General features: G+C 26.6%; 5 protein-coding genes across 7 annotated transcripts; 2 read left to right on the top strand and 3 right to left on the bottom strand.

Moving 5' to 3' along the window:
- Nucleotides 1-11,765: 11,765 nt before the first annotated feature.
- On the bottom strand, nt 11,766-20,045 carry LOC113560558 (tsukushin-like). Of its 2 annotated transcripts, none has more exons than XM_026966501.1 (7): nt 19,437-20,045; nt 18,933-19,336; nt 18,417-18,848; nt 13,299-13,528; nt 12,867-13,241; nt 12,628-12,803; nt 11,766-12,247 (listed from the first exon to the last, which is right to left on the bottom strand). In XM_026966501.1, exons 3-7 carry the CDS (start codon nt 18,799-18,801, stop codon nt 11,884-11,886), a joined length of 1,530 nt encoding a protein of 509 aa, XP_026822302.1. In that variant the 5' UTR covers nt 18,802-18,848; nt 18,933-19,336; nt 19,437-20,045; the 3' UTR covers nt 11,766-11,883. The 2 variants fall into 2 exon arrangements, with proteins under 2 accessions (XP_026822302.1, XP_026822301.1); XM_026966500.1 differs by having other exon boundaries at nt 18,962-19,336; nt 19,437-20,044.
- A 6,799-nt stretch (nt 20,046-26,844) lies between these two features.
- Nucleotides 26,845-33,002, top strand: LOC113560880 (probable leucine--tRNA ligase, mitochondrial). Its single transcript, XM_026966998.1, has 10 exons — nt 26,845-26,937; nt 27,017-27,229; nt 27,302-27,544; nt 27,615-27,757; nt 27,996-28,673; nt 28,736-28,902; nt 28,961-29,317; nt 29,386-29,627; nt 29,703-29,936; nt 32,650-33,002. The coding sequence occupies exons 1-10, from the start codon at nt 26,845-26,847 to the stop codon at nt 32,863-32,865; spliced, it is 2,586 nt and encodes an 861-aa protein (XP_026822799.1). The 3' UTR covers nt 32,866-33,002.
- Nucleotides 30,650-32,638, bottom strand: LOC113560881 (glutamic acid-rich protein-like). The gene is given in 5 exon segments (XM_026966999.1): nt 30,650-31,050; nt 31,107-31,834; nt 31,837-31,863; nt 31,977-32,109; nt 32,200-32,638. Coding segments are annotated over 5 exon segments (1,530 nt in total). The 5' UTR covers nt 32,488-32,638; the 3' UTR covers nt 30,650-30,696.
- Nucleotides 33,003-33,688: 686 nt separating the features above from the next.
- On the bottom strand, nt 33,689-34,996 carry LOC113560882 (gamma-glutamylcyclotransferase-like). The gene is made up of 3 exons (XM_026967000.1): nt 34,597-34,996; nt 34,379-34,488; nt 33,689-34,313 (listed from the first exon to the last, which is right to left on the bottom strand). Exons 1-3 carry the CDS (start codon nt 34,661-34,663, stop codon nt 33,879-33,881), a joined length of 612 nt encoding a protein of 203 aa, XP_026822801.1. The 5' UTR covers nt 34,664-34,996; the 3' UTR covers nt 33,689-33,878.
- Nucleotides 34,997-39,968: 4,972 nt separating this feature from the next.
- Nucleotides 39,969-65,816, top strand: LOC113547976 (transcriptional regulator ERG homolog). 2 transcript variants are annotated; one of them, XM_026948581.1, is made up of 4 exons: nt 39,969-40,092; nt 45,299-45,553; nt 64,143-64,389; nt 64,905-65,816. In XM_026948581.1, exons 1-4 carry the CDS (start codon nt 40,008-40,010, stop codon nt 65,239-65,241), a joined length of 924 nt encoding a protein of 307 aa, XP_026804382.1. In that variant the 5' UTR covers nt 39,969-40,007; the 3' UTR covers nt 65,242-65,816. The 2 variants fall into 2 exon arrangements, with proteins under 2 accessions (XP_026804382.1, XP_026804383.1); XM_026948582.1 differs by lacking the exons at nt 39,969-40,092; nt 45,299-45,553 and adding an exon at nt 58,605-58,869.
- The last annotated feature ends 771 nt before the right edge of the window (nt 65,817-66,587 follow it).

Below are 66,587 nucleotides of genomic sequence, written 5' to 3'. Positions count from 1 at the left end.
TTGATTTTTATAGATTGAAACACTACAAATAAAATAATAAAAATATAATTTTTTTCCAAAAATGTTATTTTGTAATAAGAATATAAAATTAAATAAAATAAATATTTTCAAAAACGTTTATTTTTCTGAAATAAAGAGTATCCAACATTAAATGGATCATCCAGACCATTTAGCTCAGTGTACAATATATTTGAAATTAATTAAGCAAATTGTATCAAAATATTTTAAATCTCAATTCTTAATTCACGTGATATTGAAGACTTATAATACTTTTATATGACCTGAAGGCTGAAAGAACATTTTTGTAAATTTGTCATAATAGGGAATATTGTACTCTTGTACTGTATAACCTTAATAATTTTTCAACGAACAAGCGACGTTTACAACAGGTTAGTCAATATTTCGTTACTTATGTATACTGTATACGTGCCATAAGACATGTTCCGAATAAAAAAGAAATTTGCCTGATGCAATATGTGAACTTATTTCACAATAAACAACTATTTTATTGATACAAATTACAAGAGTATATAGAATTCCGAATAGTAATATTAAGTATTCATGTTTTAAGTACAGGCATATGGTATATCAGTGTATGTTTATATAAGTAGTTAGTGCATTTTATCATCTATATTTTATTAAAAATGTTTTTCTATAAAAATTGCTTAGTAAAAGATAAACAAAATATTTAAATTGTATATTGATTCTTGTACAAACATACATAGAATTATTAATATTTTAATTAAATTAATTAAATTTTTTATTATTTATTATTTATATTTATTTGGTTTTAATAGTAACTATCATTTTTGGTTCTAAAATTTAAAAATAAGTAAAAAAAAAACTATCATTTATCGTTCTACATAATAATTTCCAATTTAAGACTACAAAAAATTGTGGTCTAACAGTAAAAAAAATTTCAATTTTATATTTAAATACTGCAATAATAGGTACACATTTGTATTGTAAAAACTATAGTGAAAAGGTTATTATTTTCACAAATATTTTAATTTTATAGGGTTAATATTATTATATATTACACCGACAATATTAAGTCATAATTTTAATAGTATTTGTCATGTATAATATAAGTTATTAAAACTTTAAAATTTATTACAATGTTATACTCGTGAGCTCATATAGTGACTATATATATATATTATTATGTCTCATCGTATGTATTTCTTACAAAAATTAATTTAAAAAAAAAAAAAAATGTTCAATCAATTTAATAATTGCAAATTTATTTTTATTAGCAATTATAAATTATTGTAAAGCAAGAATTAATCAGAACAGATTTTTAAATGTGTTAATATTAATTGAATTTAATTTATAATAACTAATGAATAATAATTTATGTAAATAGTTATACCTCATTATTAAGTGAATGAACCTATTTAATAAATCCAATAATAATATACTTCTTTACTTTTTTTGTACTATATAAGTACCTACTAGTATTAATTTCATTTTCGAGTAACTAGGTATCCGTACAAATAAATAATAAATGATATCAATGTATCTATCCTCTTTGGTTTTTAATATATACCTTAATGTTTGTAATATGTGTGATTCAGGATTTTTTAGGATTTGCAATTTGCAACTCATAATGAAAATTAATGTTATATTGCGTTATTATATTATTATAATACCATTTTAATTACATTTGCTTTTCAAAATACAAGCTAGATTAACTTTTTTACTAGAAACCTCCTACAAAAGTGATAATTTTGTTATAAAAAATAAAAATGAATTACACACAAATATAATTGATCGTTGTAAAACTAATGATTTAATAAATAAACTAAATGCATTTATAAATGTATAGTAAATTAAACAATTATCTTTGTGAATCATTTGCAAAATAAATACCAATCTTAATAAATATTTTTTATTATTAAATATAAGATTCTTACTTCTTAATAAAATTTAAATAAAAAAAAGTCTTGGTTGAAACAATAGCCAATTAGATACCTATTGGTGTTGTTCGTTTTTGTATAAATTTAAATTGTGTTGCTTAGTAACACTATAATACGCAATACGGCAGCCGCTAATTGTCAATTTTGAGGTTGCCATTTAAAATTAACGGCGGCAGCTCCCCAAAGGTCATACTTACAATAGATGAATGTAATCGCTACTGGTATAGTTGACATTTCGCGGCGAATGACTTTTAAATTGGATTTCTTTTTCGTCAAATTCAGCTCATCATTGCACGAAATTAATTATTAATAAATGCCATGTATATATATATAATAGGTGTATAATAACATAATGTAACTTATTTCTTTAAAAATGATTATTCTAAAATACGAATTGTTGATTATTTTTAATATAAATATGCAGTGTTGTAATTTTGAATATTTTAAGATTATTTAATTAAAATTAAAACAATACTAAATAATTATAAATAAATAAATAATTATTGTTGTTTTAAATTGTATGTTTTTATAAACTATACTTTCTGAATTAAATATCAAAATTAGCGCCAATAAATATTAAATTACAATTTATAGTTAGTAAAATACAATAATATTATATTATACTATAATAAAAGATAATAGTATATAACATTAAATAAATATACAAGTACTACATTTTTATTTAAATAAAAAGATACCTAATTGATTATAATATTCAATAATAACAAATAAAACGTTAGTTAATTTTAACTGTTTTTACGTTTAAAATATTTAATACATTTTACTATTTTAGTAGATAAAATGAATAAGTACCAATTTCAACCAGAGTAGTTATGTCATTATGAAAAACTAGTCGGAGATAATTACTAAAAAATAACGAATGCTACACTATATTGAAGAAATAAGCGAATTATTTATATCCTAAGTTCTAAAAGTGCCTAATCACTTTGGTTTGTTTATATTATACATATTATATATATATATAAATGTATTCCGGTACGATTAAATGTCTATTTTGTTTAATTTCAATAAATAAATAGTTTTATTATTTCTGCATAAATAATTAATTCTGTATGGCTACTAATTTCGATAATGTAAAAATTCACTGTATGTCTAATAAAAGCACATAATTTGATAAAAATTAATTTCGTTTTCAAAAATATATTATGTAGTTTATACATAGTAAATAAATATAATTATAAAATAATACTTAATATAATTGAAAATTTTTAAAATAGTTAAAAATTATTTTTGTATGAAATTGTTTATACATACACTACGATGAATATTGTTGGTTAAAAGTTCTGTTAGAATAAATTTTCTCCCACCACCGTCCTTAACAAAAACAGTATGTTGTACTGTATACTGTATACACTATATATAAACTCCCTAAGTTTAGCAAAGACCACTGCTCTAAAGCCGATTGTCGTCTCGGGGGATTTCCGTTCGCCTCTCAATATAATGGGACAGTGATTGGCAATTTAAAGGCTGAACTAAACTCAGTTTATCCGCGTGAATTTCGATATTTTGCTTAAAGTCCCATGTAATAATGTCGTTTACACAAGCCGGGAACTTCATTATATGTGCATCCCTTTTACAGCGCGTTCGTGATAAAATCGAATTACTTTGCGATTCGACCACAATCATTTTTTCGACCGGATAGAATAGTGTACTCTAATCGATTTATTTATTGAATCTCAATATAAATGCAGAAATCAATTTCTAAAGTAAGTTAAAATGAGTATCTTCCACTCAATGCAATGTTCAATACTTTTTCTTTTGACCATTTCAAATCAAATCACAATTATTAATAATAAATGGAGCATACTATTTGCTACTGCCAGCAAATAATTTAAATCTTAACGCTCAAATATTTACACATATATATGTAATATATTGTACTTATATACATTTGATTTATTATTACAGTATTTTAAATGATCGAAAAATTTAAAAATAAAATATATTTAATTGTTTTATTAGAAATTAATAATATATATCTGCCATCTGAATTCTGCACTAAATAGCACTTATATGTTAATTAATTTCAATAGCTTAATATTTTTAAATTTTTAATTGATTTTTTAGGTATAAGTTGATTTAATTTTAAAATAACCACTGTATATGCGTGAACAGGATTAGTGTATCTTTATTTTGATGAACAATAAAAAAACAATTTTTTGTTAAAGGATATATTATATATTATGTTTTAATTTATACATTTTTATAGATTTAAAATAATATTTATTTTTATTTTTGGTGAAAAATAATTTTTACATTTGATAAAATTTTAAACAGAATTACGTTATTCTTATGCCTTTTGCTTGACAGACGACAATGCATGTATTGTACTGTGTTCAGTGCTTTTCAATATTTTGTCCATTATCATAGAAATTAGAATTATTTGAAAAATTTAAATTTAAAAAATATATATTTATATGGTGCTATTGGTATAAATACACCACATGTATGGATATATCTTTTTGGCGTACATGGAAAAATTAATGAAAAACTTCGGGAGAATTAAATTAAATTTTTTCTCGTTATTCAGAAAAAATAATTTAGCGAATTGAAACACTCATGAAATATATTTTAGGTAGTATTTAATTAGTGTATAACTTATTGGTTGTTTTGAGACAAATAGTAATTTTGATTTATGTTGATAATTTTGTTTTCTTGGGTAGATTTCTCATAAGATTTTCTTACAGCACTAGAAATATTTATAATACTTTGGCAATATTTTTTTCAAATACTGCAATGACGAGATACTCAAAATTTTCTATGCTATAAATACTATTTCTCGAATTACTCGATTTTCCTTATTTACTATAGAAATATTACCACTATTTTTTTATTAGATTATTATGGGAGGCCAAGAGACCTAGCTCTTGATTTGCATTAATGATTTTAGTCTTATATTAAAACTTTTTTTAACTTATTGTAGTTTTAATAGTTAATAAACTACAATTAATTACGGTTTTATTGTATTTTATTTATGATAAATTTCTAAAAGTTAAACCTAAAGGTTAAATATAATTATAAATGATTAATAGTTATTATTAATAAAATTGTTATTCTTAGATCTGCAAAAATCGTAAATTGCATTATTATAATAATATTGTTATTAAAAATACGTTTATTTTATTAACAACATAATTTTTGGTAGATAAAAAAAATAAGTAGAAATTATTTCAATATTAATATTATCTTACTGTTCGTTTTGAATATAAGTGATTGTGGTACGACATAAGAAAGGAGGGGATTGAATACGGTCACGCATTAAATTGTAGTTTATATATTATGTATAACTCTTTAGAGGATATTTACTCCCTATGACCTATATAATATATTTAGTACATAATACTATATCTTTATTCTTTATATGAGTAATTCTTCTGTACGTATATGTATATTACTGAACTCCTTCTAAACGGCTAGACTAATTTTAATGAAATATGTGTGTGTTTGAGTGGATCCCTGGATAGTTTAGATTCACAATTAAACTCGGTAGATGGAAATGCAATTGGGGTTTAGGAAAGTTTGACATGGATTATTATATCTTAAATAACACAACTGTTAATCTTAAAATAAATGTCAATGATCTTGAACATCGCTCATTAGATTGTCGTAAGGTTTTTTTTTAATTTAACGGATACTAGGTACTGATGTATTAACCGTATTTTTTTCGACTCAACTCTTGTCTACGGAATATTGAGAAATAAAATATGTACCTATATTAGTATCCAAGAAAATAAAATTTAAATGTACCTAATACAAAAATGTTAAAACTTTTTTTCTGATGAAGTCGAGCTTAATACAACTAGAAAAATTGTCAATATTGTATCAACTTAAATTTTTTCAGTTAATACTAAAGTAATGATTATAAAAATCTATTACAAAAATTAACGGTTTTTCAGTGAATTAATAGTTATACAAAAACCGAGATACAACGATGTAGCCGCGTGCGTTTGTATTGGGGTTTAGAAAGTTTTAAACCCATTTCTGATTGTATAAGTTGATTAACAATCAAGTTATAGAAAATACACACATAAAGTTATAAAAGGAACGCCGTGTCGTCTGTAAATGACGAGTATAAATTACAAATTCAACAAAGGTTAAACCACATAAGAGGCGTAATTTTAATGGGCAACAAAGTACACGAAGATAACTGCTATACGGCTTGTTCCTGTATAAACTCAGAAAACAATTTACACATCTTTGCCCTTGATCATAAAAATTAAAAACGAATAATATAGTGTACACTGTACAAACAAGTATTATAGTATATCAATAGAAACTTTGAAGAATATTTAACCAACACCCGAACGAAAAATAACTTCTAAAAAAATTTCACAATCAACGCCGGACCTAATATACACCAAATCAAAAACCAAAAATATTATTTATCCTTCATACGCTTTATGCTAAACGTTAGCATTTTTCAACCAAATTTAACACGAGTGCATACATATTGTACGGTCAACGAAGTGCACGGGACAGCTAGTTATTATATTATAAATATTATAGGTCAGTATTTACAGCGAGGAGAATATTTCATGAAATAAAATTATTACCATATGGACTATAACATTGTGTTATCATTTGATTGAATATTGCTACAATATTTAGGAAGTCTAACTTGCCAAGGAAGTTTCTGGTTTACTCATGATAGTATTCAATGTGTTATGATTATATATATTTTGTGTGGAGGGGGAGGGCGTAGGATTAATAACTATACGATAGACCGTAGTTACTCGTGTAGACATATCGAGTCAAGTTCATGTTGTCTGACAAATAATAGTGGGCCATTAAATCCGTTTGCCAGTCCCTAGAGAAAGGCTATGTAAACGGCGCGTGTCCCTCTCGAGCCGCTGCCGTCGTCGACGCGCATTCAAAAACCAAGTAATACGAGAATGTCAGAGTTTTTAATGCCGCTTAATTAGCCGTCAACGTGCACGACGCCAATTACTTCTTTATTGCCTGCAACGCCCAGATAACTTGGGTTTTTCCGGGGTATTACGTCGTACATTATGTTGTATTAATTTACACATTTAAGTATCTAATATATTACGCCAGCCTCGGTAAATCATTATCAGTATAATATAATAGCTAAATTATTTAAGAATAGGCAAGTCTGAGTGGAAAATATAATACCTACGATGTAAATCAACATACTCTGTATGACTGTATATATGTAGGTGTTTTCCATTTGTTTTTAAATATATACAGTGTGATTTTTCAAAAAGAAATTCATTACAAAAAGCCATTTAAAATTCAATTTCTTTCTACTAAAATATTTAGTGATTTATTTGCGATCAAACTGTAAATTATATAAAAGTAGGCATGTTATCTGCTTATTTATATAATGTACCTATGTAAAACACGTGTTGCACTTGAATGGGTTGGAAGAAAAGTATTACGACTATCATAGATAATAAACATATTAATATATAGTTCAATAATATAAGTAAAAATATGTATTAAATTAGAAAATCCTGTAAGGTCGTTTTATATTACTCTTCGTTTTTTGTTTATTATTCATTGCTTTTTATTTTGCAAATACATCTTTTGGCCGGTGTCTATCTGGAATTCGAGACGCAAATAAAATAGGTACTCACTCATAGCCCATAGGCTATATATAGTAATGAGGTATTAAAATATTTATAATAATAATAATAATGATATTGTACAGTTAATATACCCAGTATTAACACATAGGTAGGTACACAATGAATGATGTAATATACATTGTTGCCATCATGTAGAATCAAAGCGTTTAGAAACATTAAAAGTATATACTATAGCAGAGGATCAACGCTGTGATAAGTACTAAGGTGCGCCGTGCGAGTGTATAATATAATATTGAGTAACATTATTGGCTTCCGTTCAGATGAAGGGGTGCGTGCGTGATGTTTTAGGAGTTAATAAAACAAATACGGGTCGTGGGGGGGGCGGACCAGGGACGAGGTTTTTTGAGCCGTCGTCTACAACGGCGACGACGGCCGTGGTGGCGGCGGTGCAGTGTTGTAGGCTTGTAGCCGATTTCAAAAGGGCCCCAAAAACATATTGACTTGGCGGGATACGATATTTTTTTCCTTCGTTATAATTCTATTTTAATAATAAAAGGGCGCCCGTGTTTTGATTCGTTTTATGAATACGGCGGAGGGCTGTATGTATGTCTAAACATATACAACATATGTATACTGTCGGCTGACAATATATACATGTATTTATACGTATCTATATGTATAATGTGGTACATGACCAGCGTATAAACACACACACACACACACACACACATTGATAATATATATACATATAGGTATACGTGTTGACGGGGTGGCGTTTAATCGGGTTATTCGCCGTCCGCAGCGGTTATATAGCCTCTCAGTTGCGCGGGGCAACTGTATAGGCTTAGTATTTACATTATTATTATTATTGTAATAAAAGGCACGTTTTGCATAAAGTATAATATTATATATGCGCATAAAATACATTGGCACAGTGCGGCGATCGTCGCGGGGAGGGTGTGAAGGGTGAACCGGAGCAAATCGAATCATTTCGCCCAGTTTTCTTTCCGGGCTTTTATATGTATACATAATAATAATAATAATAATAATAATAATAATATATACGCGTGTACAAAAATGTATAAAACACGCGGTAAAGCTCCGGCGGCGGCAGTGGCGAGCTGCAGAGGGGCGGTCCGGGCGTTTTGCGGCACGTCTGCGTTCTTCATTTAGCCCATTGTCTATGGGGCGACCCGCAGCAAAGTCCCGGAATACTAAAGGGGCTGTATAATATTATGGAGGTTATTGCGATTGAACACGATGACGACGCTTATTCTCGACCCGGCTACACTGCAGCGTCCGCCTTTGCACGACGACGACGACGACGACGACGACCGCGGCGGCGGAGGTGTACGGCCCGCCGAGTATAATATATAATAATATATAATATAGTGTAATACGTGAATCCGGAACTTTAGACGGCGCGAAGAGTCATAATAATCATAATAATAATAACAACACGACCGCCGCGCACATGTATTATATTCGTATTATATGTATAACAGACTCGCCGTTATGAATATTAACCGTTATGGTAATTTCGTACGGGTGCGCGGAATCCGCCTATCGCGCTCGCGGACGGTATGTGTGGCATAAGTATTATATAAATAGAAATGGGTACACGGTATAGCTATAGATATTATACCATATAACAATCAAGGCTTGGGTTTAAATGTTCTAAAAACACTAAATATTAAATATGCTTGGCAAAAAACCCAAAAATTTGCCTAAAAAATACCTTTTAAACGCAACAAAGCTTATTAAAATAATCCGATTTTTTTTTCAATAGGCACGCAAACGAGAGGAAAACGACTGTTTAACTTTCGCAATTTTTAACAATACCAAACACGGGCACGCGCAATAAATTAACAGTATAATCGGAGTAAAAGCGATCGTGATGTGATCTGCGTGATTAATTGACCAATCAGTTGTTATTTATTTGAGTCCCGTTGTAAAAGACACAACATTCGAAAATCGCTGTATAAATAAACAAATATATATGGCGACATTTGGCAGGGATAAAAATACCTAAAATAAGCAAATATTATGTAAAAAATATTTCTTGATATACCTGATATTTTGAATTTCCTAAGTATCACAAAATATGCTAGTATATAAAGTAATAACGTCTTAATTTGTATAAAAAAATTAATTGAATTATCTAAAAATTCTAAACAAAATGTAAGCTAAAAGTTTCACCTTTGAAATATCTATATTTGTTAAATGAAACAAAATATCTAGCTACTTAGAATGCTATGTTCTAGGTCCCAGAGCACCCAAATAATAATGCACTTTGGATTGAAATCCTTACCTTAATGATAATATGTATTATATGTATATATATTTTTATGTGTATTGTGTGCTTTGTACACATCACTATTAAATATTATAATATTTGATTGATTGTGCTTTTATATTTATTGTTATTAACGTTGCAATTAAATCATAACCAACATTATTGTATTTGTATATATACTATGTAGGCGTACACGTGCATAATATTAATTAATTACGTGTATGAGAAATATAATACATTGTTGGCAATACTCAGAATTGTGTATGGAATGCAAAACAATTTACTAATAGCCAATAACCATATAATAAGCTCTGCTCGCAAAATAGATATTAAAAAAACGAATATTTTGTCTCCATAACTAAAAGTAAACTTGCATAATTGAGTTTCAAAAAAATTATTTATGAATGAGAAGAGTTAAAATTAAAAAACCATTTATCATTAAAAATGTTTAAAATCACCAAAATATATTATTTGCGTATTGCATGTTAAAAAAACAAATATCAATTTCAATAACAAATCTGTTATTATAAAGCATTTGAAATACAAATAATAAATCTAATACATGATATAATAAATATGTATTACATATAATCGTTTAATTTTCTTATAATTATTGAATAAACCACATTTAAATATCATACGATACTTAAGGGATTAGAATGAAAATAATATTCTGGTGCCTATATATATATATATATAAGTCCGTTTAGCAAGAATAATTCTTCAGGGACAGACAAATAGAATAGTCTTTACGTCAGTAAACCTACGTTCAATTAGAAGGTCAGTTATGTAATCGTATCATTGGTTTCCTATATACTCGTATATGCATTATTGATTCGCGTTAATTCTCCTCGTGAGGATAATAATATGTTTGATTCGCTAACTGCTGAGCTACTATACTGCAGATTATTTAAACTGAAGCTATCATACCTAATTTTTTTTTAAATTAAAAACTTTGCATTTATAAATATATTGTTTATTTTATTTTACTTGGGCCAATAACACGCTAATATATCAAGTGATCCATGTATGTGTTACTTCAACTTGAAATAATAGTAATATATATATATATATATATATTATTTGTCAACCGCGCGAGAACCTGTGATAGCCATTTTTAAAGAAATCGGCAATTTATATAAAACTATTTATTACCTATAAATAACATAAATACAAATAACTTGATGTATTGGCTAATATAGCGATAGCTGTTGTCCTGTAGAAAATTATATTTTTTATATGATTACCTATTATAATATAATACGTAGTATAAATTAAAGATGATATACTTCATGGGTTTGATAATTACATGCCTAGTTTAAACTGATATTTTAAAATTAATTTCTATTATGAAAATTATTTTGATAAAAATCTTCTCACTTCCTTTGTCATTTTTTTGTGTTTTTTTTTTCAGAACAATATGAACACAGGTTCAGTAACAAGGTTAAAAACAATTTTATATACACAAAAGCGTTTTGGCACATAGAACATAACAATAACCGGCATCAAGGGTTTCCGGTTCTCGTCAACAATGAACTAAAAGAAAGAAAAAACACACCCCTTGACGTTGTGCCCTCATTATAGCTACGTGTGTATGTGATGAGACAAACTCATTATGTCAAAAGCCCACTAGACGTTTTACAGAAACGGATGAAAAGTGTTCTTGGTCGTTGAGCTGTTGCAATGGGTCTGTGACAAGACCCTAAAGACCTCTAAGAGCAAGAATGTGTAAATTGAGAACGCTTCAGAAAACGTTTTTAACTAAATGTAGAGACTAGAGAGACAATGTAGGTTAAAATGTCGGGTATTTTATTTTCACTAAACATAATAATATAGTAGCAGGTATTTATTAATTTAATATACCATATTATACATATTACAAAACTAACGAATAAATTAGAGTACATAAATAAGTAAAAATAATATTTATTATTTTAATCAACAACAATTATTCATATATATACGTATATAGAGGTATAGTATGTATACCTTAATATACTCAACAACTAAATAATATTGTTTAATGTTTCACATTATTGTCTATCTTATTTTTTAGCTCAAATTTGTTTTTAGCCAAAAAGTTTAAAATTTTAAAATTTCAGTCTGTATTGTTTATAACTATTGGCGATCGTCCGTGGATCATTGTGTGTTTGGCAGGTACTTCTAATGTGTCTATATTTTCTTCGAAATCTGCGGGTCTGTATTTTACACCAGTGCTAAATCCAGTTGGAACATATATCCTTGGCTTTAGCACCTTCTTTATTTCTCTACAACCCATATTTATTAATGAGCCGAACACGAAAATGCCAATTACTAATCCGATGACAATAATGAAATGTCGGAGCCGTGTGACGTGACCGTGACTGTGATTATTAGATGCGTGGAGATGATAATCATCGCAATCGATGTGTTCATTCAATTGAGATACTAGTGTGGTATATAGGTTTTTGGGTTCGGTACACCTAAAAATCATAAATGTACATTAAAACTACAAATGAATAATAAAGTAGGTCGATTCCTAATAAAACTTTGAAAAAAAAAATGGTATTACAATAAAAGTAATCACTGTAGAGTTTATAGAGATGACCACCATTTACCAAAGAGTTAGGAAATTACAGAAAAGTCATATAGAAATGGTGGTTATTGAAAGAAAAATATCAAGCATATATTTTAAGACTAAAAATTTAAATTATTAGGAATATGTGCAATAAAATAAAGTAAAATTATTAAAATTATTGCAAAACGTTTTTCCTAAATATTTTTTTAACTTTTCGTAATGTTAATTTTTTAATGAAATGTTTTGTGAATGTTTTTAAGAAATTTAATACTCATTCAATATTACCGATAATATAGGAGTGTCTCTGGCATTTCTGCAAATGTTTCATTGATATAACTTGCAAGCCACGACAATCTACAGTCACACGTCCATGGATTGCCTTTGGCATCGAATAAGTTTAGCATTGACCAAGGATATAGTCTTGAATCTATACTGTTAATGTTCGTGTAACTTATTGATAGCTAAAATCAAAAGACAAAACTGTATAAAATCATTTATTCACCAACCCATTTGCTTTCGATTACTTGTCTTAATGACCATTGCTGGCTGGTATTGTCCGCGAAAGCGTCGTAATGGATGTTTGATAAACTGGGATTGTGTGACATGTATAGTGTTATGAGTTTCTTTAGTGGCACAAATGTACCACATCCGACATCGGTCAAATTAGGCATACCGCTAATAATGAGTTCTTGAAGTTGATCGAGACCGACAAATGACTCACTATCCAAGTAACTAATGGGATTTGCGTTCATATTAAGATATGCTAGAGGCATGTTGCGAATTTCTTTTGGTATTTGCTGGAACTGATTGCCGTTCAGATATAATGTTTGGACATTGAACGACTGGGAAAACACATCTGCTGGAAAGTCTGATAACCCTGTGTTGCTTAAATCCAATACCTGCAATTTTTTTTACTATATTTTATTATGCTATTAACGCTTGACATAATCCTTTACCTGAAGATTTGTTAAATACCCTAAGGAGATTTCTGTGTTTTGATCGATCACCAATAAAGGATTATTATTTAATTCAAGATTTTCTAATTTCGTTAAATACTGAAAAAAATTCGGTGGCAAAGAATGTATATTATTGTATCCTAATTTAAGGATTTTTAGCGCTGGATCATTTGTAGCTGGTATGTTTTGATGTTGATAACGGCGGAAAACAGATTGACGTAATTCATGACCTAAGATAAATTATATTTATTGTCATTCATTATATATTTAATATTATATAATAAATAAATACCTAAATAACATAACCTCAATATAAATAGTGCTTTTATTTAAATTTCAATAAGTGTTTTAGTAATTAAATTATTAATTTTATTTTAAGTATTATTTTTATAAATTCACTTTAAAATTTTAAATAATGTATATTTTGCAACAAATTTACACAAAAATATTACCAAACTAATAAGAAAAATAAATGATTAACATAATATAATCATCAAATGATTAATTTATATAATATTATTTTTTTTTAATAATAAATAATAATAATTAATAATATATATAAGTATTTATTTATATAATTTGTCTGTACTACATTTACATTTTAATCGTATTAAACGTGCGTAATTGTCAAACATTTATTGTGTGTAAGTTAAACTTATATTAATCATGTTTTAATAAGCAAGATATAAGCCACGTTTAAAACAGGTTAGCTAAATATCTTTCACAATCTACATGGCTACATCTGACGAATCGTTGTACTGTAACTGTAAGTGTACCAAAATACTAAAATGAAACTTGACTGATGTAATAAATGAAATAATTTCACGAAAATATCTATTTTAATCATATACATTACAAAATAGAATACGAATACATGCTTTTTTAAATGAAGTGTGTAGACGTAGATAATTACTACAGTGTATTGATAGCATTTATATTATATTTTGTTAAAAATCTTATTTTAGACATAACTTTTATAATTTAATGTTAAGAAAAATTGTTACATTGAAAAACTTTTTTCATCAGTTCTCATAAATTTTGTTAAATTTCAAAAAGTAAAATAACATGAGTATTACAAGAATGGCGTAATTATATTTATAGTCTATACCAGTAATTCTCTAAATTAATTTTCCTCGTGGAACGTTAATACATTATTATTATTATTATTTATTGCCTATACTAAAAGTTGAGGTACACTTCGACAAAAATGTTGTATTTTTCAATGATATGTACTTTTAAATTAAAGAAAACCCTAAATTATGAACCAAATAAAATAAATATTAAAAATTAAAATAATATCAAAATACATATCTTATTTGTATTCAATAATTTTTTTTATTTTCTAAAAAGTTAAGATATATTTCAAAAATAAAATATATATATGTGTAGGTATTGCAATTATTTTTTAAGTCTAAATAAAAAAAAATAGAACTTTCGCTGCTCAACAGTCAAACAAATTTTTGCAAATATTTTTAAGTTTTAATTATGACAAAAATTATGACATTTATAAATTATAAATTATAATTTATAAAATTAACAAAAATATCATATAATATTCTTGTTTTAACTATTTGATTTCTATATTGATTTATATTGTACTTTATTTCTATAAAGATGTACACAGGAGTATGTTTCAAGTGTCCAAACATAAGCTAAAATATCCGCTAAATTTTATTTTGTTTTTAGTTATTGAAAATACTTGGTAGTCTAGTATAATATTTAAAATTATAAGCTATCTATAATTTTAAAAAATACTCCACTGACAATTTTAACATCGTTTGTTTTCTTGTTAATATGATTAATTTGTCATTTTAGATTGTTTTATACATAAATGTATAGGTAAATTATAAATTGTTTAAATCATTAATTTTTTATTATTAGTTATTATTATATAAGTTCGTTGATAATTTAATATTTTGATTTTAAATTTAAATTTTTAACCGAAGTCCAATTTATAAATTAAATAGTAAATTAATATTTTTCGCACAATTTATAACGTGCATGCTATTTCATACGTTATTATACCATAATATTATGAGAGGATGAAATTTATGCATATAACTTGAAGAATGTGAGCAGTTTTGCATATTCTGTATACGGTATTGTAAATTGTAATTTAATTGCTAATTAGTCAATTTAAATGAACCAAATTCAATAGGGTTCGCATGGCGATGAATTTAGGATGTTCGCCGGCGTCTTACGTAAAGTACATGTATATTAGTATGTTCAATATATGTATCTACACGGTCGTTGTGAAAGTTTAATATAGTCTTATGGGTTGTTTGTCTGTTCAGTTCCTTCGTTCAATTTACAGCGGTTAATTGAATCACATGCTTCGAAGGTTAATCAAATTAGATCTACCATTCCACCCTATAGTAATTTCAATTTCCATGGATACAAATAATTGTTTTTATAACTGAAATTGTCCTTTGCAAAACCAGTAAAAAAGTTTACAAAATTTTATCTGGAATTTTAGATACATACACGTTATAATTATACTATAATTATTTTATAATGAACAAAATGACAAATAAGACGATTGCACGGTGGAAATTTTCAATAAAAAAAATGAAATTACTGAAGTCCATCATTTAGGTTTTGCATGTGTGAAGCGTGATGAATTTATTGATTTAAAAATATATTATTATTATTATTTTAAGGTTTGAGGGTGGTTTTAGGTAGAAAATTTGATTTAATTGGTTTGGTTATTGGGTAAAAAATAGTAAAATATTTTCCAATAGGTATTTATTAAAATAATATGAAAAAATAGAAAAACAATAGTTTTTACATAAACCTAATATTTTATTGATATTTATTTTGTAATTTAAAAATAAATAACAGCAAGAATTAATTTCTTACAAATATTTATGACTATTTTATATCTATTGTTATTATAATTTTAAATTATTTTCGATCTTTTATGCTATTTATAAACAATTGAAATTATCAACTTTTTTCTATTTATGAGCTTAAAATCTTGACAGTTTTATGCGAAATTCCTCGTAAGTTGTACTACAAAATTAAAATATATCAAAAATACAGTCAAAATATTTATTTATAAACGTTTTGAGTTCAAAATTATTGTGTAAATAACTATATTACTATAATTTCAATATTACGATATAATATTATAGATCATCGTAAGTAATATTTAGAAATATAGATAATAGGCTGTCTCCGCTCATTAACATTTTTCGTATATAATTATTTATCATTGAATTTTACCTATTCAATATCGAGGTACACTCGTCGATTATTATTAGTATAGATCAAAGTGAATTCTTTGGTTATTTTTTTTAGTTATAATCTATTATAATAGACCAAACAATAAACAACTTTTCATACATGCCTTATTCAATATTTAAATAACCACACATATTTAATAATTACTTTTTACACTTTTACAGTACATATTAATTTATTAAAAAAAAAAAAACTAATTAACTACATTATGAGGGTATACATATTTCAAAATTAGGTTTGATCAACATACTCAAGCTCTACTAATAAATAAAATACGTTTATGATGACCCTACACTTTATTTTCCTCGAATAATAATTTGGAATTTTAAATCTTAACTTTTAATTTGTCGTACAAAAAATGAGATATAATTGTATAAGTTCTACATGCAGCTTTGTATACCTTAACATAAAATAGTGATATACACGATTGTTTATGTATTATTATCAATTAAAAAAAACCAATGATATAGATTTTGGTTTTAGTATTTTAGAATCTCTGCAGTACGATAGGTGCTGAGTAGGTCACTCTAATAGATATGTTGAATTTGAATTTAATGATACATAATTATTGTAAATAAAAAATGATTCTAAGCGGAGACGGCTTATCAGCCTAAATCATTAATAGCATAATTTTAATTATATTTTTAATATAATGAATTTTTTTTCTATTTTTACTAGGTAAAATAATTTATTTACTGTTAGTAAATAGTAAATAATAGGTTGAATAATTAATTTTTGCAGGAAATATTGCAATTAAAAATATCATTATGTGTTTAAAGTTTAATAATAAACGTAAACATTTTATGCCGTCAAACAATGTTTTTGCATTATAACAGAATAATAAATATCGTTATTCATATTTTAAGTATGTAATTTTATTAAAATTTTAACTTATAAACATGTTATAATAACAAAAGTTTTTTAAATTATATATATTTTTATCGATATTTAAAAATATGTCACTAAAAAAATAAATAGTTAAATGTCTATAAATAACTCAATAATAGTCATAATATATTGAAAATTTTATCATGTATAAAAATGATCATACAATCACTTGGAGAAAATTTTAAATATCTACGGTTATTCGTTTTTTAATTACAACAATATATTAAAAATCGTTTGAGAAGAAATAGTTATTTTACGTCTGAATATGCAATGTTGTATTTCAAACTCTTATAACGAATTAATTTAACTTTTGAGAAGAAATAAAAAATATAGGTTGAAAAACTTACAAAGAACTCTGTATATTTTGAAAAATACCGCAAGGAATTATTATTCCCTTAAAATACAAACTAGATTCAATTTTCTATCCTAAATCATCATCAAAGTTTAAAATCAAAAAAATTTTTCAATTACTCTCGTGTGTACACCACACATACACATACAACAAACAAATGTGAAAAAAATCAAGCAGAGTCTAAGTGTACAAATGATTGTAAAAAAACTCAATATAATATTTTAAAATTATTAGCAAAGTAAGGGACTTACAAAATATGGTTATATTTATTTTTTGTTACTGTGAAAATAAATACTTTACACTAATCGTAAATTTGTACAAAATACTTGCTTTGTTATGTAATATTCAAAAGTAAAAATTTAATTGCATTACTCTGGTTAATTATTAACTGGCATTTTGAATTTTAATTACTATACGTCTATGCACTATACACTCATGGGTTATAAGTTAGAATATTTTTATTTTAAAAGATACTATAAAATACTATTAAAAGTTTAAAATTTAGTAAAATAATTTATACATAGGATATGATTTAAATGAATAAAACACTACACTTATTATAAATACTAAGATTTGGTTTTTTTTTTTTTATCTTTTATCGACATTTTTTTACGTAAAACAAAGAATTTACTTACTGTTCAACGAATTGTAACTAAGGTCCAGTTCTTCGAGTGCTGGTAAGTTCGTCAACGCCTTATTTTCAATGGACGATATGTTGTTGTATTTAAACGACAATTTTTTCAACGATGTCATTGACGGGAGTGTAAATATTTGTTGTAAATTATTGTTTTCCAGGTTAATATTCAATACACGATTAGCAAGAATTCCATCATCGTAGAACGCATGGTATCGAATCCAGTCTTCAATACTATATGGATGACTTTTGCCAACCATATTGGAACAGTCTAATACTATGCCCATTTGATCTTTGCCCTTATTTTTGTCGAAACATTTGACTCTGGTTTGTGCCGCTGTCAACGAAACTATGACCATTAGACATATGCCAAGTATTAAATTCATTTTTGATGATCCCGTGACAACGGATAAGTGATTTTTCGTTATTATTTCTACAAAACAGAAGTCATACACGCACAATTATTGTTGGTAAATACAAAAACGTATATAATGATCAAATTATAAGCCATTATTACAGTTAATAGTTATCGATTTTAATCCATACCCATTTTAAGAACAAATTATTAATTGGCTTATTATTATGTTGTTGAATTGATTCATCTGGTTGCGATGTCTGATGTATTTGTTGTAAAGTAATTTCGTTTAGCCTTAGTGCACTTATATATGTTTACGAATGGTAACGATCAGCATAATAATATTTCGAATATAAACAGTTTTCAGACTTTATATAAAATATAATGCAATCGTTTTACATTTGTAACACCGACGTTCTTCGAAGATATTAATTGTGCATTATAATATGTGACTGAAGGTGTAAAAATGCTATGATACAAATATTATGTTCAATTATGTTGAGTGGTTAGTTAATCACGCAGTATATACGACATACGTATTCCAAGGTTCCAAGATAAGATACTGTCTGTAAAAGATGAATCATAAAGGAGGTAGTTGTGAATTTGTTCAGTGCATACATAATTTTTTGTTTTAAGTGCATAATAATTAATATATCGCATCCTTACCTATGATAAAAGTCTGTTGTATTTTCATAAATAAAAACACTATATCCAAAGTAGCACCAACACTTCATTTAATCAGTACCTATTTTCGTTTTGATACGATATAAATATTGAAACGTGAACGTTCACATATATATATCTACTCACTACATTGCACTACGGAGACATATCTATTTTACAATAGAATTATTCTAATCGTTTTACAATTTACTCGTCATTATAATTATAGAGCCACGCGTGTTCTCTACAGCCAACCGCCAGCTGATTTTTGCGAACCGTATTGTTATTGTTGTAAAATATAATTCCGTAAAACGTTAAAGGAATTAAAATCGTACATCGCGATATTATTATTAATATAGTAATTATTACTGCCCACTGTTCCTGACGTACCAGCAGTAGCTATAATATTATTAACGACCCGGTGGAGTAAACGCGAACGAGTCATCGACGAGTTATTCGCGCCGGTTAGATGATGCGTTTCCAATAAAATCGTTTATTGCAATAAAGTATATTATTATTGTTATACGATGTAATAACACGCAAACGAATGTATTCCTCGCGAATATTGTGCACACCGCGTTACTGTTAAAACGTCATGTCCCGAATGGTCGAACGAATAAACTGAATCTGGAAGTGGTTCGTATTTTATACATCAGGACCGTATGCTCACGATGCCTACACCAGTTCGTACATTACATACATCTATATATGTATTATATATTTATACCTACCTATATGAATATGTATTACCGTACCTACCACATTACCGCACTATATTTTGTGCGGCCTTGAGTGCATATTTAGGTTTTGACGCATTCAATGCCGCTTCACGTGTGCAATCCTATATAAATATATATATATATATATGTCTAAATAATGACATTATTATGTAGTAATACACTACTACAGGGGTCGCCAACCTTTTCAAACAAGTGAGCTACTTTTGAAATTTTATGACTCTAGTGATCGACCAAGGGAGATTTATTTGATGATGAACAAAAAAAAAAAAAGGTGTTTCTTCAAATAATAATAATATACGAGAAAAAGTAAACAAAAAAATTAAATTTATTAATGTGATAACTGGCATTGGTTTTCTTTTGCAAGTTTTGAAAATTCTGATATATAATTAGAAATAGCTGCTCGTATACTTGAATCTAAATTACTGTTTATAATTTTTGACTGATGTTTGTTCTTTAAGTATTTCATACTCGAAAATGTTGAGTCGCATAACCAAGTTGAACCAAAAACTGAAATTTTACGAAGGGCAATGCTTCGTAGATTTGGGTATTAGTATTTTAGTCATTGAATTTTCTTTTAAATTCGGAAAGTAAATGTTGAATTATATTTATGTGGTTTGTAGCATCACAAATATTTTCAGAATAATTAATTATTGTTTCTTGAAGCGTAGGGAAATTCTGGACATCATCATTTTTCATTTTATTTTCCCAATATGCTAATTTACTAGAAAACGCTTGAACATCATATTAATAATTTATTTTTCTTTTCCTTGTAACTCTAAATTTAGGAAATTAATTTATTCAGTAATATCTACTAAAAATGCAAGATCTTCAAGCCATTTTATGTACCGATAATGGTGAATTCCTAGAATACAATATAGCAATTCACATTATCCGAATATTTATTACGCGATCGACCGATAATGGAAAAGTTAAAGATTTGAGGTATAGTGACGGACATTGTTGTGTTTACTATTACCTAATTTATATTACAATACATTCACACCGGAACGAGTTGCCTGAGTGCCCGTTGACTATAAGGTACTATATAGTTACGCTGATGTATTAATGTATTGTACGGTATATAAAATAATTAATAATATAAAGATTACAGCTTTGGAAAATAAACTTTTTCAACTTACTGAATTCTGCGCAATTAGCGATAAATCAACATAATATAATATAATCTTGATTATCCATTTTCTTAGGTGATGAAAAAAGCCCTTAAACATACCAATGTGTTTCGTTTTAAATAATAGAGCATTTTAATGAAGATGATTTTAGATTATTCTGTATTCGATACAAAAATATATATTTAATTTATTTTTGATACAATAACATTTTTATGATTATAATTTTGTCATAATCTATCTAAAATAAAAATAAAATAATCGTCGTCCACTGAATCATAGTACGATATATTCAAATTAAATAAATCATTGACCATCATTCTTCACGGATTTATTGTTTTTACATTGTATGCACAATAACATCGATCGCGGTGTCATCCGATTTTACTTAGGATAGTATACTTTTTTATTGGGGGACCTGTTTTAAATAAATAATTTCATATAAAAACTGATAAAAGTAATCAAGTATTTGTAGGAATTGTTTTATACAATATGAAGTATAGTATGTGTCTTTATTTAATTTTATAAATACATTTTACATTAGGTATTGGTGGTAAAGCTAATCAAATTTTAATTATTATTATTTTATAGGCTAAACCTATTCATTTTTGGCAGAGTCGTGATTGCCCTCTTGATACCCCCCTCCACACACACACACACACACACACACACACACACACATACACTCACTAATTGGAGACACATTTTATTGTACTGTATTTATTATAACACAACCGCGAGTCTGCGAATAACCAATGAACATTGAAACAATATTTTATACATATCGCTCATGCCCTCATTGGTAATATATTTACCTGTTTTAAGTATATACTATACAATGTTAAATATAGTGAATATCGTATACATTTATTGCGAAAGAAATATTACTTTCTGATCTAAGAATTATCAAGTACATTGTATGTATAGCTCAAGGTTATTTTTGAACAGTACGTAAGTATACAAATAATAAGTAATAAACATAATATATGGAAACTGTTATTGATAGTCAATTTTTTTATACGCAGATATTCAACAGTGTTTTTATTTCAATATAACTAGCAGAGGAATAAATAATGGATTTAATTAAAATTATAGTAATAACTAATATCACATTATGGATAAATATAATAATTAACATATTAAAATTTAAAATGTTAACAGACTACCATTAAATTATCAACTGTTGTAAACCACAAAACCACAATTTACAGAAGACTCTTAAGATATTATATTGTTATTTACCAAAATGATAATTTTTTTTATTTTATTAGTACCAAAGTATTTTTTATTTTGTATAATAATAAATTGATTTGGGAGTTATTATAAAAATCGTATAAATCTTTGATCTATTTGAGGCCTTGAGAGTTAAATCATTTAGTTACATATAATAATTTATTATTTTTATAAAACAGAAAAAAATAATAATTTCACAGAATATTCCAACAAAAATGTGCGTAATTTTTATAACCTATTCTCGTGTAATTTTATAATCAGACTTATTTTTTTTCTTAAGTTTTTATGTATTCTATTATAGTAGACGGAGTATTCCAAAATTATCAAACTGCTTTGTTAAAAAAACCGATTTACATATGACCATTTGGTATTCTCAAAAAAGTTATATTTTGACTTTCACTTTAGTAGTCTTATAATTTTTTAAAAACTAATAAGTAATAACTATTAATAATTTAATATTATTAACTAGTAACTATTGTTATGTGTTATTATAATATTGCTATATTAAGTGCTATATCAGTGGCGAGTGCCTTACCGTTGTAGCTACTGCTTACTGGCTAAAATAAATTTTATTTAAATTTTAAAGACTATAGCCTTATCGATGAATCATAAGTAATTTAAGTATGTAAAAATAATAATTTTCTGATCTGCAGACAGTCTGACTCCTATATCACACATCACGCTCTTTGTATACACCACTCTGAGAACAAAACGCAAATTCTAAATTATATTATTACAATTTCAAAAATTGTTCTGAAGGATTGGTAAGAAACACATTATATAGTTATAAATTAAAATATTTATGTAGAAACTAAATAAAACATTTTATTATAACACTCTTGCATGTCACCATTGTCACCAATATATTTATTGATTGGGTTATATCTCAAATGCCAAAAATAGTTCAATATATAATTTAAAATCTAAACAATGCAACTTTGTAGTATATATACTTAATATAAAATTGTATGTAGAGCATAATATGTATAATCCATTATTTAAACGACTATAATTACTTATTTTATTTTAAAAGATATTTGAGTGTAATTATCTTAGAAGATACCAGATAGTTTATATCTGATCAAAAGAATAAAAAATTAATATGAATATTTATGGACTTATGGTTTTCAAATAATTGAACATAACACCTATCTATACTGACTAATTTATATAGGTATAATTTGTTAAAATAAATACTCTAGTTTACTTAAAATTAAGATTCAATAAGAAGTAATGCAACATTAATTTACAATCAAAATGTTAAGTATTTGTGACTACGACTTTATTGTATTATAATTGATAATATTATAAAGACTCTTTATAAGTATTAATCATAATTTCTTAATGAGTTTACATTAAGTATATGATTCCAACATAATATGTAAATTAAATGTGTAAACGTGTTAGTGTGTTGCATATGTGGTATGTGCTATGAAAATGTAAGTATGAGCTATGCACCGAACCCGTTTTGATTCATTGATATCTATAACTTGTAGCTTTAATTAATACGTTTTTTATTGAGTCAAAGTAATTTTAGGTATAAGTGCCTAATAGAATATATTTTCAATAATTATTAGCTACGAAATATACAATTATGCAGTCAATATAACAAATGTGCAACTCTGATGAAATATTGGTAATCATTATTCATTACATATTATAACATAATATTTAAAATATTTTTTAAGTAATTCATTAATTTTTATTAACAAATTGTAGAAAAATGTTAACAACTTTAAATAAATAATTTTTGAACTACTGTACTGAATTATGAATTATGATAGTACTTTTTCTCGGGAACTATAAACTATCGGCGCCCAGAAAATATTTCCTTCGTAATTAATATTTAACATTTAATATTTTAAAAAGTATTAAGCTTTAATGGAAATTTAAAACACGTAAAATTCATCTAATTTCTTACATTTTATATTTTTTTTTCATACATTACAATACCTATAACTAATTTATAATAATAAATACCTAGTATTGTACCTATATTCATATGGAAACATATGGAAATTGGATTTAATATGGTTTATATGGTTTTAATGATCATTGTCGATCAACAACGATATTGTTTCTCTATAATATGAATGAATGAATATCATAGCTTTTGCGTTGTTATTCAAAATTGAAATGATATAAAATATATTCAAATTTTCGTACTACACACATAGTCTCAAATTGGTTAAATCTAAATAAAAAATCAATGTTCAAAAAACTAGCACTAATTCTTATGGACTTCCTTCTTCAACCAATAAGTCTTAATATAAATTATAAATAACAATATCTATTATATAAATATATAATTTCATTACTGTGAGCAAAATTAAATCATTATTAATTTACTCAAAAAAAAATTGATTTTATTTACTTAAATATTTTATTAATTAACATATTGTATTATATATTATATTTTAACCTTTTAGTTTTAAAGCAATGGCCTTAAAATAGTGTAGTAAATTTTACCAAAATAAAGGAACTTTTAAAAACAAATATTTTTAAATATTAACTTTATTAGAACATTATACGAGTATTAATTTCTAATAAATTATGGTTTCTTTGACGTTTAACTTCGGGAAAAACACCTTCATAGTATTCTTGTTGTATGGCCTTAGTTTTAGTAGGTATGTTTTTTGGTACCTATGTCTATTTTTTTTATTTAACCATATTAATACAGCTGGTTGTGGATTGAAATTATTGACTGTAACCATACTCCATAGACGCCAAGTGTTAAAACTTAATGGGTGCCTTGGTATCATAGGCATAAATGTACAATTTGGGGGATGGAGCTTAGCCCCTGGTCAATATTATGTCCCCGTAAAATCCAATATTTTAATCTAATGGGTACTCAATACCCCATAATAATTTCAATGGGTGCCTGAGCCCCCGGGCTGTAACCATATTAAATCAAATATAAATAGAATTTTTAATGGTTTCTGGTGATAAAGATTTTTTTCTTGAGGTTTTCATAATGTTGTTAATCATTCTACATCTGCAGAATGAGGTTTAGAGTCAAATAATTTAAACATTATATTTACTACGTATTATTACAGTGTGTCTGTGTGACTGTGTAGAATATACTAGTTAGATAATTATAAAAATTTAGTTTGACTAAAAAACATTAAAATGTGAAACTATAAAATTAAATAAATTAAATATAATATCATAAAGATTTAATTTGAATAACACACTTTTAAATATTTCGTACTACACAAAATGTGTCGTACTACCTACACACAATTTTAGGACTATATTAATAATTATTATAAATCATACCTAGTTCGTAGGGATTTAACTTGTGCACGGTATATGCTATATAAGAATCATCTATAATCTATAATGTATACTGTATACACATTGCACAAATACATTACATCTACTTTTTATAGTATTATACATTTATACATTATACTTTTCCTATTACTGTGGTATACCCATTTTTTTCTGGTATAAAATCAGTTATCTATCATGTAAATTGAGATTGACTAGTGCGATCTAGCGGTATTTTTTTTTGTTATATAATAATAATAGTATTGTTTATTATTTATTTACATATTTATTAAAGAGTAAAGAAATCGGCCATAAACTTATAGTAATTAATGATTACTGTTAAATAATTTATGGGAAATTAAGGAAATTAACATACTCGAAATATGATGAATTAAATAATAAAATGAAAATTTGTAGCATGAATTTATAATTTTAAAATACTTATGAGTATTTATAGTAAATAGAACAAAATTTTACATTATACAATTTTTTTTGTAATTTATTAATTATTAAATAAACATTGATAAAATAACAAATTTTAATAGTTTTTGATTTTTAGCTAACACGATTTATGTTCATTGTAGATAATCGTGGGTGTTTGGAATAGAGGAACATTTGAAACAAGGAAAGAAAGAAGCTCTTGTAGATTCCATTTAACTATATAATGATTATACTATACATACCTAGCACGAACTACTACACGTAGTAGTTCGTGATACTTAGGTAATAGGACATATAGTATAAGTATATACCTATATAGATCCGCTTTGCTATTATCACAGAATAAATTTTATTAAAATTTAAAATAATAAAATGATTAAATCGTGTTTATCATAAAGATATATCGGTTATAGCTGATAATGTAATCACTGTAACATGCGTCCAATAAATTTCATACCATGATATAGTAATTTACTACTATAATATAGTATACTCTATATTACTCTAGTAAATTATTTATTAAGTAAGGATTAAAGAAGGACTGCATTTTAAATGTTTATAACTTTCTATTGTTGAATATATTTTTAATTATCTGTAATGATTATCAAAGAAATATTTTGTAAACTAAATAACCTTAGACTTTATAGAAAATATACTCCAAACTGTAGATCTCTTAGTAATGATATTTGGGTGAGTAGTTATACCTATCAATAATAAATAATTTATTCTGTAATTTAATATGTTTAAACGCATCACAATTTATTTATAGAATGAAGAGTTGACAATAGATTTAAAACTAAAAATTGAGAAATACTGGAAAGATAAACTATGTAAAGGTAGTTTTGATAAAAATAACATCGATAAAAAATTCTATGTGTTGTCAATGTTTCCTTATCCGTCTGGTCACTTACATATGGGTCATGTTCGAGTATATGTAATTGCAGATTCGATTGCTAGGTTTCATCGAATGAATGGACAAAATGTAAATTTATTTGTGATTATTATTCATATTAGATAAGGTCAACTCTATATTTTTAATAATTTTTTAAAATAGGTATTTCAACCTATGGGATGGGATGCATTTGGGCTACCTGCTGAGAATGCAGCTATACTGCATGGATTACCTGCTGATAAATGGACTAATTCAAATATTGATCACATGAAAAAACAGCTTCAAGAGCTTGGATGCAGTTTTGATTGGTCCAATGAAATAACAACTTGTGATCCATCTTATTATAAATGGACCCAATGGTTTTTTTTAAAAATGTTTCAATCTGGACTTGTTTATTCTAAGGAGGTTAGATGTGTTACTATTGTGTATAATTTTTACTAGCTCTGACTAATAATTTACTTTTGTTGTAAATCAGGCTGAAGTTAATTGGGATCCTGTAGATGAAACAGTGTTAGCTAATGAACAAGTAGATGAAAATGGACGTTCTTGGCGATCTGGTGCAATTGTTAAGAAAAAAGTATTGAAACAATGGTTTATAAGAACGACACAATTTTCCAAGTAATAAAACAAACAACTTAAAGTTTGTTTATTTTAATAACCAATATTGTTTTAGTCTAGTTTTTTTCTCCTTTCAATTTCTCTGAAAAATAATAAAACAGATTAAATTGCTGACTTTAATTTTAAAACTTTTTTTTATATTCAATTATATATCGATATAATATAATATTATATTGATATTTAATTGAATAACTGTTATTGTTAGTTTAATTAATAATTTTAAAATCATTGTCAATAGAGCTCTGTTTGAAGGACTAAATGATCCATCTTTAATAGATTGGAGGGATATTATTAACCTACAAAAACATTGGATTGGAGAATGTGATGGATATCAATTTGATTTTCAACTATATGCTGATGATGTATGCAGAACAATTCTTAATGTTTGGACACAACACCCAGAACATGTACCGTTAGCTTCATTTATTTGTGTTAAGCCTGATTCTTTTGTACACAAATATTATGTTCTGAATCATAAAAATGTATACATCAAGAATTCAATTACTGGTAGTATATTACCGGTTTTAGTTACTGATCGTGTTGAATATCCAGATGGGCAAGAATCACGTTTAGCTGTGCCATATGTAAATTCTATTGATAAAGAATTAGCTAAGGAGCATAATATTTCTTATTCTGTAAACCAAAGTTCATATTTATCTAGAGAAACAATTTGTGAAAAAGCAAAAGAATTAAATGTTGGTGGTTATCAAGTAAGCTCTAAATTACAAGATTGGCTAATATCTAGACAAAGATATTGGGGTACTCCTGTACCAATTATTCATTGTACCGATTGTGGAGCTCAAGCTGTACCTAAAGATCAATTGCCAGTAAAATTGCCAATGCTTGATGTACAAGGTGACAAAAAATTTAAATCGTTAGAGTTAGTTGAAGAATGGATCAAGACTACTTGTCCAAAGTAAGTTGTAATTTAACAGTTTTTTGAAATACAAACATAACATTAATATTGTAGTGTTCTAGATGTGGTAAAGAGGCAAGGAGAGAAACCAATACTATGGACACATTTGTGGATTCCAGTTGGTATTACATGAGATATTTGGATCCTAAAAACTGTTCTCAACCGTTTGATAAGACTTTGATCAACAAAATGATGCCTGTTGATATATATGTTGGTGGAAAAGAACATGGTAAATTTACTCTTCACAGTGTTTATGATAATAGTTTAAATATTTTTTTTTTTTTTAGCTGTTTTGCATTTATATTATGCGAGGTTCTTTAACCACTTTTTACATTCCATTGGATTATCTCCTAGTTTAGAACCATTTAAAAAACTATTGGTCCAAGGCATGGTGATGGGTCAAAGTTTTAAAAATAAAATTAATGGTACATATTTAAAAGAAGATGAAGTAATTAAAAAAGGTAAAACATATTTCACTAAAGATGGGGACTACCCAGTTATTGTAACATGGGAGAAAATGAGTAAATCTAAACACAATGGTGTTGAACCAAAGAATACAATAAGTAACTATGGAGTAGATACCATGCGATTATTGGTATTGTCTAGTGTTGCTCCTACATCTAATAGAAATTGGAATTCCGATAGTGAGTTATAAGTAATATAGCAGTACAATATTATTAATACATATTTAATATATATTTTAAACTATTAGCATTTCCTGGAATTTTAAATTGGCAACATAGATTATGGTTAACTATAAGAGAATTTCGAGCTCTTAGAAATAATGATGATATCCAAAGACATACAATTCACTCGTCTATATTCCAAAAGGAAGAAATTAAATTACATGATGCACGTAATTATCATGTCAAAAAAACTTCAATTAACTTCAGAAAATCATATCAATTAAGTGTGGCCATTTCAAAACTACAAGGATTGACAAATATTTTAAGAGTATATACATATTTTAATAAACTATTCAAATATATATTTATTTTTATATATTAAAATGTATTAATATTTTTACAGAAGTCTCCTAAAGAATTGATAAAGTATAGTGCAGAATATGAAAGATTACTGGCTGTTCAAATAATAATGTTAACTCCGATGGCTCCACACTTTGCATCTGCATTATGGAGTGGATTTGTATCTGCACCAGGTCGCATAAATCATAAATGGGAACAAATTAATTGGGAAAATGATGTAATTAATCAAAAATGGCCTCAAGTGGATAGCGATTATATTTTAAATTTATATTGTGTGGTAAGTATTCAAAAATGTAAAGAAAATTATTATAAGTATACATTGAATGAAAATAAAAATTTCTCTGTAAAAATATTGAATTAAATCTACAGGGTGATTCTTTTATCATAAAATACTCATTATTTCAAAAAGTATTCATGTTTTTGAAAACATTTTTTTACATAGTTTCAAGTTGTTAAAAAGACTACGTTTTTATTAAAAAATTATATTTTTTTAAGTTTTTTACTTTTTTGAATGACAAAATAGAATTTTAATTTCATATTTGACAGTAGAATAATTTTCTAAGTATTTTAATGCATAAAAATCGAATTTAGGGCAAGTAGTTTATGAGTTATACGTATTGAAACTTTAGACAAGTGGATTAGTGGACAAACGTTTTGTGGGGTAACCCCGTACCACTTCACTCCGCAACTTCACTAGTCTAAACTTTAAATACGTATAACTCATAAATTACTCGCTCTAAATTCAATTTTTATGTATCAAAATACTCAGAAAATTATTCTGCTGTGGAATATGAAATTAAAACTTTATGTTGTCATTCAAAAAAGTAAAAAACTTAAAAAAATATAAGGATAAAAAATATTTAAAAATATAATTTTTTAATAAAAACGTAGTTTTTTTAACAACTTGAAACTATGTAAAAAAATGTTTTCAAAAACATGAATACTTTTTGAAATAATGAGTATTTTATGATAAAACAATCACCGTGTATAGTTCATTAAAATTTGAATCTTAATATTTCTGGATGTTATGTGTTTTTTCATTTGGTACAGTTATATTGACGACTTTGCATATTTGTTATCATATTAACCACTTCATTCTTCCAATCGCACACAAGTGTGTTAAATGAAGTATTACTATAGCAATGTACATCGGGTATTTTACATTTTAACGTATTCTTAGGTTTCTTTAGTATACAATGTTCGTTTGATTTGACCTCTGTCAATTGATTTACTCTATTATTTTTAGAATCAATAATGTTATTGCATGTATAATATTTTTTAAACACTATTTCTTGTGATAGATCATTTTTTTCTTCAGTTTTTATCATTATCACATTATTTTTTTTTTTATAACACGGTTTACATACTTGTAGCCCGCTTTTATGTTTTATCTAAAAATAAAAATTTAATAATAATGTAAACTTCGAGTAAAAAATTAATTTTTAACCTTTTTTTTTTCAGCATTGTTCAATTCTCTCTTTATGATTTCTTTCATTAAATTTCCTGAATCAAAAACTTGATTGTTTTGTTTTATTTCTTTAAGTAGTTTGTCAGTATATCGAGTTAATCTTTTTTTACCATTATATTTATTACACATAGAATGTTCGTTTTTTTTGTTAACAATATTTAAATTCATTGTATAACCCATCTTTAGAGCAAATTCATGGTTTATTTTTTTTCTCCACGCTTCCTCTTCTTCTTCAATCCTTTTTGCTTCTTGTTTAAGGGCTTCAAGTCTGCGTAACCTTTCAGCTTCTTTTGATAGTATTTCATTTTCTTCTAATTTTTTTTTTTTTGCTATTACCTGCGCTTTAGCCATTTCATCCTTTTCATTTTGAATTTTTTGTTTTCTTTGTTCTTCCAACATTTGGTTGCGTTTTGACTTCATTTTTATTTTTTCTTCCATAATTTTCTTTTGTTCTTCTTTTTTTTTTTGTTTAGCCTGTATAGATAATTTAAACTTATTTTCTTCTTCCTCTCTTTTTTTACGTTTTTTTTCAGCTTGTAACCATAATTTTTTTTTTTTTTTCAAAAACAAATCTGTTTCTTGTAGATCTTTTATTTTTCCTAATTTTTCGCTTGAACTATCTTGATCTTTATGAATTAATAAGTTATTTTTATTTTTTAAGTCTTCTCCCATTCCATATTTATTGATACCTATTAATTATATTTTTTATTTTCATTATTTTACATGGTATTATTTTCTTCTAAAAATAACTCATTTATACTCTACAAATATTGATAACATAGTTTAATTAATTTTTCTATGTTTAAATTAAAATGCTAGTTTTTAACTAAATAAAGAAATAACTCTTACTTTGGGAAAACATTTTTTGTTGATTTTGTATTTTTTTGGATTTATTATTATTATTATTTAAATTTAAATTATCATTAATTTTCCTTTGATTATTCATGGTTTTATTTAGTACAGTACATCTTTTTTCATAACTCTTTAAAGTATGTATTAAGGTTATACAAATATTGAAATATATAATTACATAGGTAGTATGATGTTATGATTGTATTTCAATAATACTTACTATTTTTTGTTGACTATTGACGTTATATTTTTCATTTCCACGCTTACGAAATCTATATGAATTGTATCTTTTATTATAGTATGATGGCATATTAGCCCATTTAAATCCCCTTGGTGTAGAGAGCATCTTTAGGTAATCACTATGTGTTAGAAGATTTCTATCCACAATACGTCTATAGCAGACGGTATGGTAACTAGGTTTGTTGCATATATCATTTGTTTGGCATATAATTTTTTTGTGACAGGAATCAATTTTGTAAATAGCATTTCCGTTTTTTTTCTTCATCATAAGTAAAATTTAAACAAATTTGTATAAAAACCTTTTTTACTTAACAATGAAGTACCTATTGACTTATTTTAAATTTTTGTTATAATTATTAATATCAAACAATGTAGTTGTTTGGTAGCATGGCAATATAGGTACTATTTATATATCATAATTTTTTTTCAGGTTAACAATGCTGTTAAATGTGTATTGCCAATGCCCAAAAGAGAAATGGCATTACTTACTAAAGAAGCAGCTATCAAATTAGCTATGTCTCAAGAAATTATAAAAGAGTATACATCATCTTGGAATATTATTGATATTGGATTCCAATCATACGAGGACAATGATACATATGTTTTCATTAAGACTGACCGAAAATCTGCTGCAAAGGATAAATAGATCCACCAATTACAAAATTATTATCAGTAATATTTAGTTATAAAAATCATAATACATAATAATATTACATTAACTAATTATAGATATTCCATAGTCCATGTACATCATAAATATAAAATTATATTTAATAAACCAAATTGTTTTAAATGTTTGTTATAGGAATAAAGTAAAGTTCTTACTCAACAATTTATTAGTTAATACTAAAAGATAAATTGGTGAAATAAGATATCACTATGATATAATAAAAATAATTTTAAGATTTGTTACAATGTTATTCTTATGGTATCAATATGCAATGTAAAGAATTTTGAAAATTAATTCATATTTATGTCTGCTTTGTGCAATCAAATTTGTATATAACATATCTTAGGAAATCCGCTAGGAAATAGTCTTATAGTTGAATTAAATAATTGACTCTATTGAATGTTGGAATTTTTAATGAATGAATAAAAAAATTCACTTGGTTTTAAGGATAAAATTTGATACATTTTTTTTTTATATTAATTCTTTAGTTTTATGATTGATAAAACTACATACTTACCTCATAGATGCATTTTTCTAAAAAAATTGCTATGTGCTCTGGCATATGATATGAGTATTTACAAGAGAGGTCAAGAGGAAAATAGTTTGGAAAATTTTTGTCAATCAAAAAAGGGGAATTTACAGTTGAACTGACCAATCATTTTTAGTCACATTAAAATGAAGTAAATAATAAGTTATAATATTTAGTTGTAGGTAAATAAATTACTTAGGTTAAATTTAACTAATCTTTGCTTAATCTACTTAAACTATATTTAGTATAAAATCACCAAAAACATCAATATGTCTACATATAAACTAATTAGTTATTATAATTAATACCCTTAGAACTTACGCTGCTTACAGATTTTTTTTCTTTATAGCATTGAATAATATTATAGATTATTCTATTTTGTACACTTTTAGATTTGTTCTTTATAAAAAAATTATCGCAACTTAATTTATAACATGTTTTAAATAAGACAAGAATTTAATTACAAATCAGTATTTTTTAGTGGTTCACGTTTTAACCATGGCATTTTTGGTCCATTTTTACCATTGTCAAGTATTTCATTAAGAAATTGTAAATAGTCTAATGGTAAACCAGTTTCTTTTGCTCCAAGTAATATAGTTTCAAGATATGCTTTAGATGGTCTTCTGTCAAGTGGCAATGGTATTTGTTTAACAAGGGGCTGATTGACTAGCTTGTAACAGCGACTTAATACATTATCGCCATTTGGAGTTACAATGTTTATCTCAAATGGTAAATACATTTTTATCCCGACACCTTCCTGTTGATCTAAATTGTTTAAATCACTAGTATTCAGTTGCCACAAAGCACCCCAGACATATTCGTTAGGATCTGGAACCACTGTTGATGGACATCCTTCCCAAAAACTTGAAAATTCGTTAAAATCTAAACGATACCCCTACAACAAAAATATCTTATTAACTAAAAACTATATTAAACTTATTTTCAAAACAGTCAACATACATTTAGTTTGCCAGCTCCGATTCTTACAGCGGTTGGATTTTGAATATGAATCCGTTCTGCAAGCAAATTGCTTCCGTACGCAAAGTATACAAATTTATTCATATCATTGGCTGTGACGATGAAAAAAAATAAAGTATAAAATAATAACTTAGTAATCTGCATTTTAATAAGATTTAATCACGTTACTGATCACGGTTTTATAAAATCACTTAATTTACCTAGATAATATAGTGAATATATTATACTAAATTTATAGTCTAATTCCTCCGAATCACGATCGACCATATACGCACTACACAGCTTTTGAACAATAATCACTTAATCAGATTATGAATATGGATATTAATTATTAAACTAATTAATACTGCTACATTATTAACATTTTATTCACAATAGTATACAAGATAAGTAAGTAGTATAAAATTCGTTTACATTTACTCGTCTCAAAAACATGTTTTTTAACCACCAGGCGTCTCACCTTGTACGACCTTATGTTGCCTTTTGTAGGCTTATTGTTCACATCAAGCTAAAGAGTATAATAATTATCTCGATGATTGTAGCGTATTTTTGAATTTTTGATAACATTGAACTCATTCAAGTAGCCACTAAAATATGTAATCACAAAATAAATATAAAGAATTTAATCTGTGATATAAATTGTTGACATGCAATATTTACATGATAACAATGGCACTATGCGGGCATGCGGCATAGCGTTACATATTGTAGGTATGATGTGCGTGATCAAAACTCATAGTATTGTATGAGTTTAATGTTCGGACATTGGGTAATCAATGTGTCCGATTGATTACCTAATAAATAATAAAAAATGGAAAAGGAATAATATTAGGCCAGTACTTAAATTAATTTCTTTGTGAACTTAAGTATAGCTTCGATGACATCTCATTAGCTTTGTCTTATATACTTTTATTGTCTACTGCTCTATTGGTTAGAACTTTAGAAGGTAACATTTTTTTTTTTTTTAATAAAATAGGGATTAACAAATAACATTTAAATTTAATTTTATCCTTCCATAATTATTTGAAATTTAATCAAATTTTAGTAACAAGAAAAAAAATCACATCAAAAGTCTTATTACTGGATAATTACTTACAACTTTTCTTTTGTATTTATATCAACTGCATTTATTCATAGTTTCATTCATAAATACATAATATATTATGCACTTAATGTGTTTATTGCAAATGCATATTTACAGATTAGGTACATTGTACATTGGTAATAGGTATTCATATTTCTAATGTAAATGTTAAAAATAATTTAGTAACTATTACAGGATATTATACATTTATTTTTTATAAGCTTAAAAAGTTTATGATTGATTGGTTGATAAATAAATAAACTGAAGAATATGACTAAATAAAATTGTTGATTGAATTGATTCATTTTTCATTTAAAAAATATAACATTGACTCATATACTTGATACCTTAGTTATTTCATATTTTTACTGTGTTTTTATAACACTTGTCTGTGCATTTATTAAAGGTATAAACTATAGACAATAAATTATACTGAATATTTACTGACAAAGATAAAAGAAAATGGCAGTCATTATTCGTTTTTCACTAAAAAATCAAAAAATGACCACAGAACAGATTATTTTTACTAATATTATATTGTTTTTAACTTACTGTAACATAATAACGTGTATACCTAACTTATATACTATAAGCTCTAATCTCCCAATACAAGCTATGCTTATAGGGAGTGTTGCATATTGTTTATTTGTCCAAATTTGTATATGTATTATGCACCTATATTTGCAAAATAAATATTATTATTATTATTTGTGCGTACAAATATAACCGTATTAGTGATTAAGGGGATTCGATACCGATCGTTTCTGTCTTTGTCTAACACGTGAAATATAGAAATTAAGCGTGTTTTTTGCCAAACGTACCGATTGATCTAGTGAAGCAATAAGAAATCTGAAAACAGTTTTAAATTTTTTGTAAAGTTTTCTTGAGATCAACTTTCCCAGAGTTTTTTTTTTTTTATTATTATAACTTCTTCAAAAATTGAATTTTTAACAATTTTTAAAATAACTTTTTATGGATTTAGCATTAAGGTGATAAACCAAAAATGTAGAAAAGTCGATATCATAGTAAACTTAACAAAATTTGAATCTGTTTTCAGATTTATTATCACTTCACGATCAATCAGTACGTTTGGCAAAAAACACGTCTAAATTTCTATGTTCCACGTGTGTTAGACAAAAACTACGGTCGGTATCAAATCCCCTCTTATTAATGCCTAATGGGTCTGGGTCAAAATCCCGACATTCATGTCGGAATTTTAAATTTTAATTTGTCGGGATTTTAACTAGTCGGGATTATTAATTTTAATATTAATGAACACACGTGTCGGAAACTGCAGAGATAATTAGAAGCTTATTATAATTTATTACACTGCAGGCAAATTAAATTAAATAAAATAATCAATATATGTACCTATATATTTATTTATGACATTTATGTATTGCAAATCGCAAGTTAGTTGATTCGATATCAAATAACTGCGTTTGGTTAGAATCGTCTAATATATTATGAAAATATATTACGTCTAAGTACCTATAACCTATGTGATTGTTATGACTTTATACTAGATTACATATTAATATAATATTATACTGAATAGATGGTGAGATATTATATATATATATATATATATTTATAAACTCCGGATTCCTCGGACGTTAGTCACTTGCCTGACTGCAAAGCGCCGGTTTTATAAATTAAAATCTTTCAACTACCCATGTTTTACTTTGGTTATCGTTTTTTATATTATACTTCTATAGTGAGAACTAAAAAACTATAAAACGCTTGTGGCTGTAACAAGGATATGTAACCGGATGTGAATTATTCCTTTGCCTACCACCACTGGATTCGAATTTGAGTCATATCTCTCGATTAGTGACCCATATAAAATAATTTCTGTTTAGGTATATCAGCTTAATATTATATGACGCATATGTGCTGCAGCAGTAGAGAAAATCAAGCAACAATATAGTATACGAGTATATCAGCTTGGGGTTGTCAAATAATTTTTATAAAAAATTATCGAAAATTTCATTGTGTGCAATGATAAATTAAATAATAGTGGAACGTTTCAGGTATCTATTATTATGTTTTTGAATAATAAAAAAATAAATAAATTATTTTTGGTTAAATCGTTATTAAATGTACATTTGAATTGATCATAAAAAATCCCATTTAAATTAAACCATATTAAAAAAGATTTGTATGATGAATTTTAAATTGTATTTTCAAGCCTTATTAAGGTATTAAAATTAATAATATTATAATTTTAGTTTTAATTTTAATTTTATAAATAGTATTGTAACCTAACCTGCGTGGACGTAATTAAAAAAAAAAAATGAATTGCTGCACATGCCATAAAAACAAAAGATTAACAATTTAAATTTTTTCGAAAATTAGTGTAAGTCCTTTAAGCAATAAAAAACTATAAACCAAGTTCAATCCTATGTGTTCGAAACATTTTATGTTAAATACCTTTATCACTGAACACTGAACACAATATATAATATTAATTAATATCTATGTATAAAGTATGTAATATTATTTTTAATATATAATTATGTGTGTGTTTTAATGTTTAAATTCATAATATTTATACAGTATTCATGCATTAGTTACAGACACTTACGGTAATATTATAGGACGCATGTCATTTTTTACCGGTTACCAGGATGCATACATTCAAGCATTCAGCTATATGATGGCTGCAATATATTTACAATAAATTATAATAATAACATATACTAATAAATAGTATAATGTATTAACTAGTGATATGTGGCAGTGTGGAATAGAATGTATTATTATTTTATATTTTTTATGAATGAACAGTGAACATACTATATAGTATTATAGTGACCGTGTTAGGTAGATGACGTATAATGACCGTGAATGTCTATGACGCACGAGTGACGGGTCTGTCCGGACTCCGGTGTATATGAGCATGTTGGAACAAGGCAAAGAATATTATTCTAATATCGCAATGACGTATTGTAAATTTCATTCATCTCGATGAATCTTTCACGGTGTATATAAATATCCGCTGGTGTATATAATAAATAAGAAGTAATCGTTAAAGTCGATTTGTTTTAATTTGTTCCTTCAAAAATCAAGGGGTCTAGTGTGATTGTACATTTGTATTTGTATATTTTGTTTTTACAAAAAAAAACTTAATCAAATTTTTTTATTAATATGGTAATATTAAAAATAATCGATTCAAAGAGTTCCAATGATAAGTTTTGATTAAGAACACATAAATTTATCATCTATATTAGTAAAATAGTAAGTTATAAATAATTTAAACCCACAACCGGTTCTCTTTGATGTCATTAGTACACGATTTAAAAAGTATAAACAAAATTATTTTATTTATGTTTTTGAGTACCCGATCTTAGCGTAAAATCACTCATTTTAAAAATTATAAAGTTATAGAGAATAATATTTTGTAGAGTTTGATATATTCATTTGTATAAATATTGTCTCAAAACAATTTAATATTTATTTAAATGATTTTTTTTTTTTAATCAAATAATAATAAAATATAAAACCAATGTTTCAAATTTTCATAAATATTATTCTCTATAATTTTTTTTTAGATGATTTTACTCTAAGATTATTCAAAAATTGTAAAATACGATTTTTCGTGAATGCATTTAGTCCTTGTTGTGTGTGGATTTGAGAGAGAGAAAATAATTATTTTGTTGAAATTCTCATTAATAAATTCAAAACAAAAATATTACCATCAGCTCTGGTCATTTCTCGACGAAAACCAGATGTATTCATTATTCTCAACGATTACAATATTAAGTACACATTATTTAATATTTATTAAATAATAAAATGATAGCACATTTGTACGAATTTGCTATATTTGTACATATATATTATATATCCAATTATAGAAAAAAAACTGACGAGATAAGGTGTATATTTTATGTAATAAAGCTGGCGAACCTATATATAATATGCAGGTTGTATAAGTGTGGTCGATCAACTTGATCACATGGTCGCTTCACGTCTATATACCACGGTCGTCTAGGGTTAGTCAGTGGTCGATGTCTCGGAATCGGGATGCGTCATCTACACAACGTTTCGGATCTACGAAGACGCTATAATACACCTGCACGTACTACACCACCACGATACGTGTAAAAAAGCCCATGATTCAGTTTTCGTCAATCCATCGTTGTATTCGCGTCAATAGTTTTAGTATGCTGTATAGAAGAAATACTGGTCATACCATAGACACTAGTATACTACAATCGTACCGGCACGAAATAATTAAATCGTCGACGCGGATTCATGAACCACGATGGGCATTCTATAGATATAAATAATATATCATATGGTATAGATATGATAATTTATCCAACGTCATCCGAAGTCCTCTTGCGAGTTTCTATTTTCCTTTTAACGGCAATAATAATATATAATAATATTTCTGGTGAACGTGGTGGACTGATGTTCACGAACGCGTTGCGATTTCGGCAGTTGTTTTCTATTCCCGCCGTATTTACTTTCATGGTGAACCGCTGCTGACATGTGTGCGGCTAACGTCGTCAGCTACTTATGCACGTGATGTCCGATATCGATCGCGAAGCCATAGCGTCCGAAGATCGAAACTCCATCACTGCTGCTGTTGTATTGCCAAACGGTAAGTTTAACACGTTACATTCGGATTTATATGTTTATTGTATACATTATTCTGTGACATTATTTGTACATTTCCACGTTAATTGCTTATATGTTCTTGATACTTTATTATAGGTACATAAATGTCCACTCCAAAAAATTGTGTACCCACCTTTGTTAGATTTAATAAATTCCATATTTTTTCCGAAAAAAATTACGGTAATGAATCAAGCAAGAAATTGAGATTAAAATGTAATTGATGCTTAACATTTCAAACAAAATATATGAAGGTATCTAGTAATTAATAATTAGTAGTTTATAGCCATAATTTTAACACATTCATCCAAAGTCTTAAATTAAACTTTTATAATACCAAATACTCAATAAATAATATTGTAATAATACGTGTATACGTATATAAGTTAGGTCTGCTTAATTTTGGAAACATATATTATATATAGAAGTATAGATTAAAGCCATGCGACAGCAGTTATTTAATCGGAGCCTAAATATTATATATTATTATAATATTATTATAGCCTTTAGTGGTTTGATTTACAAATAATTACGAAATAATCACGCATTTCATAATTCATAGATGATAAATCTAATATTATTGAAAATAAATAATAATATGTAAGTTTACATATTATATATAACGTAAAAAATGAAAATATTAAAAACGATAAAATTATAATCAAAATTGAAATTTAATTTACAATGCTCAAATTAATTATAAATTTACAACTGTTGTTCTTGTATACCTTTAATCTTTAAAATTATAGTTTTGTCGGTTTTTTTACCGATTATTAGCATGTATATATATTCTATAAAAAGACATAAAATCATTTAAAATTAGCTCTTCCCACAGAATAAGAAAAGATATTTTTCCTTTATTTGGTATATCTACCAATTAAAAAAATACCAAATGATTTTGTTGACTATAAAAATATGGTACCTAGCGCAAGTCTATTAATTACGTATAAACTTTATCCAAAGCTCATAGATACAATTTGATATGTATACGGGTTCATTATTTAAATACCACATTCAAAAATACAATATTCTATAATATACGAGTATGTTGGTTCCAAATTGATTAATTTTTTTTTTTAATTATCCAGAATTTAAAAGAGAAGATACCGCATAAAGAGACTATATCCATTGTGTTTCGAAAATTGTGTGTGTGTGTGTTTTTTTTTTATTTCATTAAATAGTTCTCGTAAATTATTAGATAATTAGATTTTTATCTCAAAATAATAGTTATATAATTATAAATTTATAAAAAAATTTACTTTTAAATAGTTGGCCCTGTTTATTTTATTTAAAGTATTAATTAATTTATATTTTTAAATGTGTTTTCTTAATCTTTTTACTTTATAGGTACACGTATTTTATGAAGCCTTCGACATATTAAATCTATAATAATATAATATACAAATATTATAATCTATATTTTATAGTGGTTTTTACTAGCGTAATTTTATCGGATAAAATTACTAGGGCCGAGATTACAGTTGAGTATTTACCTATTGACCATTTTATTAACTGCTATATTTATCGTGACGTATCGGTATGAAAATATAATTTTTTTTTAAATTTTAAATTATTATTTTTATAAATCATGAACATTGTTCAAGTTGATATAAAAATACCTAATCTTATGAGATTCTGTTTTTTTTTTTATGAAAATGGAACATTATTGTGTCCAAGTACTCCAAAATACAAATCGTACCATTTTGTTGCCTAAAATTATAATTAGAAAAGTTTCATCTGAACCTTTCTTTTGAAAATGATAATATTTCTTTTAATTTTCTATTCAGTCGAGTCGCGATAACTCCTAACCTAACGATATATTTTTTCCCCTAGAAATATAAATTATATAAAAATTAATATAAACTCGAGTTAAATAACTCGAATAATATATACCTCGAAGTAAATTTTTATTTCCCTTCGACTTTGAGTTATTGCGACTTAACTATATTTAGTCTTCATCTTTTGTGGTCAATTGCAGTTTTGTGCTAAGAGGTCAAGTTCGAAGTTTGCTTGTTAAATAAAATTATTTTTGTATTTTGTGAAACCACAATTGGTTGACGAATTGGAACTTTTTCTATTTTTACCGGGGACTAGTTTTCTCATCAGTGAAACGAGTAGTTGACGAATCGGGCCTGAATTATATTTATGGGCGTGTACCAGTTATCCTCAAAAATATCGTTTTTATACCAATTCCCCCCCAACTACCTAAAGCAAAATGCGCCAGTTATTCTCACATAGGTATTATATACATTGTTATAATAGGTATATAATATCAATACATAAAATAGGGGAGGTAAATATGTAAATAATAATAATATTTGTGGGGGCCCTGCATCGTATCATATAATCATTTCTAACAACCATAACACTACTAATAAAGATATAATAAAATATGATAATAACACACATCACACATCATATGACATAATATAGTGTCCAGTACATATACACACACATGTCTATCGTCTATCTACTTAGATAAGTCTACAATTATGCATTTTGGTAAAATTCTGTCTTTTTATCAGGTGTGCTATTATTATTAATATAATTTTTATATACTATGATTATTATTTACATATTTACTTTTCCTATTTAACGGATTTGTATATAATAAAATATGGGGGGCAACTGGTATATTATTAAAATGCCAAAATCCCCGTTGAGGGCAACTGGTCAACACCCATATTTATTACCGTGTTGAGCTTAAATTTACCTATAATAATTATAACATTTACTAAATTCTTACAAAATATTTTAACTATTAAATAAAAGATGGAAATATGTGGGTATGGTCACGAATTGAACTTATTTTAGTCGAATTGCACTTGGGTAAAAAAACAGGTAGTGGTCAAACTGCACTTGAGCTCAAAAAAAGTATTTCAATAAAATTATCATTCATTTGAAAGGGGTAAATCATTTTTCAATGCAAATTAAGCGGTTCTTCATGGTTATGTATTAACACACCGAAAATAACTGTAGAACATTCATCTAGATATAGTTTTGAAAGACAAACACGATGGGTACAACGCTATTTAACATCAATATTTACATTTTTTTATTGTAAAATGTATAACTTTGATACACAATTAAGTCACGGCCTCATTCACTTTTTTAATTGTTCTTCTTTACACAGCGACGTAAAAGTGTGTACTAATTGTAGTTTACATCATATAGGTCTAAATAGTACACGGTATAAAATATAAGAATTAATCTTATATAATTATTAATAAATATTTATTATCCAGTTGTTAGGTTAGATTTTTTGTCGATTTTTGGTGACAATAATTATCTGTGTTATCTAAATGGCATTAACGAACTAATATATAATGCTATATGTTCGACTCGTAAAAAGTTTTTACGTTTTTTCCATTTTAACTCTTTTTTGAACGAGTGCAATTCAACCACTACCTAATATTTACCCGAGTGCAGTTCGACCATTACTCTTTTTCAATCCAAGTGCAATTCGATCATTTTTTGTAGGTAATAAATGCAATTCGACTATCCTGAAATATGTAACTACTTTGCGATTATAGGACACTGTACGTTTGTCATTCACCAAGAAAGAAATTAAAACTATAGTTTGTAATATTTTAGGTAGAAACAAATCTAGATATATACACATCATACAATTTATTATTACAAAACACAGGTAGTTAACAGACATAAACAATCATAATAATAATAGTAGTAGTATAGTTATGATAATATAAGCACTATTATTCGTGCTATGTATCGACTTTGTAATTAAAAAAAAAAATTCACAGTCAATTTATTATAAGTTATAAACTTATAACATATAAATTTAAAAATTATAAGTATGGAAAACTATTTCAAGTAATTGTGTATTTTTTATTATTTTATTTTCTTGCTGTGTACAGGCTTCGTGAATTGTATTTTGTGTATTTCAGTTTTTTCTTATTATTTTTATTTAAGTGACTAGCACATTCGTCCATTTGCGAAGATCGCTAAACACTAGAAACTTGAATTAGTCGATCCAACCAATTTATTGAATGAACTGTTCCATTATTCGTTAAAAATATTTATCCTGTGTGAAATATTAATTGTTTGGTGTCTGGAATTTCAATTTTGAAGAGAGAATCTAGGTATAACATTTTCAGTTAATATGTGTTGGATAAAAATATTCAATTAATTTCCATTATTGGAGATAGTTTTTGAGTAAAAGTTAAATACATATGGACTATTTCATTAGGTATTTTTTCAACCGCAAAAACAATAAATATGTTATTATTTTACATTGTTTTGCAATTTGTTCGTTCTCATAATATATTTTGGATAATTCTTAAAATTTTTAAATTTAGCTTAGTAGTTTAATTTTGGTTTATAGTGTACTTTAAAGTGTGTAGGTTCTACCGTGTCATATAACTCATCTCTCATACTGATTACGATCTCGATTCGTGATCTAAATTTTTGAGTAACTAAATTTTATTTTAACTTGTAAAATATATTTTTCGGTTTATTTATGTCGTACAAAGTATCCACGGTATGCAAATGCAACTCAAACAATAGATATTACAAAGTGTCCGTTTACTCCACTTAGCTGTATTGTAGGTTTTAAATTAAACGTACCTCGTAGTTGAGTAAATCTCGGTAATTTTTTGTTAAATTTAAATTCAATGATAAATCATTATTGCTACGAAAAACGTTTCTGAGCAAAGACAAACTAACAGACTGGTTGACAACCTATATTACTATATGTATAATTAATGATATAAATTATATTGCTATATTAATAGTGATTTGTTGTACTATTAGTATGTATTACAGTAAATTGAATTAATTCTTAAGTATTTAGTCAAAAGTTGTCAGTTGATGATAATATTTTATTAATTATTATTAATATTTCATCATTATTATAACATATATTCAGTATTCATATAATGTTATGTATTATTAGTTATTATTAAAGACTTTTAATCATGTTTTAAAATAAAACTCAGTAGTGCCAAAAGCTAAATTTTAAAATCTAAACTTAACAGTTAACGTTAATGAATCTTGAATTTAAAATTCATTATTTTTATAAATATATTCCGCAAAATATATAGTAATTTTATTAATTTTAGTGAAATTATAAAAGAAGTACCTACTGCCTATTTTTATTTCAAAATATAAAGAAGGTTTTAGTTATTTCATATATAGATAGTACTTTATAAATTAATATGACTTTTGTACAGATCCTTTGGATTGGACTAACGACCACGTAGCGGCATGGTTGAAATGGTGTGTCAGACATTTAGAATTGTGGCCAATTCCGAAATCAGACGACTTTCCTAATACAGGTTATGAACTATGTTCATTAGACAGGACTGAGTTTGATCGTAGATCACGAAACAGACGTTCCGGCCGATTATTATTACTACATTTGTCATTACTTCGACAACCTGTTACTGGAACGCCACCTAGTCCCAGCCTCACAACACCAGAAGACGGTAAGTAGTTATAATTACAACTGTAATATAAGATTGTAATATTTTTACTCATATAGGTGATAAATTAAATGTTTAAAATTCTGTGTACACTTGTTGGGTTAGTAATTATCTCATAAAAATTATCTATACGTGTATAAATAGAAAGCATTTATTATTTTAATTGCTACATAATTTTATAATAACAATACCCCTTTCAGATTTTAGTGAAACTAAATTGTTGAACGAGTTGCTATCTTATTCGGCATTTAAAACTATTTAGGTGTTTAGTTTCCTTAACAAAATCTACACTAAATTTATATGGTATCTTGTGTTAATATTATGTGTAATTTATAATATATCGTCATCTATGCCTAATACAAAATATCAATTACTATTGATTATTGTAAAACTACATAGGTATTATAATATTATATTTATGTATGATGTTATACTATTATATAGCTATATAGGGTTTATATTTAGATACATAAAATTAATTCTTGTTTCGTTAATGCATTTTAAATAGATTTTATTTTTAATTATCAAGACATTGAATTGAGTTTATCTAAATAATTAGTATTTTACTGTAAGTTAGATTATGAAAAGTACTGAAATATATAATTAAAATAATATACTAGAAGATTTGACTTTTATAATCGTTTCAAATTTATTTTTGACAATTTTTACAAATAGTTATAGAATTTTATCTTTATATTTTCATCTTCCTGTTTCTTTAGAAGACGTCATCGTTGTTGACAAGCTTAGTAGAAAATAGGGATAAAAATCCCACAGGGTCTAGAGCGTAATATATCACAGAGGGACACAGGTAATCCCCTTTAAGGCATGCTGTCGCTTAACCTCGGCCATTATTACTTCTCGACATTTGACTTTTAGATTACTAGATTTTTTATCCTCATACCTCCTCCTGATTTTATTATTGGAAGGATCTCCAAGACATGATTTATGCAACAGTCACCCCGAAATAAAAGAACAGTAGGAACCATTTACTTTTCATTTCTTTAGTCTTGGATATATCGTATGTCGAATATATTAAACCCTAATGATGAAATCGTATTCCAGTAATGATTCGCATGCAATTTAAAAAATGTTTTTTCTGTGAGAAACTGAGAAAATGGTTGAAAATAATATTAATTATAAATTCATTATTTTATTCAATTTTTAGAATATATAAAATATAAGTATATAAAACTATACCGTTGTATAAATTATGTAATAAATATTTAATAAGAAAATTGTTAAATAAAATAGAACATTAAAAATATTAAAATTTAAAAATGTTTTTATAACTTGCTTCAAAATTAAAATATTGAAAAACTATTGGTAATTAAGCAGCAGACAATATTGTGATCTTTAAGTTTAATAATATAAATATATTAGTTCACTTAAATCTTAAAACTAATAAAGTTAAACGATAACTTTAAAACGTGTTATGTTATTCTTACAACACATTTGTAACTTATAAGACGGTGTCAACATATAATATGCGTGAGGGGTATCATAATATTTTTAAATAAATATATAGTCATATAGATTAAAATAAATTATTGTTCGGTCCACTTCTTGTTGAGCGCTATACATATTATATACACAGTACACACATTATATTATTATACAGGCCGGTCGGTGAATAGGATAATGATTAGTGGTGCACATGAAGATATTTTGCGATTGGACTCATGGCCTATTGGCCTATTATTGTCTGTATCCGTCCATCCAATTATAGTTTTCTTAAAAGTTTACAGTACAATATAATATTTTATTTTTATTCATGGTTAAGAATTTACTGTGCTAGCTTAAATTTTATAAAAATAAAAATAAATTCCTACTCTTAAATCTCTTCAAAGTTTAAAAAATAAGACTATACCCTTTTATACTTAATAGTACTTATATTATAGGTTCGCTAATAAATATTTTATCATATTTTAACAATTGAAGGATAGAATGGATTCTTTGATGTTTAATTTTTACAACTCAATACAAAAACACTTAAGTTTTAAACATAATACGGGATTTGTGGAGGGCAAGGAAAATACATCACTAGTAAAGAGGAGGGAAGAATAAAAATAAACAGTTGCAGGAAAGAAAGTATAAAATGGGGAACGTAAGGATTTGTGATGTAGCAATATATTTTCATTGGTTGGTTGGGAATAGGAACGAGTTTTTGAAAGTTTTCTAGATACGAAAAGTAATATTAATATAAATACGATTTAAATAAAATTTGAATATTTTTGTAATATTTTGTTTATAGTTTTATATACTTGTACATACAATATATTAATATAATACTTATTTTCATAACTTTTTTTATTTATATTAGATATGTTATTTAGATAGTATCTTTTCTTTCTCCGCAGTTCACACTCAGATTATACTACGTTTATGGTGTATATGTTTATTTACTCTTCACTAATCGTACTTAAGTGTGTATAGCTACGAATTGCGCCTATAGTTCTATAAATATTTTTTTCCAATACATGGTGTGATTTGGGACGTTTGTGAAAACGGCATAATGTTGTATTGATCTTCACTTACTCCCGATTTTTCTTCGATTATATTGTAGTATAAGTTTAAGTATTAAATAAATTAAGTAAAATTTATAACATACTCAAATAAAAATACTGTTACGTCATAAAGTACAGAATGTCTCACACATTATAGGTATAGGGTATGTACAGAGGCGTAAACTGGGGGTCACACGGGGTAGCATATGCAACCCCCGAAAATATCATAGGGTCGCAAGAGTATCTTTTTGTGACTCCAAAAATCACGATTTCAGTTTTCAACAAATTGAAATATCAATATAATATTAAATTAACTAATTTATATTTTGAGAACCAATGTTTAACTTTGTTTTGAAGCACTGGAATTATTATTATATTATATCCTTTTCACATTTATTTATAGTTTTGTTATTAATCATTTTCTATTATTAAACTAATATGTATATTTATTGTGATCGGCCGACTCGAGTCTAATATTATATTAAAACTACAATTTTGACGAATAAAACAGTTTATTTTTGATCTGTAATTTAACTTTTATATTAATTATTAAGGTAATATTATATTATTGAGTAAATTAAATTTATTTATGTAAATATTTCTTTATTATTTCGGTGTTAATGGTTATACCTGATTATTAGAAAAATATTAATACAAATGTTGAGAAAAATGTTAGCCTTTTTGAAGAAAACCTCCATTCTACAAGAAAAAGATCAATATAATTAATAATTAATTTCATATCATATCTTAAGTATTCATTTACAATTTATTGAAATTAAATTTATATTAATTTAATATCATTAAATACCTATTTCAGAGGATGTCAGCGCACCGTTTGTTTTCTCTCTCTAGCACACGCGCAACATAGACAAAACGCATTTACGTAGTCTGAGTAGAACTCGCTCAATTTTGGTTTTTAGAGTAAATATACCTATTATAAAATTAAATTTTGACAATTTTTCTGAGTACAAGACGATGAGTTTTTTTAAAAAAAAATTAAAATGTTGAAAAGTTAAAGGTTATTTAAAAATGTTGTAATTTATAGCTATTTCTAAACTATGTAATTAACGTTGTATTGGGAACAATGGAAAAAACTCATCGTCTTGTACTCAGAAATATTATCAAAATTTAATTTTATAATAGGTAAATTTGCTCTAGAGCCAAAATTGAGTGAGTTCTACTCAGACTGCGTAAATGCGTTTTATCTATGTTGCGCATGGGCTAGAGAGAAAAAACAAACAGTGCGCTAACATCCTCTTAAGGATATTTTGTTAAACATTACCTTAGCTTAAAGTCAAAGTCTGTCCAACCTAGAAACTGATTGCAACCCTAACAATTTAGCCCAATTTACGCCACTGGGTATGTACCATGTACGTATACAACGATTTACGATTAAAATACTATTTTGTATACGACTGCCGTGTGGTATCATTACCATGTTGATATTATAATATATATTGTAAAAAATTTACTGGGAAACGCGTATATATTATCATAACAGCACGGCGACGTCGTTAAAAAGAATGAAAACGCGCGTATTATATACAGCCGTTTTAATAACAAGCGGCGGCGGCGACGTCATTCGTATTATATGTAAAGCTCTCGAAACGAAAACGCGTTGTCGCCCTCGACGTCCACCGAAAGGCGGAGAAAACGCGGTTTAATAACGTCAGCTTATATTTAGAGAGAGACCCCCTCCCCGCGCAATAGTCGGCTGTCATTATTGTTATTATTATTTCACCCTCCACGCGATGCACAATAAAGACATTGAATATATAAATCAAATTATAATAAACGCGCAGTCTACACAGCACACACACACACACACACACACACACACATACACACACATTTGCAGCCGTGTATATAATACGTATACACCCGAAATATTATGACGCGCGAGTGTATTATGAAACGGCTACAATGCCTGTATAATAATATGGCTGTACTTGAGCAGTAGAGGTACGAGAGCGTAATAATAATTCTGGAAAAAGATGAGGCAACAGTGACGTAAATCTCTCCCGGCGTTGAGAATTTGCGAAGAGCGGGCCACCCGTGGCCATGCGCGTACCCATTATATAGCATAAGATATCCACTCGTATTATTTTATAAATATAAACATATATATTATACTGTATTATAAAATAATAATAAATATACCGTATTATAATATATTATTATAAATACCGAATAAAATAAAAATTCACGCTGCGCACTCGGTCGGAAAACGTAAAGTTAATATTCATGGAGTCGGTGTATAACATAACAATATTAGGGTTGGTTGATTACTTTATCGCTGCAGAATACTTGACATCCTTCAATATATGTATAATCAGTGGTATTCTTTATTTATTTTAATTTCTAATCGTCTAAATGCACCTATAATAAGCAGTCGATAAGCTTTCAGGAAGCATATATTACCATTTTGCGCATGAAATAAAATTCATGAATGAATCCGGCCATAATGATTGGTCTATACATTTGGAGCGAAAATTAAATTTATTATAGATTTATTATTAACTTAATATGGTAAGGTACTCATAATATGATAACACACAGCTTAATATTTGATTACATTTCAAAACCGGGGCGTAATAGAGTTTAAAGTTGTTTTATTTTGGAATGATATAAAGTTTATTTTTCCACTAAGAAAAAATTGAATTCTCAGGGAAATTCACCCCCCCCATCACCACCACCACCAGGAACCATACAAATTTTTAGTTATACCATTGAAGTAGATACCTATCAAGTACCTGCACGGTCATGCTCCCCTGTGTACAAAAAAGATTCTCTGAGATGTTATATAGCAGTTATTTTCCGTAATGTGAAGTTTAATATTAGTACCTATGGGTATCGCGGAGATGTTGTAAGCACCATTAATATCCCTACATGTGAAGTTACTGAATGCGATGTCGCATAACAATGTTCTATGTTTCGTCACATTGTAACTTCCATATGCAATCAGATATAGACTCCCAATTTCAGCGCTCCAACTTCGCTTAGAGTGCACAAAGTGAAGTTCGGAAAAAAAAATTCAAATCCAAAACTACACATCATTAATTATCAAACACCTGCCGATCTGGGTTGGGATTCGATATCTTAACCCCTAGCACCTAACTACCCTACGCCTAACCTACCGGGACACACTAACAAGTTACTTTAAAAGATTTAATATAGTGTATTTAGACTCTTATAACAGTAAATATATTATAAATATTAAATAACATTACCAAATTTGTATTATTATAATTTGATTTCTATGTAATAAAAAACGAAAAATATGTACATAATATATATATAATTAAAATGGCCAAAATAATATGTAGTATAAAATAAAAAATATGTAATAAGAACAATTTTAAATTATGTTAACGTGTAAATATAAAATAAAATTCTAAATAATTTTTGAATATATACAATTATTAATTGTTTTTAATTTCTAATCGATTTAATTTAAAAAATATAAAATATAAAAATATGTTCATAACCATGTGAATGCAAGTACTGAGACTGTTGAAAATTCGTAAATATATTTTGCCTAATAATTGTTAAATATAAAGTATAATCGAAGATCATTAATGTATAGTTATCAAGCAGAAACAAATAAGATAAACTATTATCAAGTTATTAAATATTTAACTAATACTTTCATATACTTATTTCCTATATTATGCATTATACACTTACAATTTTTACGAGTACTATTATCAAAGTATAAATGTATAATACAACTAAACCATTAAAATTGTCAAAAATTATGAAATATGTAAAAAAAAGGAAGACATTTTACAAATAATATTAAAATGTGTATTCATAACAAAATATGTAAAAACGTGTAAAATAAAATATGTTTTATATTATTGCAAATCACGTGGAATGAATTTATCATTTGCAATACTAAATTTATCATGTTTTAATAAAAATATGTATTTACATACAAATCCCAACCCAAGTTATGAGCATCCTAAAATGTAAAACGAATTACAATTTTTAAATGCTGACGATGATTATCTCATAACAACAAGATATCATGCAGTGCCTGATTTATCAATTCATTGACCCAGTAAAATTTACAATTTTGGGCCCTAAATTGTTTATTTCTATTTTTTTCAATGCCAAAATAAAATGTATGCAAAATATATTTTTAAATTAATGTTATATGTAATTATAGCTGTTTATAAATGAGTAGTTGGATCATAAAATAATATTTTATTGTCAAAAATATGATTATTTAATATACAAGAACACTTTAAATGTGTCTAATTAATGTTTAGTATTTATTCAAATTAGTATACAAATTCAAAATTCAACGATTATTTTATTTTAATAAAAATTAGTATTTTGATTATTATTTTTTTAACTTATATATCAAACTAAATATTTAATATTTTAAGTCAAATTTGATTTCAGCTAGTCCATAGCAGTCAATAAAATACTAATTTATATTTGTTATTACAAATTTTTTTATTACTTTTTTATAACATCTACTGAAAATCACATAGTAGTAGTTATGTTATGTCACATTTGAGACTAAAAAATACAATCTCTGAGATGTTAAAATCACCTTTATGCACACAGGGTCAGTGCAGCCCACTATTTTTGTTAAAATAAGTAAATGAATACTATATAGCCTATTATTTAGTATAATGAATTAATAAAATAATAATAATAAAAAAAATTATATTTTTGACAATATAAAAAGAAGAAACAATAATTTTTTGTATAAACAGACATTTTATTAACATTTTCATCAAATAAAAAAATGTGACTTACACAGAAAAACACATTTTAAATTTCAAAATAATTAAATAAATGAAAAAAATCAGGTGACTTAACGTGGCACAACATTTATCATGGAAAAAAACAAAATGTGTTAAGAAAAAAATTTGCCAGTGGCTTTTAGAAAAAAAATTAGGATTTTTATTTTATGACCGAATGATAATATTATATGCTTTCGGGAATGCTTTTTCTACTTCAGCGTTCTTCACGATTATTTTTTTCCAAATCACTTGTCTTAAAATTCGTGTACATTGTGTACAATGTTATTAAATTTACATAATCATATTTATCATAATATAAATCTTCTTCATATAGTACATTATTCAATTTTATTTATAATAAAATTGTATTTTATTTATATAGCTGTCATACTTTATTTAAACAATCAATTAATATTTGTCGGACTTTTTATCATGGCTATTATTTTTTATTTATTTATATTACACTTCATAAAGTTGTTGAAAGTCCTTCTAAGTTGCATATATATATATATATATTAATTTATATTTTTCATTTTCCTGCAAATTACCGTTACCTAAATTATAATGATATATTCAAATATTTGACATTTTTGGTAATACCATTGCTTTGTTATGTTTAATTATATTTACAATTGAATAATAACATGGAAAGAAATCCATTAATTTTTTTTTTATAATTTAAAATTTGTCATGATCAATAACATGGCTATTTTAATGTACTTAATTGTTTGTGATAAAGACGATGGTGCAATAAGATTTTTAATTACATTTACATTATTATTAAATGATACACCAATGCGTAAATTTATATAAAAAAAAACATTTATTGTCATGGACCTGGTGATAGTTCTATTAACCTTATTTTTACATACTGACTAAATGGTATACGGTTTTATTTAGAAATGTGGTTTCTTTAGTTTTAATTTTTTGATCTTGATAATTCAAATATTTTTATGCATTTTTAACTGATAACTTATACTGATGATTATCCTGTATCCTGTATGTTATAATACAATACAGTAATTTAATAAAGAATAGTCATAATTACTAAAGCTACTCGTATACGGGACATACCATGAAAAAATCCTTGCAATACCTAATTCTAAATCCATAGATGGATCCCTGCTTATCTCTTATCAAACGCTTCTGGATATATTAATGTTAAATGTAAATATTATAGTACTCAAGAGTAAACATTTTTGATTTAAGTTTTAATTGATTTTTGTTTTTTGCTCAAAACAAAAGTAAGATAGTGCATTTAACGTAAAATTATATTATAGCTATGCAAAGAATTAACAACCCATATTGCATATGTATTTCCCGATTTATATTGTAGTATTCCATTAAAATGAATGTATATGAGGGTGAATGAAATGTTTATTATCTGTACCTATAAAGGTTATACTTATATACATTATTTTACCATTGACAAAAGTCGGGGGGATTAAGCGAAACTGCAGTAATAGATTCGTATTAGTATCGTGACGAAGTGTGGCGTAACGTTTCGAAGTTAATCTGGAAGGTTGGTGTCAAAATCTCTACACGAAGTCGTTGATTATTTCTACGCGCGTATATAACAATCAGTGGAGTCGTATCTACACACTTAAAATATCATTGAAAAGTGGACGTTGGATCGTTGGGCAGTACGTATATTATATAGGTTTAGAAAATGGAAAAAGACACAGAAAAAAGGACTATGGTCAACACCCCAGAGACGCGATAACAGTTTTAACCCCTACGTATCGGATAACATCAGCCCTTTTGTTAAAAATGACCTCTTTTAATCAAAGCCCCTTCCGATTTCATTTTACCCATTACATCCACAATAACGTATATAAACAGTCACACCAAATAAGAACCATCTATGTATAGAAACTAAAAAACGCAACAATAATTGATCTGTTTCCACTGTTTCCAGACATAAAATATATTATTTTCAATATTCTTTAAGTCATTTCTAAATAATAAAATATTTATTACATTATTATCATACTGGACACATCCATAAATCATAAAATTTTAATAAAAAACTGTCGGAATTTATTTAATTTAAATATGCACATACTTAGTCAAATTAATTATATTATAAATTTATTTTTTTATGCTATTCAATTTTAAATAATCATTTTAGTTATTAATTCTCTCAATATATTTTAAACAAATGAAAAACTACCGACAACTATAGATCTAATATTAAGTAATTTGAACTGTAATATTTATCAGGATATTATTTGTCGATGCAATATAATCGCTATAATTTATTGTTTTCATAAACAACTTTTATGTTTAGTTTTTCCTACACAAAGTATTACTTTTTAAATACTTACACTATTTTTAAAAGTTATTATTTTTTAGTTAGTAACCCATAACATTTTTATTTTTTATATCTAAAATTTAAAAATTTAATACAAGATTCATAAGATTTAAAGATTTTTTTTACCTATTATAAAAAAAAGTTTATCGAAAAATAACATCTATTTGTTATGACTGTTTTAGTTTAAGTTTTTACGAAAATGCAGGATTTATCCTGGAGTATGTCCAGGACAGTTTATGATGGATGAAATCACGATTACTGTTTAAAATATTTTAGGAAATATTAGAAAAATAATATCGAGCACTAATCAGTCGTTTCGAGCATGAATGCACGGCGATCACATACACAACTATATAATTATTAATTAATAATAAGAATTAGATGTGAGATATAATTGGTCGGTATTCAAAAAATCGATAACGAAAAAGTCATTGAATCATTTACAAACAAAAAATGTTGCAAAAAAGTTTTGTAACTATCAAGTTATATTTAAGTAATATAATACACAATATTGTTATTATTATTATCATTTTTTTTTTGTTATAATTATCTTATTTCATACTTAATACGAGTGATAAAGAAATATAAAAATTGGTGAAAAATAAGTTTTTTTTTATTGTTTTTCAATTTAATTTTTTATACATTTGGAGACTTGAAATAAAATTAATTGTTTTTAAGATTTGTTAAAATTATTTATTACATAAAAAGTCATAAAAGCTATTATATAAAAGTTTAAATTTGATTTTTTTTTTTGTTTTTAAAGAATTAACCAGGAATTCAACACTTCAAGGCCAAAATTTTCTTAAGGTCTAACATTTTTTTTTAAATATAAATACTAAAAATGTATAGTTAATAAACTTTATTAACCACTAACATGATTCTATTTTTAAAAAGTTCGGTGTACCCCCCGCACATGTTGGACCCCTGGACCCTCCTCCAGTTACGACCTTACCTAGGGCCTACGATTTTATTAATCCGAGACTGACTGTATATTGGTATAAAGGTATAATAATATACAATATACGTATATAAGTATAATATATTCTATTATAAATTTAATAAGTTTTGATAAGTAAATAGCGTATGTGCCGCTAAATATCTAAATAATATTATAATATTAAGTATTATATACAATAATACATTTTTTATTATAGATGTCCGTATAGATAGCGTATTAAAAAAGCACTAATTAATTTGTATGTATTAATTTCTACGCGTAACGCCATAACATATTCACATTTTTAAATATATATTTTATATATGATTATTTATAAATGACGAACACATTAGGACACAAGCATAGGCAATTGTTATAGCCCTCTTCCCAATCTTCAAACACTATTTACGCCTATATACACAAAGTTTAAAAAATATACTATATAGCTTGTATATTATTTAATGCATATATTTAAATACCAAGATGGAGAGATATATGTTTATGTGGTTTAAGAAATAGTCTTTTACTTGGCCTAAAAGATGATTATGTGGTTCAATCATTTTGTATAGCAAAGATTACATACATTAGTAAATCGTTTTTTTGTGTTCTGTTTTCTGTAACAATAGTATTGATGCATTCAGTAAATAAATTATAAGAACCTAACGGCTATTATAGCTTTATGTGTTTCAAACTTTTGAACTTTTTTATTGATTTCTAAAAAAAATTCCGACTTCATTGGTCATTAGTTATTGTTATATTATTTACAAATACAATATGTAAAGAATATATTAAAACAATAAATTTTAATTACGTTGTAAAAGTTAGTGAGTTATTCAATTTTTAAAATTGTGTTATTTTTATATTGCTCTCGGTTTCTGTCCCCAGTACTGTGTCAAGAATCTCTTTCATTTCAACCCTGTATCGATTTCGCTCATATCTTATGCATTCGGTTACGAAATGTTTTATTGTTAGTTTTACATCTCTGCAAAATTTACAAATAGGAACTTTTTCTTCGTCATTATAAGTACCAATATAGCCATGTCCCATGCACTAATCTCGTATAATCTATTCGCATGATGCAGTTTAAAAGTAATTGTTCTTTTCTTTTTAAAGAGGTACTAATTCAACGGTTTACTGTCACATATACCTACTTTTGAAATTGAATTATATTTTTAGTGATACTTTTGTACTTTTTTAGTCTTATAATAATATTAAATAGGCATAGTAAGCAAACAGCAGGAATAAGTATAGTCTTATAGTACCTATAGCTTATAGGTACTTACTAGAATTGTGGTATTTTTATATCGTACAATATTATAAATCAATGTAAAGTTTTGCATTCAATCATTTCATAGAAAATATGTGTTCTTAAAAAAAATAATACTATGTGTCATGTACTCAGGCCTGTATTTAGGGGGTTACGGGTAGACAAATGCCCGAGGGCGTCACATGGGTGGCAAAATATTTTAGCGAAATTAATTTTAAAAATGTAATGGAAAAAAAAATTGTATTTTAATGAATAATTGAAAAAAGTTATATTATAATAAAAAGAAATTTGTATGTTTCATTATGTTATAATTTGTTAATTAAAAATTATTTTAATTTTTTTTAATCATTAAACGGTTTTTATTTATTAATTGATAAGTTAGATTTTAATATTAAAGAATCCTGATCATGGATGAAATAATAAGTGTAATATTAGTATTATTAGTTGGGAGGAAGGATAAATTATAAACCCAGGGCGCCGAATTTTTAAATACGGCCCTACATGTACCAACTAAGGTATAAAACGAAATTTTGAAAAAATATAATTTGGTGTCTTTAATCGAAAGCGTATACGTGCTATAACATATTAGATATTTCAAACCATATTCGCGCGCATAGAATAGGTGGAATAACAACATGCAACGACTTGGCATAAACTTGGTACATTGTATAACATATATTACGACGTCGTTGTCGTCGGAGGGGTTCAGGAAAATCGTCGTGAAGGCGTGGACTCGTATCGGAAGCTGGAGGCGTGTATAAAAAAATGGTGTTTCCGCGACCTATCGGCGGGTGGCTTGAACCACCGCCGGGCCATTGCTGGTGTGGTGGGTTAGGGGTGGGCGTGCGGGTGGGGATGGGTTAGCGCAACGGAGTTGGTTTATATGGATAGTATATACCACGAAATGTGTAGAGAAAAATCTCCGAAAACCGTTTATGTGGATCAGTTGCGCCGTTATATGTTTATAATATAATATGATACTACAATCATCGCATCTAGTACGCATTGCTGTTACGACAACAGTCGCGTGATGTCGTTGCCAGTGTATACGCGCTCCGCTCGCCGCCGACCGTACATGTTATAATGGGCAGCCCCAATAACATAATATTATACTGTTTTACGCGATATATTTTATACTGTAATAATACATGCTATATATACAACATAAATATATTTTTTATATAATAATCATATATCGTATTAATTAATTAAATATATATATATGTTTATTACGACTAAAAGTAGTATATAAAATATATTGTGATTATCATCGTCATTGTCGTCGTCGTAAACGATCACCCGTGTTCGTACGTACAATAATATTATATTAGATTATACATAGTGACGCTGACCGAGTAGATGTCCTTTGCAACGACGTGAATATCGTGTGCTCTTACACGGCGGTCCGCACGTACATAGGTATAGATGTGGCAATTGTCGGCTTGCGATCGGAATGATCTCAGGAGACACTTGCAGATGGCCACCGCCCTCAACCGGGCCAAACCATTCGGACATTCGGCTCAACTTTTCTACAATGGTTTATACAATATTATATATATACTTACATAGATATTATGTGATATAATACACGTATTAGTACATTTATTATTATACCGAGGTCGTATAATGTTTCACCTAACTATATTTTTTTTTAGTATAAATGTTCATAGTAAACGAATAGCGTCTGCTTATGTCGATGGTGATACTTCATTTGATAATTCCCTATGAACTAGTTTTGATGGTTTATCATAGAGATCGTCTATTGGCTTGTGTTTTAAATTAATGCTTAATTTTTGTCTATTATTTAATATTTCAACAGAAAAATTTGCATGGTTAATATGTTCCTTAGCATGTTTAATATTTCATTTTTGTTATTTAACTTAATATATGATTTAAGCATTTTTTTTTTCAACGCATTGAACACTGCATATAATATTTTTTAATAATTTTTGAAAACAGAACAACGCACTATAGTTACCGACATACAATCGAAACACATACTAACCACTGTACAAGTATTATTCGATAGATAATCCTATATACTGATATCATATAACCGGAATGCAATTAGTATAGTCGTAAAGAAAAATCGGGTCACGATTCGTATGTGACTTATCGCAATTTTTATATCGGAGACGCAATTTGCATACAGCACTTAATTATTGTGACCGGTTGATTTGTCCAACCTAACTTATAACAGGTAGTCCACATACCACCCTAAAAAACATGCTATCTTATAATGCAATATATATAATATAATAGCTTCATTAAATGATAGCATCATTCATTATTCTTCTTGGATCTTATAACAGTCGAACTTTGAATTTTCTTCTTTATTTTATACTACTGTTCGGTTGGTATAACTATACCGACTATCATAGTTTTTTTTAAAGGTACTTTATAAGCTTTATATGGTTGAATTTATTACATCTTCAGAATGCCATTCGTTACATGAATTGTATTAATTCTATCATGTCTGTTCACAAAAAAAAATAGTTTTTCTTTACAATAACATCTTTGTTCACATAATCTGATTACTTTTACATATGCATTATATACAATATAAGTTATGCATGAATGAATAGGAAAACGTACTGAAAGATAAAAAAATAGCGATAAGGTCACACATTGACCGGTAGCTTAAAAATTAAAATATAGAAAAATATAATCAGTGACCAGAATGTCCGTAATATTTTATTATTTTAAAGGGAATGAGTTGTGACATAATATACCTATACAACTATACTATTTTTTTTCAAACATTTTATTTTGTTATTGGTTTCAATTGTTTTAAGTCATGTAAAGAATATTTTAAATAATAAATTATAGTGCTTATACTGTTAAAAGAATTACCCAGTATTTGAATGTGTGATGTAAAATGGTGTATATTCAGTGGGTCTGTTTCACCCTTTATTTTTCGGTGAGTATTCTTGAAATTGGAAATGTTATAACTTATAGTTATAACTAACTAATAAGTAAAAAAGATAAACGCTCGTCTCTGATAATTTTTAATTTTACCACGCCACTGAATATGAATTATATACCTAATATTTGGTATGTACATAATATCAATTATATACTATTTTTTAACAGTTCGAACAGTAGCATATTATTTACACACATAAATTAAAATAATATATACCTTATACTTGTTTGATTATTATTGTTTAATGTTTATATTACGTATTTTATAATAATGAACTATATATAATTATAGTTATTTTAGTTATTTTTACCACAAGTTAATAGTAATAAGCTTATTTTTTTAACGTGATATACTGTTATAAAAATATAGATAATACGATTTAAGAAGATAACACAATGAATAATAAAATAAATCCGTTGCTTCATAATAGTCATGCACTTTGTTTGTAAATTATTTCAATGTATGCGTGTAATTATAGATGCAACTTATGATTTCACTGCAATGTAATAATGCAATCATGGAAGTTTAAATAAGACTGTTAAGGAGGATATCACACATCCTTTATTTATGGGGGTTTGTATAGGTTTGACGATATAATGTTCTCTTAATTTTGTATTGTCATCTTAACGTAAATAAGTTAATAAGTTTTTTTGGTATCTTCTAGTTATTAGTTATTAGATAATGAATTGATATAATAATGGTAATATAACTATTAACGACTTACAAATCTTAACATCTAACTGCATAAATGTGATTACAATAATATATTTTAATACTTGATATCATACTATTTTAGGTTTAAAGATTTTTTTTATTACACCAACCAATTTAGTTATACTTCATTATATTATGTAATATATAATATTTAAACTTCATTTAATATAACATTAAATTTTATGTATTTGTTATAAATTCTAATAACTACAGCAGTTAAAGCGTATAAATAAAATAATATACTACGTATAACATATAATTAGAGCTGAAAAAAATAGTTCAATACTGTGTAAGATAACATTTGATTTTATATGTCTGTCCGAATTCATGCACTACCTACTTCAAAAACATCGCGCCCCCTATAATCCGAATCAATTGATATTATTCAAAATATTTTAACAAGTTTTATTTATTTAAAAGATATCTTAAAATATTATATATACTCCGAGTAAAATTCATGATATTTATTTTGTATTATTAAATTAATTTTTTGATGAAATCCTGGATAAAAAAATATATTTTAAGTTATTGAGATAACTCAAAGATATAACAAACTCATTTTTAACTGTTTTCTATGATTTATGATCATTTAATATGTATATGAGTTTTATACCTATGTACAAAATAAATAAACAGTATACATATACATACATATTTTAATCTTAACTTGATATGAGAACTACAATTACGTAACTAGGTAATAACTAATAACTAGATATTTTTGCAAATATTTTATCTACATAATTTATAGATTTTATAGGTGGTTTATATTTTGGTGTATACCAAATTCTCTAGCTTGTTGAGTTAAAAATTTAATAATAATATACTACAACTGATTGATGTAATTGATAGCAAGTACGTATATATTATACCAATACTCAAACATTGTATCTACAGAGTTATAAAGTTTTATTATAATTATTTAATTATTTAATATTTGAATTATATAAACTATAAAGTAGATTGTAGATTAATGTTAAATAAATATACCATTTAGTAGAAAATTGTACTTCAAATATGCAACGAATTAAATTCGACAAATTCGACGTGTGCTCGTGTTGATAGTTATATATAAGATATTGCTCATTTTACCGTTTATCAATATTTTTTTTGATAGATAATGTTTGATCCATGTTTATCTGTTCTTTGCTTCTAATTATTATTCTAATGGTAATTTAGTAATGACGGAGGCGTTGGACCCAAACGATAGCCCGTTAAATAATTTATTTTTTCATAATTATTTAACGTTTAGCTACCTATATCTTATTTGATTTAAATATTTTCAATTTGTTTTTACAATGTGCATTCATGATTGAATTAACTAAAATGTGTTTGAACAAATATTACATAATTGTATAAAAAAGAAAAAAAATACGAGTTTTTGTTAAAACGTTTTAAATACTTCCCAATTATCTTTCTATAATATCTAAATACCTTAATTATGTTAACATAAATATGTATTATTATAATGCTGAGGTAAAAAAAAACCAAATTTAAATATATTTTTATAGGTATATGCAATTTAAATATGTAGAATATAATTTTTAAAACATTGGTACATATCTACTTAAATTAGTTAAATTACTATAACATTAATATAATTATGTTAGACTCTTACTATTTTAATTTAATACATTTTTTTAAACATCATATCCGTATCCTGCAACATGTGTAATAGAAGTTAATAGTGAATTTGTAAAATTTAAGTTATTTTATGATCACAAAGTACAACGGGTATATGGTATACAATGAAAAAAAAAAACCAGAAAGTCACTTTAATGCTGCTGTTCATTTTAATTATTAAATATTTATAGAACTTATTGAGCATGAAAAACAATTTATCTTAAAATGTGATTAGTCTTAGGATTTAAATAAACTTTGGCGATATATTTTATATAAAAAAAGAAATTCTTGTCTTTTAGAATGAGAATATATTAAAAGTGAATAACTCGTCGAATGATTATTCACCTGTTGTTTTATTGCTTTTAGTAGTTGATAAAAGAGTTCATTAGTTCAGACCAACTTGGGTTTCCTAAGCAAGTTACCACAAACTAAATGCATACCAAATGGGTTTGGTAAATGGTATTTTAATTAATTGCAGTGGGTATTTAAAGTTATTAATCATCGGTCTTCATATCCACATAATACGTGGTCATAAATATAAAATAATAATCATTTTTTTTATAACAATATTATCTAAAGATTAACAACCAGGTATATTGATCAAAGTAAATTTATTTTATAGAATAATATTATCAAGAAACTATATAATTAATACGATTTAATTTGTACTGTTTGAACTAAGTTAAGTTAATGCATTCTAATAATTATATTTGAGCAAATATTTAGAATTTTAATTTTTAATAATCTAATAATAATAATATAGTGTAATAGTAATAAATAATCTATATTATATTTATCTAGGTATACAATGATAAGATTTTATTCTTTTTATTCACTTACTCAAACGCAATTAATCACATTGTTATACTAAGTACTTACACATAATATTATAGTAGGTATAAAAAAGTCAAATTGCGATGTGAATTTTTAATTTCCTTTATTCCCCCTCCCCCCAAAAATATAAAAATAAAATAAAGAACAAAAAGACTCATGTTTATTTTTTTTAAATAGGATTACCGATGCGGATTTAGGATCCCCTGTAGCTCCGTACTGCTTGTAATATATTATAATTATAATGCCTACTGTTAACCCCTCAATATATTTAAGAAAATGTCAGAGCAATATTTGTTTTCTCCCTCAAACCTAGCCATCCGCCATATAAACAAAACATATTTACGTAAAATATTTGTTTACGACTTTTGAGTAATTTTAAAGTAAAACATTTATTAAAAATAAAAATATTATAGAGAATAATATTTTTATGTGTTTGACATATCCTTTTAATAATATAATTAAGATATCATTTGACTTTATATATAATATATGATGTACCTAGTGGATGCGTCTTATCTATGATGCGCATAGTCTAGAGATGAAAAACAATTAGTGTTCTAACATCCACTCAATATAATAAAAACATTACAACGTAAGTCTTTCAGTTGTAAATTAGTTCAATGATAATTTTACGGTATATTATATGCAAATGCGAGATTATTCCGTTTGTAATTTCTGAGCATTGTCTTAAAAATTTTGGTGTTCATTTACAGATCCATACGAGGTGGTCAACGCGGCCAGCAGTCGTCTTGTAGCACAAGCGGCCGCGGGCTCTGGGCAAATACAATTGTGGCAGTTTCTGTTAGAGTTGCTGGCCGATTCCAACAACGTCGGGTGCATTTGCTGGGACGGTCCCGGTGGCGAATTCAAGCTGATCGACCCTGATGAGGTGGCCAGGCGTTGGGGCGAACGCAAGTCGAAGCCCAATATGAACTACGATAAGCTCAGTAGAGCTCTTAGGTATTAAAATAAATATTACTTCCTTATTACAGTGGCAAAGCCAGGATTTTGCTTTTGAGTGTGGGGGAAAAAGATAATTCATTTTATAGGGTAGGTTAATTATATTATGTACCGCTTTTATGTCTTATTTTCCGACGCTATGAGAAAATTTTAGATTTTTTCAGCAACCATTATGTGAATTATAATATATATTTTTTACGTCTTAGTCTAACGTAATACGTCTACAGAACACTTCAGAACCTATAAATTATTTTAAATTTTTTCTTTGGCTAAACACCACGACTGTTAGAAAATATAATATTACATAACATATACATTTTGCTGGAACCATTAATTTTAGGTCATTACAACCGATTTCTACTGTACATATACGTTTATAGCTACATTTACCAATACATGATAATTTTCTTTTTATCGATCATTTGAATATGTAATTTTATTTAAATCCATTCTGTATAGTAATCTATTGCATATATAATTTACGTGGTTTTATCATTATTGTTCTGATGTCACAGGTACTACTACGACAAAAATATCATGACCAAAGTTCACGGTAAACGGTACGCGTACAAGTTCGACTTTCACGGGCTGATGACTGCGTGCCACCAGAGCCAGCCACAGATGCCGACAGCACAATCTAGCCTCCAAGCGGCTGCGGGCCCATCGTCAGCCGCCGTACCGTCCACGCCGTCACCGTCTGACTTTGCTGGCGGTCTGTACAGTCAACAGCACGCTTCCGCTTCCGGTCCATCGAACGCTTTATTTCCGGCTGGGCCTTCATACTGGGCCACATCTGCTGCGGGCCTTTCCACACTATACCAACATCCGGCCGGGCCACGGTATCCGCCGTAATCCAATTCATCATAATATATAATATAATATAATAATCTATATTAGGGATGGGTTTCCAAACTATAGTCAAACTTTCGAATACCATAAACTTCGATAAATTCGTATACAGTACAAAGGTCGTTGGATATCGAATACTTCGAACTCGAACATTTTGAACAATTTGAGAAAAATCAAATTCAATATTGATAATATTATAAATAAAATTTTTATTTTATAAAATATGAATAGCCGTAGCTTATAGTTAGGTATATCCGTACTATTTTATTTCCCATTTTTCCGAATGGCCTTTATCAGTTTTGACAATTTTATAATCGTGTCGTTATCTGATTAAAGTTTAAGAATTCAAAATGTTCAAAAAGTTCGAAAAAAACGAGATTGAATTCAACTTCGATTAATTTAAGAAAAAAGAAGCTGGAGTTCATGAAAATTTAAGTTTGGCCCATCCCTTTAACATATACAAATAGCTGTATACCCGCGCGCTGCAGTTATATCACACATCTTATTTATAAATATAATGTTGAGCAAATGCGATCGTTGAAACAATCTCATAATATATGTAATTATTTAATTATTATTTAGAGCCGATTCCAACATATTATAATGTATTGTTTTGTTATTTTGTTTCGTAGAAAGTATCGAAGCGACGCGACTTGAACACAATATTATTTATTTTTGTTTGTTGCTCAAAAATGTTTCGCATGAAAATGAGCCTTAATACTGATAATAATAAAATTACAATATATAATGGGCATCACACCTTGCAGTACATATCGCGCCACTTCTATCACTACCATGTGTTGTCCGTGCTACCTACTTATACAGGAGTGAGCACACAGTTTTTTTTCATCGTTAATATATGACTTTTATTAAGACATAAGTACATAAAAAATTATACTTCATGAAATATGTACAATAATTATCATTAAAAAAAATTAAATATTACAAGAATATAAAACATACTAACTCTACAATTTACAATTTTAAAATACTTATAATAACTTATTAAATCAAAATTAAAGTATCAAAATGAATCTATAACATACGTGGGGCCCTGAATAATAACTATGATCTTTACATTTAAAAACGGTCAATAATTCTCAATTTATTCTAATATTAAAAAAGGATTATTTTCTGAACTTAAAACTTGGCATATTACGTGTATGATTAATAAGACCTATACTGTATACAACACAATATGCAGATAATGATATCTTCTTAAGAGGTTTATATTTTCGTATGTTAATTTACATAAATAATACCCTACTAGTTATTAATGGTTTAATACTTTCGATTAAAAATTATCTCATTAAATTTGTTTTAAAATTATTATAGGTATAAAAACCAAT

The sequence above is a fragment of the Rhopalosiphum maidis genome, chromosome 1 (assembly GCF_003676215.2).
Source record: "Rhopalosiphum maidis isolate BTI-1 chromosome 1, ASM367621v3, whole genome shotgun sequence".
NCBI classification, from domain to species: domain Eukaryota; kingdom Metazoa; phylum Arthropoda; class Insecta; order Hemiptera; family Aphididae; genus Rhopalosiphum; species Rhopalosiphum maidis.
This window is presented reverse-complemented; position numbering and strand designations above follow the sequence as displayed.

Excerpts from the sequence above, each read along its gene's own strand:
- LOC113547976 (XM_026948581.1), top strand. The coding sequence starts at position 40,008 with ATGCACGTGATGTCCGATATCGATCGCGAAGCCATAGCGTCCGAAGAT. Across the intron at positions 40,093-45,298 it reads TGCTGTTGTATTGCCAAACG|ATCCTTTGGATTGGACTAAC; the intron begins GTAAGTTTAACA and ends ACTTTTGTACAG. Across the intron at positions 45,554-64,142 it reads CCTCACAACACCAGAAGACG|ATCCATACGAGGTGGTCAAC; the intron begins GTAAGTAGTTAT and ends GTTCATTTACAG.
- LOC113560882 (XM_026967000.1), bottom strand. The coding sequence starts at position 34,663 with ATGGTCGATCGTGATTCGGAGGAATTAGACTATAAATTTAGTATAATA. Across the intron at positions 34,489-34,596 it reads ATATTCACTATATTATCTAG|CCAATGATATGAATAAATTT; the intron begins GTAAATTAAGTG and ends TCATCGTCACAG. Across the intron at positions 34,314-34,378 it reads TCGGAGCTGGCAAACTAAAT|GGGTATCGTTTAGATTTTAA; the intron begins GTATGTTGACTG and ends TTTTTGTTGTAG.
- LOC113560880 (XM_026966998.1), top strand. The coding sequence starts at position 26,845 with ATGATTATCAAAGAAATATTTTGTAAACTAAATAACCTTAGACTTTAT. Across the intron at positions 26,938-27,016 it reads CTCTTAGTAATGATATTTGG|AATGAAGAGTTGACAATAGA; the intron begins GTGAGTAGTTAT and ends ATTTATTTATAG. Across the intron at positions 27,230-27,301 it reads ATCGAATGAATGGACAAAAT|GTATTTCAACCTATGGGATG; the intron begins GTAAATTTATTT and ends TTTTTAAAATAG.
- LOC113560558 (XM_026966500.1), bottom strand. Across the intron at positions 13,529-18,416 it reads TAGTTACAATTCGTTGAACA|GTCATGAATTACGTCAATCT; the intron begins GTAAGTAAATTC and ends AATTTATCTTAG. Across the intron at positions 12,804-12,866 it reads AGCAATGGTCATTAAGACAA|CTATCAATAAGTTACACGAA; the intron begins GTAATCGAAAGC and ends TTTTGATTTTAG.